The following is a 72,089-nucleotide window of genomic DNA, read 5'->3' as shown; positions in this document are numbered from 1 at the left end:
TATTTTTGTTATACATTGGTAATAAAAGTTTTTCGGATTTAAATAGCGTACGTATTTATCCAATATGTAACAATCGCGAAAGCGAGAACCGAATTCGGTTATAATTTCAAGTACTGCGAATATCTTTGTTGTCCATTTCACGTAATAGCCTTTTTTTTCTAAATTCAGCTAATTCAATATCTCCAATGATCACTACGCTAACTTTATTTTTGGTCATTTTCTATTTTTAATGTAAATAGCTTTTTTTTTGCTAAAATTATGCTCCCTAGATTTGGTTTTTTGTTTCTTTATTTTTTTTCACATTAAAAACAGAAAATGACCAAAAATTAAGTTAGCGTAGTGTTCATTGAAGGCATCGAATATGTAACCGGAAATAGAGTCAAAACGTCATTTAATTTGTTTGCAAACTATTCTGCCAAATCATTACGGTGACAACTGCACTCCAATTGGCCAGCCCGAATTCGAAACAATTGACAGGTGTCGTCAATTCTTTTATTTCAAATCGGTAAAGGGTAAACTTTGTGATGAAACCTGCACATCGAAGTATGTTCACCACCTTTGGAAAACGTGTGAAGTCCCCGACCCACATTGGGCCATTGTGACGGACTACGGCCTAAACCCTCGCCTGAGAGGAGACCCATGGCCACCAGTGGGTCATATATGGACTCTACTACGATTCTTTTCAACATGCTTATTGATTATACCTGCCCTTCCATGTAAACTAACTCTACGTCACATGACGTTTATTTGTCTCCTCCGCATAAGTAAATACGAAAACCTTCCTATAAGTAGTTCCTTGACGATTTCTTCATTTAGACGCATGCAAAGATTCATTCCCTGGTCTGTTTAGATAACGCTTAATTAAAGCGACGACGACGTCTCAAAAGAAACAGTATTTAAACGTGGCCAATATTTGATTTTCATAAACAACTTTACAAATAACCGTTTGCGTTTGTAATGCATTAAAATTTTGGTACAACTTATTTACTTACTAGAGCTTGATTAATAATTTCTGAAATGGGAAATGTCGAACTATTTATTTAGAAGTAACTATTACTACTATTTATAACTAACTATTATACTATTATAACTATATACTTTACCTTCCTCACAAGATCAGGTTAGAAAGAAATATTTTGTAACATGTACTAATTTTTGTGGGGTGCATGAAAGGAGCGTCCCCGCACTACGTACCATACCTTTCTTGTACGTCGAGCGTACCCAGGGCAACAGTTGGCGAGTACCTTAAGCCAATTGTTTTGCAGCAGTGGAGCTCCTTGCGAAAGAGTTCGTCCAAGGAAATACTGCTACCTTACTTATTTCTGCCGATTTCAGCCCCTAACGTTTTGGGCCCTTTACATGTCCCATAGTCACAGTTGACTGAGGTGGTACAGTCATCAACCAGTTATGTCTAATATTAATGCAAACCACCTTATTTTTCAATATTGTTACAAAAGTTATTAATACCTTATTTTAAATTTTATCAAAGATACATTCCTATTTACGATACATACTTGTTTTACAAATTAGTTTCATTATTAATTAATAATGGCAATTAGAATTAATTATAAACATACTCCTTAGTATTGCAGTCTTATTTATACCTATTTGGGATTTTTTATCAGACGAAATTCTGGATCTCAAAGTGGTGGTACGGAGAAACCATCTTCCATATTGAAATTAGGATGTTTTTTAATTTCAATGGCCTCTCGCGGCATCCTGGGTAGATAACGGATTTCTTTTGCAAGGACCTAGGGTTTGTAGTGTTATTATTTTATTTGACTCATTGTGTTTTTACAACCATGATATTCATCTATTTTTTGTGAAAATATGCCACTAGTTTGTTATTGTTGTACTTAGTTTTTACTTACAGCAAAAAAGCCGTTCAAACCCAATACAAAACAAACCGCAACAAGCACATAGACAACTTCGTAATGATCCGTAGCTCATTGGCAGAGCGGTAGCCACGTTGAGGCAACAGTTGCTGGTTCGGAATCAGCCGGATCGAAGGAATTTTTCTTTGCGTTTGTTCGATTTTTGTATCAACAATAATAAGAGATTAAACATTCCTTATCGACATTATTTTATAAACTGCTACAACAGAATTGAAGATCAAATCCCATTGTAGATTGGAATGTCATACAGCCAAATAGTAAGTGCTATCGTACACCAGCGACCATCGATCTGTCAAATTAGTCGCTGTCGTTGGAAGTGCGCTCTCAGGTGGCGAAGACGTGCACGGCTAACAAAGCCAATCACATGCCCTCCTATAATCTATCATAATGACATCGATTTCCCATCTGTCCATGGGCACGTGACGCACTATCTTGGTTATTATGTGACGTCACTTCATGGCGGTAATTGACGTGCCATGTAAAAGGAAAAGAAAATACGAATGTAAATGAAAATGTATAAATATAATGGTAGATGTGGTGTACATTTAAAACGATAACCTGGGCACCGCAATAAACATTAATATTATCTTAAATTGTTCAAAACAAAAGAAATTTATATTTATTTTTATTGAATATTATGATGTTCTCGTGCACAGGAACAACGAAACAAAATAAACATATGCGTATTTCGCATTCAGATCACTCCAACAGTGCACACAGAGGCACTCGCAGCGCTCGGGACTGGTCGTGTCATAGCGTAACGAAATACAGCTCATAATAGAAAAATCATTATTAAACTATTAACAATACATTGAGTGAGAAAAAAAATGTCAAATAAAAAGAAGTAACGTTTTTGCAATCCATCAGTGAACCTGTTATACTATTTCTAATTCGTGTTTATAATAATATTTATAATAATAATATTGCTATCACGGCATTATTATGTGTCAATAATAATAAAAAAGAAGCTTATCTCTAATATAAAATACAAACCCAAACCAAACATTTACAGTACATTACCAATGTTGTTATTAATTATTTTTTCATCACACTTGTTCGTAAATGGCATGGTGGCTAACTTGACTATAATGTCCCGAATAAAACCCACGGGCCTTTTTTCTTTCCATTACAGCCATTGTCAGTAAGGAGCTTTTTAATATGTAGCACGATGTACTTCTTTACATACCTAGGTCAGGTTCAAGTTCTAGCAAAGTTATGTTCAAAATTAAAACATTCGCTTAAAATGTTATCTAAACAGCAGGTAAATTGCTGTTCAGCCGCATACTACACAATTTTTGAATGGGGCACGGTATCAGGCGGAACCGATGCCCTAATGCTCGGTCCGCTTTCAAATATGCAACTAGATGAGTTACAGATAGAAAATTAAAATTTTTGTTTTGATTTCTTTTTTTTGATTATTTTTTGAGGCGGGCGCTTGAGGCGCCTGGCTTTTGATGAGTCGTTCGAGGAGTTAAGTAGCTAATTTGCTTTGCTTTGACTTAGAATGTTCAGAAAATTGAAGAAACACAGTATAATTACTTAAACAAATGTTCTTTTGTCGATCTTAGATACTAGTGTTGGGGATTTTTTACGACTTGTGAACCCAACTGTTTGCACTGAGGGCGCTGGATGAGGAGGTCGCAATTTCGATTCTCGGTAGGACAAATTTGATAAATTAAATTTTCTAAATTGATTCTAATCTGTTGATTCCGGGTAGTATTCATAGTACAAGGAATTACGTAGTTTGAGACCAGGTATTTTTTTTATAATATCAAGTTTTTATAATAACAGGACGAACAAGTCGTGCGTAATCGTGTGCTGGTGGTATGTAACACGCCTGTCCATAACAGTTGCAGTGCCACTCAGAGTTTTAAACCACAACGATCTCAGGACCACTGCCACTGCGCCCGTCACCCCAAGACATAAGTTGACAAGTCCCATGCGCCTGTAATTTTTTCTGCACCCTTACCCTTCAAAACCGGAACGCAGTAATGCTTACATTACTGCTTGGCGGCTGAAATAGACAGGGTGGATATGAAGTATGTTTATTATACTTATGTCCTGTATTTATTTGAAAGACATTATTATTTAATGTCATGTAAAAATTACGTGTCAATACGTCAGAAATAGATATGAGAATAATGTATGTGAACGCTGAAGCTTTACATTAAAGGTGATTACAAATGTGACTAACACATACGTATTGTCTGCATGTAGGCAATAAAATACCAATGACCTAAAAAAAAACAAAATTCGAGTGCAATTACTACTTAGTTTATATTTATAAAGTTCAATCTTGCGCACAGTGTTCTGACCGCTATAGTGTTCTGAGCGAAACAAAACTGCAGCATGCATTTAATATCGTTTCAGCAGCTCGGATTTGCGACTCATCACCGTAATTAAACTGGCCAATGCAAATATGCGGAAACTTTGTTACTGAGTTACTTATACAGAGTTAGTGTACGGTAAACAAAAGTAATGTAGTCAAATGTGATTTAGTAGGCAGCTAATATAGAGTTTAAAATATTTTTCCGTTATTAATTAACTTTTTTATTTAACGATCAATGTAATTTTCAATGTGCAAATAGACATAAAATATGTATAACACGTAGACTTCTTTCATTTTCTTCTTATTGTATCGATAGCATACGCTATAATGTTTGCCATCGTGGTGAAAGGATTTCCAATCGGCGTAAGGTACTCGTCATTTGTATCCAGATTGGGTGCGCCAGAAGTACAGGAAAATAATGGTACTTCGTGCGGGGAGTCTCCTTTCGTACACTGCTTGAACTACCTCAAATGGCTTTGGTTGATTCCGCGTAACAGAGAAAGTGTTGAATCAATCACTTTGCAAAAAAATAAATAGTCAAAATGTGGACATACGCTGATTAATTACTACATGGTATGAAAACACGATTCCTAAAAATTTGCACGATAGAAAACAAACACATAGTTAGCTCGAAATTTTCAAGAAAACCGCTATATTCAATACTTTACATATGCCAATGATTTTTTTAATATCAACTGAACTAAATAGGACACGTATACTATACGACATACATTTTTCAAATGGCTTTAATTTCGTTTGTAAAGAAAATTATTCTGAAATAAAGCCAGTGTCCCTGATGTTCGAACCAAGCAAAATGAACCGTATTAGTATGGGAAAAATTTGATATAAATAAAGATATAAAAAATTTGATATAAATAATTCTTTTTTTTTTCATTAAAAATACTTTATATTTTTAATGAAAAAAAAAGTTGTCAAGAATTTCCGATGGCGCCATGCATTACCGCTACTTGTCCTCTCTACCACGTATGTTTGCGCGAGTAACTCGACGTCGTTACGACTATGCAAATTAAACGTGTTTCATCTTGGCATTTTCACGGGAGCTTGTCACTGTCAAGCTTGTACGTCTGTTTATTAACTTTTTGCTAATTAGACAGGCCCCGGGCACGTCTGCGAGTATGTTGGCATTTTTAATTACGCGCGTTAATTTTGTCTGGCGAACTGAGCGTGTTGTGCCATTGGGCCGGTTAACGAACATTTACGCAAAACACACAATTAACTTCATTGTCGAATTCTCGTTTGCTTAAGTGTCTTCACTGTGTTTGAAGAGAAGAACATTTGAAAACAAAAGTATATGACGACACACAGGCTTGTTTTGCATCAAAATAGAATTTTGTACTGAAAAATAAATGCTACTCAATACCATTTAAAAATATGATGACAGATGATGATAGACGATAATATGTGACAATATAAATCGAATTGTATTTAGAAATCGGTAGGCAATACACTGTACAAAATAAATAAAAATGAGTGAACCAATCAGGGTTATTAGTAGAGTCAATCACAACATAATAGAATTCATCACTCAACCCGTCTCTCGCCACTCGGTAATTTTGTTGTAATATTTATATATTTTTTTTTATGGTGGATGAAAATACTGCTGCGCGTTAGAGACACCGTGTGACTCTTGGGCGCTACAATCCTAATAGTCAAAGGTTTTGATAGGCTTTTGGAACTTGATACGTTCAGATGGAAACACGTTAATTTATCTTACACGTTACCTTTAACAGATTTGAAGAAAAGGAGGAGATTCTCAATTCGACTGCAATTTTTTTATGTGTACGTTACGCGATTCCTCATTTCATTGGCATTTGTGAACCGATTTTGATGATTTTTTTTTTGTAGGAAATCTCAATCGGTCAGTTGATCCCATTTAAATTTGAAGAAAATATTCTACCTCTAAGGGTAGCGAACTAGGGGATGAACTCGGTTTCGTGTACTTTCTGGTAACCGGTTGTTAACTTTTTAGTTTCAGTTTGTATGTACATATAAGCACACAAAACTCCCTGTTCCATGAGTACTAAAGTAACGGAATTCACTTCAGAGCACTACATAAAACAATCACACCGAAACATATTTAAAGTTAATTTCCCAAATTAGTGTAACCGAAAATTGAATCCCATACCTTCTCATCAGCACACGCAGTTCAAACCGTTGTTGGGCCACCGAGATCAAGTTTGTTTGTGACGTCACAACCGTAAGAGCGCAGTGTAAGGTATATTCAATTGTTTTGTATAAAAGTGACGGAGAATCCCCCACCACACGATTTAATTATTAATATCTCATATTACAGTTGTTGAGACGTCGAAAAATTAAACTAATTTTCAACATGTTCATACGAGTTTTTTTATGATACCAAGTAACGGAACGAACAAGTCGTGCGCCTGGTGGTAAGCGACACGACTGTCCATAGCAGTTGCAGTGCCATTCGGAGATCTGAGAAGCACCGCCATCGCGCCCGTCACCCTGAGACATAAGTTGACAAGTCCCATGTGCTTGTTTTTCATTAACACCTTTACCCGTCAAAACCAGAGCGCAGTAATGGTCACATTACTGCTTGGAGGCAAAAACAGGTGAGTTGGCAGTACTTCTCTGGACGAAATCTTTCATAAGTAAGCTCTACCGCCACTAAATTGAATGAAGTAGTAAAAAAAATCGAGTCCAGTGAGTCCACTTTATCTAAAATTCACTTTGATGAAAACTGTCATGAATCAAATTAAGCCGAGTCAAAACAAACAAAAAGAAGGGTATAACATTGTAATCACTTCGCACTGTCAAACACACTCGCAGGTACAGCTTACGCGCATTTAAGTTAAAATTTTCACTCCCCAGTAGCTTTTTACTAATTCGCCAAGTGAAAAGGGTTCGAAGTAATACAGTTTACTGCTTATTCAGTATTTATACGTTTAGGGGGCTGCCACTCGTTTCTAGGCATCGAATGTAACGAAAATACGGAAAATTTGTTGCAATTAGTACCCTGGGATAATGTTTAATGAAGGAGAGTGTATGCTTAAGAAAACATTGCGAGTTAAATTATGTTCCGGATTGCATACGGCAAATCCACCCTTCGTTTGGATCTGATGAATTAAAGTTAAGATAAATAAGAAAATTGCTTTGGTTTTAATGTGTTATTGAGATTTTGCTAAAGTGTACGTTTAATTTTTACCCAATTGTTTTGCAATATAACAGTACTGTCACGTTCCTTAATATGTGCATATGAAACAGCATTTATATTTGATTCGATTATATAATACATTCGATTCGGTAATACAGGTCTCAAACTTAGAATAGGATGTGGTGGTTTTAATAAAAATTTACTAAAGTTCACTCTTATCCACTCACGCGATACATGCAGCCGTAGACGCATATCACACCTAGAGGTGCCGGTGATGATTTTATACCGATTTATCGGATATCGAAGTTATAACAGGTAAAAGAACTAATATTAATTGCTATTTCGGTAACTACCCTAGCAAACCATAAAGTTTTTAATGCCTGGATCTGTCATTTAAAAAAAATTAACAACAAAAATACGTCACGACAATCGTGTGTGTTATTGTTTGGGCTGGTGATTTCGGTGTTTATTTATTGAAAACATACCGCAAGTAGCGTTCTTTAAGTTTACCCTGAATATAAATGTTTATAAACTATACTTTAAGGAGTAATTTCATGGCAAACGTTAGAACCACTCAAACGGAATATTATCATATTTATCCAAGTACACCAAAAATTTCATTAGTGCTTTTTAAGTGCAGGATTTGCGGTGTATTACTGCATTTTATTTGGGATGTTTTTGTTGGTAGTACGGAGGGTATTTATTTAGCAATGCAGAATAATAATTTTTATTTATAAAAACTTGTATTGAAACTGAATCCTTTTCTATTTTGCGAAACCAAATAGCCGCCATTTTGCGGTAGGAGGAGCGCATCGCGTGAGCGGATAAGGAACATGTTAACTTGTGCCACAGGGAGATGAGCGCAGAACAGTGTCCTCCAGATTTAAAGCTCTGAGTGGCAAAGTGGCAAGTGCTGTGGACAGGCGTGTCACTTAAGACCAGGCGCACGACTTGTTCGTCCCGTCACTGAAATTTAAAAGTAGAACTACGTAGATCAATGCGTTTAAAATGTTCTCGCAGCGAGTCTAAATTTTAATGAAGGTATTGATTTAGGAAAAAAAATAAACAGTTTAGTAACAGGTAAATTCGCCCGTGTGAGGAGATTATTGAAATTCGTCAAAGTTAGATAGGCAATAAAGAGTTCGAGTGAAGAAATGGGGAAGGTGCGCTGTTTACGGGCAGGATCACTTCTTCAATCGCGCGTAATGTATTTATGATCATTGCCCGAACAAGAAAATACAAACATAGGGTAATAACGACGTACGTTACCTCGGGTGTACGTCCTTTCTTTGTTCGCTTATGTTCACTCACTCGTATTCGTAATTTTGTATATTGGAGATACAATGAAAAGAATGTTTTTCATAAACATCATTGTGACTACGTCCTTACTTATTAACTCTATCTAGTTGCAGTATATTTTGTCCGTAGTATATATGTTTTGTGTGTTGTAAAAATACTTATTATTCCATGTCACGGTATCCGTACAAACACGTACGGTTAACCCGAAAATCAACACGAATAAAGAGCAGAGAAATTTCGTATCTTCTCATCCTAAGCATTACCAGCTAAGTCTATCGGAAGGCAAACATAGTATATTAGCGGCAATGTCCTAAATATTGAAGCCTTCTTAATCCGGCGGTGAGACCGAGTCGCTCCTTAATCCATCACGTAACCGAGAGCCGTCGAGAAATCGTGTTACATCAACGAAAAATGTATTAGAGGGGGCGTACCTCCCTATCGGACAAACTTTGCTAATACCACCCTCTAACATAATCGCCGAGCCTTTTACGAGAGGAATTTATGGGGATGGTCCCGATTTCTTGGTGTATTTATGGTAGAACGTGGCTGTTACGTGCCAGCAAGGCTCGGTAGTTAATTACGAGACGTAAAAACTCGTAGCGTGCTACCGACAACTTAAATGGTTGACTAGAACTTTATTAGACTCCACCTGTAATATTTTCTAGAAAACGATTTAATCATGCTTTCGTGGAATTATTTAAAAAATCCCTTTTATATTATTCGTAAAAGTTATCTACAATAAGACCGCTCTATGTACGGGAACTTATAATTACTAATTTGCATTGTTATATTAATAATCTGTAGTAAAGAACGTTTCATTCACTTGCTATAATAAAGGCATAATTATGTGATAACACGACAAAAATACTGTTGTCACCCGAAAATCATAAAATAATCTTTAAACCTGTGCTGAATTAAATAAAAAAATTAAACTAGGGGTGCGTTTTCATTCATTTTTTTGTTATATTTTGTTATATGTACGATAAATGTAAAATAGTTTTGCTATTCACAGTCTTAGTCGTACGTTTGGTTTTAGTATGTCACCAAAAGCCGACTTATGCCGAAGTATATTGACGAGGTGCATAACTATACGGGGCTACTCAGAGCAATCGATTGAGGAGGTCTCGGTAATTCAACCCGCAGTGTTGGCGTCAAAGTTGCGAAGTCTTAGCAAGTCCGGGCCCCAGGTGAGAATGTGCTAGACGCCAACCGACGAGACGAGAGCTGCCCGCGAGCCAATAATGCTCTATGCTAACGTGTAATACACATTGATGCTACCAATGGGGAGTAATATCGAGTGCGACATACTCTAATATAACATAAATAAAGAAAAATATATCGGTTCTTTTACCTTCCATTTTTATTATTTCAGTAACAGTACAGCTCCTTGCGAAAGAGTTCGCCCAGAGAGGTACTGCCACCTTATCTATTTCTGCCGATAAGAAGTAATGTAAGTATAGTAAGGGTGTTGATGAAATTACAGGCACGTGGGACTTGTCAACTTATGCCTCAGGGTGACGGACGCAGTGGCAGTCCCCCTCAGATCTTTGCGATTTAAAGCTCGGAATGGCAATGCAAGTGATATAGACAGGCGTGTCGCTTACCATCAGGCGTATGACTTGTTCGACCCGTCTTACTGTCTGTACAGCGGTCACAACGAAAACTAAATTAGTCATCATGGTAGAGGTCCGTTAGTTTCCAAAGTATTCAAGATTATTATTAGCCACACAGAAATTCCGTGTGTCACTACCGTAAGTGAATTCGACATTGCCCGAATAGGTGTGCTTATACAAGTGGAGGACGCGAGCTGCGGCTTTGTTCTCGAAACTTTGTCCTGATGTATCTTATTGCATATGCGGTCGTGTAAAGGTAACTCGGGCTTTGTAATGCATCTGTCGTGCTTCGCCAATTTCGCCTGTCGATTGCTGGTTTCCTGTTCCTGTAGAGGCGCTTATCCTTTAACATGAGCTTATGGATTGAAGACGATTACCTTGATATAGGAAATTGAGATTGATAATATCAAAGAAAGCATTTGGTTACCATTTTAAATGAAATGAGGTACATTAGCGTTCTGGTTTTTGTAGGTAGTATTGTGAATTAACGGGTTTTACACATGTATATAGATTCTATATAGAAAAAGGGAGATTTTCTTGATTTTTTTATGATACCCAGAGACGGGCCAAACACTTTGTACGCTTGGCGGTAAGCGACACGCCTGTCCATAACACTTGCAGTTACACTCAGAGCTTTAAATCGCAAAGATGAGAAGGCACTGCCACTGCACCCTCTACCCTGAGACATAAGTTGAAAAGTCGCATGTGTCTGTAATTTTACTAGCACCCTTTCCCTTCAAAACCGAAACTCAGTAATGCGTACTTTACTGCTTGGCGGCAGAAATAGGTAAGGTAGTATTTCCCTGGACTCTGGAAACTCTTTCACAAGAAGCTCTACTGCTACTAAATTCTTATATCGGGAATTATTTATCCAAAGTGAAATTGATAATGACTTTGAGAAGCAGTTTGTTTGTGTACCCAAACTTCGTAGAAAATGTTCAAAAATATGAAATCCATTGAAATTTAATTATCATTCACAAAACTCAGCGAAATCAACCTTCACGCTTCAATTGATTCAGTTTATGGCAAAATTAATTACTGGCTGGAGGATCGACTATAATAGTTTCCCAGGGAAATTATTATTGTGAGGGGTCCTCGGCCGGCGGAATTGTGTCCGAACAAGAAAATTAGTGAGCGTAAAGCGGGGTGTGAATTTGGAAATCAAAGAGGCTGCAGAACTTATTCTCGGTCCATTGTGATGGCCCATCATTTACATGAGACGCTACCTATACACAATTTAGTCAAATGGGGGAAAATGTAACGTGGCTTTTCGGCGAGACAAAATGTCGTATTCTAATTTTAGGGACCACATATTTATGGTATAAGAATCACTGGTACAGGAGGTCTAATGGTACTTAATTTATTACATAAATATGTGTAACAAACTACCAGTATAGTTCCTTGTGAAAGAGTTTGTTCAGGGAAGTATTGCCTATTTTTGCCACCAAGTGGCAATGAGCTAAAGAAAAGAAGGGTAAGTGGTAAAAGTAGAGGTACATATTGGTCTTGTCGACTTATGTGTCAGGGTTACGAGCCAGTATCCGTCAGATCTTTGTGATGTAAAGCTCTGAGAGGCACTGGAGCTGCTATGGACTGCTACGTCACTTACCACCAGGGTCACGACTTGGTTTATAGTTAGCATAGTTCGATTATTAAACATTTTTTTAAATAGAACGGGAAACTTTTACATGATCGAAACAAAGCGAACTCATGGTATTATTTATATACTTATTATTATTTATGTAATGGTCGAACAAACACAAACAAAAATTCCATCGCTCCGACTCGACTCTAAGCAGTGTCTAATGCCTTAACATGGCAACCGCTTTTACCAACTGAGTTATGGATCGAGCCAGCAAATCTTACGAACTGTTTTATGTGCCTGTTGTGAATATTTGTATTGGATTTAAATGACCTTTTTACTGCAGCGCCACCTGCCAGAAATTATGAAATAATATTTTTTTCATAGTTATTAATACGAAGATCGAACTTCGTCTTCAGTATACCAGGAAACCATAAATGTAGATAAATTGATTAATAAGTTATTATAATACTGTATACAAAACGAAATAAGACAAAAATAAATAAAAAGAATTACGTGGAAAGTTATTGTTTGGATTATATCACTATTTTGTTATTTTTGCTGTTTAGTTTAGTGATTGTTTGTGGATTTTGAATTTGGTTGAGTTATTTTTAAAAAACGTTGTTTATTTACGTACTTATTGCAGATCTTTCATTTTGGCTTTTTTAACAACTTTTTTGCTGTAGCGCCATCTGCTAGAAGTTTATGAAAGTTTTTCTTCACTTTGCCAGGTACCTTTACAGCTACCAGCGGTTGACTAGAGATGTCGCTTTAATAATTGTAATATGAAGTTTATTGATTGTCACGATGTTTTACTGACATGATATTCAATTATTTTTTTGTGAATTTACTTCACTCGTTTGTTATAATTATTAATACCACAATTAATAAACATCGTGACAGTCAATAAACATCATATTACAATTTTTTTGTTTTTAAAATTAGGGTTACGTTTGTCAACAATCGCATCAGTTCAAAAACGAAACTGTTTACGTATATTTGTTTTTTCAAACAAACCAACGTTTCAGGCTACACAAGTCTAAAAAACAAATACACGCTATTTAGATGCGAAAAAATATAATCGCGAAAACCTAAGAACTTTCTCACCAGATATTAAACGAAGATGTAAGTTACCAAATTAAGAATTGTAAACCTGCTCTTACAATATATTCTACGATACAAATCAAATGGGAAGCATGTTGAATCGGAACAACAGTGGCGTAGAGTCAACCATGCCGGTCTCTACGGACGTAGCAGCTACGCGATATATGGCTGCCAGGGGAGCCGAGATTCGCCTAAATGCCAGATTTATGGCTCGCCTTCAAGAATATTAATCAATTTCACCACATTTCCTTTCATGTTTTCGAATAGGATAACGAATATTGATGTGACTATAAAAAATAAATACATTTTTCTTCAAGAATTTTCCAAATATGTATATATTGTAGCGTCAGCGTCGTAATGAATTGGTTAAAAAATCTTTGTTATGAATAATCGTGGCAACTAATAGACATATCGTGGCAACTTTACATAATTTAAAAAAAAGTGATCTGTTATAGCCAAAAATAAAGATCTGTAACAAACGCATACAAAAATTCGTAAGGTCTGTTGACTCGATCAGTAGCTCAGTTGGTCGAGCGTTCGTCCTGATAGCCGTATCAGGTAAAAGCAGTTCAAGTCTCGTCAGGTCAAACAAATATTTCTTTGTGTTTGAGAAATTTCAAAAAGTAAAAGAATATCATAGTAGTAAAACATTTTAAGGTTAATTACAATCAATATTAATATTACCTAACGACAAAGAGAATCGAAAGGACGGTAATGTATTTCAATTGTACACAAGTATGTGAATACCTCCTACAGCCTATTATACTCATACGATTTGTATGATCATCAAGATCAGTTAACATGTCTATACATGTTAACTGATCTTGATGTACGAGTCGTTATATTCATATTAACCAGTGAAATGTTACAGGATGCAGTGATGATAGGTACGCTAAATGTCATAATGCACAGTAGATAGCGATTAAATACGTAACATTTTTTATTTATATCTTAAAATATTTTGAACAAGGGGACACGATAGAACATTCAAATAATATTGTATTAAAATTCCTTAATAAATACGTAGAAAAATAATCAAACTCAAACTCAAATGGCAGGCAAGTCATTCTGATTATACTTTACTCATAAGACTGATTCTCCCGAGAAGAACGAGTAAGAAACTCTAGGGGTCGCTCTTTGTAAATAAACATTCGTACACAATTTATAATATTTATTTCAGTATCATAGATCGAGACAATATATCAAGACAAGATATCCTGTGGCGTGAAAGCCGCGCTTCTACTACTTTTCATACAATATCTAGTCTGCAAAAATGACGCGACTGCGACGCAGCAGCTGCGCTTCTAAATATTGTATGAAAATTAGGCTGCTAATGGATTGACTGTATGTTTTACAGTTAACGCGCGAAGTCGTAATCAACTTCATGCAATCGAGGTCTCTACTGCATGAAGATGGTTACGTCTTCACTGGCGCAACTGCTGCGCTTCTTTAAGCGTCTAATTTGAAGGCGCCCTTATTATAGAAGCGTATACATTGCTCCTTAAGATGAATTTGTGACTTTGTGAAGACGATTTTCAAGAACACTTATTCTATTTTTCTCTGTATTAATGTCATTTAATTCAAGCAAACTGTTGAGATTATTGAATCGTTACTTCGCTATGTGTACTTGGATGCAATGTAAATAGCCGATTTTTGGTTGTTGTTGTACTAACTATATCAATGTGTCACTTTTGTATTAAGTAAGTAAGCAATTTATAAGCAAGTTAACTGCCTCAGTGGCCGAATGGTTACCATGTCGGACTGCCACGCAAAGGTCCTAGGTTCGATTCACACGCCGGGAGGAATATTTGTATGGCCTACATTTATTTCTCTTGTGAGGTTGGGTGTAATTTGTAGTGGTCTGTGTGTGTGTCTATAACACCCGCGACACAGGGTTTCCCTAGTCCGGGGCTATGTTGAGTATGTGCGCTATTATTACTAAATAAAAAAAATTTTTTTTTTAAAGTTATAAACATTAGATTTTTCTAGTTACTTTACAATGATGTGTCAACATAAAAAGGGTTTTAGCACAACTGGCGCCTAGACGTCGAGTTCCGGACACCAGCCCGTCACACCATTCCATATCAAGTAGGATTAAAATTTGGTATAGAACTTTGTAATATCATATTTAACTGTTACCAATGTTATAGGATTGTTATCTGTTTTGTTGTCAATATAATAAACAGGTAAACAAATAAATAGAAACGTAAATCTATGTCTACGTTTGGTTCTCACAGGCATATTAACTAAACTGGCGGATAACTCACATATTTAAGTAGAATATTTCGTCGACACGTTTCCAACCAGTCCGTGGTCCTTGATAATAGTTTCCGAAGCGATGACTAGAAGAAAACTGTATTATTTGTTATTGGTTGTTAATAACGTGTTACTTATTTATAAATAATGAGATTTTTCGTTACCATTATTCACTTTAGATTTTATATTAGATTTATAGCGAAATTAGAGCTCAAACGATAGTGGTGCAGGTGCATGGTTGTAGCTAAAGACTGACGTCTCATAAACTAAGGAAAAGCTCAGGAACATAAAGAATTAAGTATGAAATATGCGCACCGCTGGCGCACTTTTGATTTATGGACCGGCGATTTGGGTTGTGCGATTTCTATTATAAATCGTATTTCGGAATGCTTTAGGTTCAATGTCCATTGCGGGGGAAGCAAACAATTGATTATGCACAAGATATTACATTTACAGAAACTAGGGATTCTGTTGCTCCACTTCTACCCACTCAGTCGAAAGGTAGGTAGACTTATCGCAGTTCCTTTTATTAGTAAAAAAAAAATAACGCACACACTCAACGTAGCCCCGCACAATGGAAACCCTGTGTCGCGGGTTCCATGGACACACACATAGACAACCGCAAATTAAACCCAAATTCTCGAGAGAAATAAATGTAGGCCATACAAATATTTCTCCCGACCCGGGAATCGAACTTGGGACCTCTGCGTGGCAGTTCAGTTAAATATAATTAAACTTCATTTTAATGACCTCGGTGGCCCAGCGGTTGGCACTGAGTGAGGAGACACCGGCTTCGGTGTCTAGTAGAACGAATTTGGGAAATAAGTTTTCTAAATTAGTTCTGACCTGGGTACAGTGAACTTCCTAGTTTGATTTTTTTTTATAATAACTAGTGAAGGGATGAACAAGCCGTGCGCCTGGTGGTAAACAATACGCTTATCCATAACAATTGCAGTGCCAGAGCTTTAAATCGCATAGATCTTGTGGGCACTGCCACTGCGCCCGTCACCCTGAGACGTAAGTTGATAAGTCCCATGTGCCTGTAATTTCACCAGCACCCTTACCCTTCATAACCCGAACGCAGTAATGCTCACATTACTGCATGGCGGCAGAAATAAATATTAGGTAATTGGTGTGGTTATGTAGTACATCATTGTCATTATTGATTGATGAAATATACAACACAACATTGCTTATATCTTGTCTATCCATAGAAAATATTATATATTTTTATTGTTTCTCAACGTCTATAAAAGAGGTAAAGTTAATTACCATAAAACCAACCCAGCCCATCCATTTACAGGGACTGCATTAAATATCCATAAATTCGCTTAATATTTTAGCATCATTAGGAGGATTTTAATGCAATAATAAAATTATTCGGTACGGGGCAGCTGGGCGCGTCGCGGCTGCGTTCTGCGGTGTACCTTCGTCACAATGCTGCGACGTCAGCTGGCGTCAAACGTCTGGGAAAACCGGTGACATTGTTGCCAACGCGAGGCATGCGTGTTTGCGAGTTTTGCGGAAGAAAATGAATATTGTATTTTACCATTTTGTAAAATTTAGGGGGATCTTTAAATCTGTCACCCACGGTGAGAGAGATGTTTTTGCAAACATTGCTATGTAATACTAAAAGTAACAAGACATTGAGTCCTAACGTTTTTAACAAATTTTATTTAACCTTTTAGATTGATTTCAAATGTCTAAAGTCTCTTTCTATTTAAAACGCTATTGTGTTTTGGCACTTAAGGTTCTTTACCTCTCTGGTACACGTTTTTGTTTTTAGATTTTTAACAATTTTGCTATTGGAAATGAAACTATTTTTCCGGATTTAAATCGCGTATATTTGTTTTTTCCAACAAACCGACGTTTCGGGCCCATGTCATTTGACCATGTCAACCGTGACCATGGGACCTGTAAAGGGCCCGAAACGTCGGTTTATTTGAAAAAACAAATATACGCGATTTAAATCCGGAAAAATAGTTTCATTTCCTATGTGTAACAATCGCGAAAACCTAAGAACTCGATAATTTTGGTATTATTAATACAAAGATCGAACAGTTACAAAAAATTCCTTCGATCTTGCCGGATTCGAACCGACGTCTTCTAGCAAACCGTGCCAGATGTTATACCAACTAAGCCATGGAACGACCCGGCAGGCCTCACGAATTTTTCTATGTGCTTGTTTGGATCTTTGTATTTGGTTTTCAACGACGATATTTCATAAAAAATAATTGAATATCAGTTCAATAAAAATTTTAAATTTTGGTATTTTTCGTCACTATGAAATGGCGACTGATTACTGCTGTTGATTTATTGTAATGGCCGACCAACTCACAGCTCATGTAAAGCTGCATTCTACGAGTTCATAAAACGAGTGAGTGTAAATGACAAAATTTGTTTACAGTAATAAACCCGGAAGCAGTACTGTTTGTTAAAATTTTAATTCCTAATATCGGGTAATTGTTTAAAATTGTTTATTTAATAACGTATTGTATAAATGAATAACTAAAGACTAATTATGCGAATAGATGTAATATATAACACATATACCTGAACTAGGAAAATCCTGTATTTCAGGTACCAAATACTAATTATACAGGTGAAATATGTATGTATGTAAGTAATGGTTTTGTCTTTTTTCTTTAAGCATTTTACTCACTTAAACTCTCGCTAATATTTACTGCAATTTTAATAATATTATAAAATAGCATGATTATAATCATTAAACCAGCGTGTCGTAATGATTTTTTTTAATATTATGTTTTTCATAAAATGAACAAACAAACAAACAAACAAAGCGGGACAAACAAGTCGTGCGCCTGGTGTTAAGCGACACGCCTCTCCATAACAGTTCATATCATCAAAACATGTGTTTATTTCCAGACTTTTTGAGTTTCTTGAATGACACGTGTTTATCTTCAGATTTTTGTACAATAAATTAAACGCCATATTGGCAATATATAATTTTTGTCACATAATTGAAGGAATTCTGTGATGATACAAAGAGTTTATTAATTATCACAAAATAAATGTTATCTAATTTATGCGTACATGTATATGATTTGGATTTTATTGTGTAATTATTCTTTTGTTTATACTCGTAATTTATTATCCACGTGTATAAATATTACTTTTTACCAGTAAATACAAGAATCTTCTAGTTCAGGTACATGTGTTATAATTTACATTGATTCGCATAGTTAGTCTTTAGTTATTCCTTTGTACAATAAGTTATTCAATAAACAATTTTATCATTATAGTATAAAAGTTTCGACCATAATCGATGGTCTTCATCAGTTGAAACTAGTCGGACCGCTTCCGATTAAAATACTACGCGAGTAAGACCCGTTACTTTTATACTATAATGTGTGATAACCGCATTAGTTTTCATAATTTTATTATTATTATTTGCTTTATTCTTCTCGGCTTGTTAGCTGGTTTGAAATTATTATTATAGTTGCAGTGCCACTCGTAGTTTTAAATCGCAAATATCTGAGGCTCACTACCACTGCGTCTGTGCCCTGAGAAATAAGTCGACAAGTCCCATTTGCCTGTAATTTTATCAAAATTATGTAAAAAACTTAACGAATTTAATTATTTTCTAATTCAAATAACAGAAAATAAATTTGCTGCTCTTACTTATGGGAACGTAATGCAACTAGCGTAGCGAGCTCGTTTAGGTAAATTAAGCAAAAACTCTACGCGTTGATGACGCAAGGCTCTCTTGCTGCAGCCGTTGTGGTTCAAAAGAGATTAATGCGCTTTTTATGAACTCTAATTTCAGAACAACTATTACAACCATTGATGCTACTTCTTGCCATGCAATGTAACACAAATACTTTAAATTTCTCATATAACACATACAAAATTACACTCTTGTTGCAATAAGTTCACATTTGCAAAATGACAACTTTTTAGGAGTGACAAAATTCTACGAATTTTTTTATAATATTAAATGACGGGACGAACAAGATGTGCGCCTGATGGTAATCTACACGCCTGTCTATAAAAGTTGCAGTGCCACTCAGAGCTTTAAATCGCAAAGATCTGAGGGTCACTGCCACTGCGCCCATCACCGGTCATCCTAAAGTAGTAGATAATTTTTTTATGTTTAATTACGAAAGTTATAAAAATTTCAAACATACATAATTTATTTCATGTAGTTTGTATTTTTTTTATTACCTTTAATATGACATAACCATTACTTTTTTTTTATAAAAAAACCAATCTAAAAGTTTGTGGAATTACATCTATTAGCCAAGTTTTATTGAAATCGGTTAACGGAAAGTGGGTAACATCTAATAAACTGGATTCATTCCCTAATTTGCTACTCGTAGAGGTGGAATATTTTCTTAAAAGTTGAATGAGATCACTACTGACTTTCCCACAAAAAAAGGGTGCAAGAAAGGAGCCTGCCTGTACGACGTACATATTTTTCCTGTACGTTTGACACAACAATTGGCGAGAACCTTACACTGATTGGCAAATCCTTTCACCATGATATTCTTATCATACAATAAAAGAATCATCGAAATCGGTTTACAAATGTCGCGGAAAATAAACACAAAAAAATACAGTCGAATTGACAGCCTCGTCCTTTTTTAAGTCGATTAATAAATAAAAGAGAGGCCACCAGGCTAACGTTTTTCCTTGCAAATATCACGATACACTCAGTATGTTAATCATTTTACTTTTTTAATTGTAGCAATTTACAAAAAAAACGTATTTGAGTTTGAAAATGCCTTTCAAAATCTTCATACTTATGCTCCAGCCAAATTTGATATAGAATGTTTAAATAACAAAACGTTGCCAGACAATCAATAATGGCCGTTGGAAAGAACATTTTTAACCGATTTAAAAAAAGAAGGAGGAGGTTCTCAATTCGTCTGTACGTTTTTTTCTTTGCTTTTGTATGTACATTACGCGATGACTTCGGATTCGTGAACCGATTTTGATGATTCTTTAGTGTTGGAAAGAGGGCCTCGCCTCAGTAGCGGTCCTATATAAATTTGAAGAAAATATTTCATCTGTAAGGGTGGCAAACCATGGGGGAATCTAGTTTCGCGCACCTTCCCGTAACATATTTTAATGAAACTTATAATTCCACGAAATTTTTAGGTCGGTGTTTTTAGTCCTCTGTACTGATTTGTTATTGTCAATCCTTATTATTTAGGCTCTGCCACGGTCTGCTTACGTAATTGGTATTTAAATAGGTAAGTAGATAATTGGGTTATATAGATGTAATACTCACATAGCTAATTATTATAAATATTACTAAGTACCTACTGATACGTATGATTTCTGAGTAAAGTAAACAGTTTTAAAAATTTACTTAACATATTTACTGATACATTTTATTTTATACTAATTTACTAGATCTCATCCAGCATCAATTTCGGGTTCTAAAATTGAATTACTACTTGAACTCGCCCTTCACATAAAAAAATCGTTAGGGATGGCACAGATATATTTTTTAGATATAATTAATATATAAATCACTTCATAGTGATTTGAAGTTTCTATTGAACAAAATCCACCACAGACATTATTCAAGATTAGTATTATCAATAGCCTAAACGTATTTCGAGGAAAAATATTGAAATTGTGGTAGCTAACAACAATAACGTACACTCTGTATCGCAAGTGCCACAGATATACACATAGGCAACCGCAAATTACACCCAACCTCCCGAGATATTAAAAATATTTCGCACGGCCCGGGAACCGAATGTGAGAACTCTGCGTGGCAGTCCAGAATGGTGTCTGTTCGGTCACTAAGGCAGTTATTATTAAGTGTAAAACCGTCTAAGGGGAGAACCCTAAAAGTAATATGATTTTGTTTGTTGATATATTTATTCTACATCGAATTTAGCAAGAGTATAGTGGGATATATCTTTGGCTACAAGTTTTGAATCTTTATTTGCAATATTCTCTGAAGTATCAACCAAGCCATCTCTAATAATAAGACACCGTTCAAAACTAGGAGCTAATTGAAGCTCTCACCGCATAAGTTAATTTCGTCTGTCTTACTGCCGGCGAATAATGGCCGCCGTAAATCCCGGCAGACAGAACTGCCTCACCTGCACTCATTATATTTACGCCGCAATAATAAAACTTTCCAACCCGCTCTGAATATTGAATTCGCCGAGCGGTCGCTTTACTTATAGCTGCCAGTTATGGAGCAGGCATGGGGAATGAGACCACTAATAAATGATTCAGTTTTTACTCCTAAACTACTGTAGTATTTTTGTACGTTCAATAGGAAAATAAATCTTCAAAACTACTGCTGATGCGTTGAATGCAATAGAATAGAAACTATTTATTGCAACGCCACATTATAAAAAAAATAAAAAACAACGCTAAAACAGCGTAGCAAACATTTAAACAACAAGTTACACATGGCTAATACTCTATTGACTTGCGTGAGGCTGTGGCGTATGCAAATTCTCATTCAGTTAATGCCACGGCCGAGAAGAGGCTCAGACGCTGGTTTTCAACTGACCCTAACATTGCTTGTGCAGTTGTATCTAGATAATAAGTAGTTAAGAGGTTTTCTAATTATTGTTTGTTAAATGGAATAAGCCTTTATTTTTGATAATCGACGAATTAGACAAAACGCCGTAAGTATTTGTTACTTTAGTCGACTTTAAAATCAAAGTAAGCCCTACTACCGAGGAAATAAAGATTATTAGGACTATTTAATTTTATTGAATGTCATGATGTTTTTACTACCATGTATATTCGTCTATTTTATGTGAAAATACTCCACTAGTTTGTTATTATAAAGATCGAACAAACACAAAGAAAAAATCCTTCGATCAAATAAGACTGGAACCAGCTTCTGTCACCTCAACGTGGCTCCGGACGAGTTCGAACAGATCAGAGGAAATTTTCTTTGTGTCAGTTCGATCTTTTTATCACTACACTTTTTATAACGTATTAGGACTAATTAATTTTTTGGGGTGAGTGAATTGATGAACTATGTAGGTATGTTTGTAATGCACTACGCGGGTTGGTTTTAATAAAAGCTCAGCGGCCGGGGCAATTCTAAAAGTTTTCGCTTCGAAGGCGCCCGGTATTGCGCTGTCAATGAGTCGAGCTGATGCCCACCAGTTTTAGCTTTTAAACCAAAATGTAGCTTTTAAATCAACTTGTTCAACTTCATATGTCCACAACGATGATGAAAACTGTTTCGACTGAAACGAAAAAAATGTTGAAACGAATTCCATTGCTAACGTACTTACATTACTTGTAAAATAATTTTATTTACGAGTACTTGAACATGTTTAGTAGCAGCTTTAAGTAGCAGTGGAGCTCCCTATGAAAGAATTCGTCCAGGGAAGTACGGCCACCTGCCGCCAAGCGTGACAATTGCTGCGTTCTGGTTTTAAAGGGTAAGGATACCGGTGAAATTACAGGCACATGGGACTTGCCAACTTATGTCTCAGAGTGACGGGCGCAGTAGAAATGATAAGAAATGAAAGATATGAGGGATATCTTGTGACGGTGTGACCTCCTTTGACCGTCATCGCACCTCTTTGTATCGCCTCTCTCCGCTTGTATCCTATCATTTTTTATTTTACATGTATTTAAATTTGAATTGTTCCATTTTCCTTCTCTTTCTCATTCTCATTTTGTTTTCGTACCACGGTCACTCCCAGTTCGACCGCGACAAGAGTCGGAGCGTTAATAAGCTAATCATGTTTAACATTTTATAAGTCTACAGCCTTCATGTATCTATTTCTGTTTCTATTTCTGTAATTCAGTTTCTCGGCCCTTTTGGGGTAAGTGTACTTATTCATTAAGTTAGGGAGTGTTTTATATTGTTGTACCTCTTTTTCTATATATACCTTTTTATTGTTACAGTCTTACTCCTTTCTTTACAATTCTTTAATAAATTTTGTGGACCGGAAGTTTCCTATTTCATTGCTGTGAACATTTTCACGACTAGTTAGGGTTACAACCCCTTCAATCTTAGCGATTTAAAGCTCAAAGGTTACCATCAGGTGCATGACTTGTTCTTCCCGTCACTAGGTATAAAAAAATCATTAAAAAAACGTTAAAAGCTTCAGCCCTATAAACCTGAAGTGTAGTTTTCGCTTAATTTATTGACTAAACGTATTGGAATGCAAAGATAATAGTAGCTCCGTCTCGTGTATAACCTGTATAACAAACATCATGAGATCATCTGACAAATGGGATATGAAGCGATGCATCAGTGCACCCAGGTAAATACAGAAGACAGTTCGATCCTTTCACGTACATTCTAATGGCTAAAGTCGCGTTGGATTCATACAAGATGAGCTGAAACACAGTTTCAATGTTTACATGTCCGGAAATAAAGGGGGATGTTTCACTATTGATGTCTGCGATGGGAGATGTCAAGGAGACAGGATGTATAAGGTAATAAGCAATAGCTAACTTGAGAGATAAAAGTATGACAAGTTTGAATTGTCAAGGAAAATAAATTGATTGAAATCAAGCGTATATTTTGAGACACTGATAACTTAAGAAATATAATTTAAGAAAGTAGTAATAGTACTTATTAATATAATAATAATAATAATAATACTTCATTTCAGACAAAAACAATTATACAAAGAATTTAAAAGGAATAAGGTTGGAATGATGCAATTCCGATATTAAAATTAAAATAAACTATTTGGATAAAATTGAAATAGATTAAAATTATAAAACAAAAAATCAAAAGCCATGAAATCATTAAAAATACAATCACGGCAAGTTACATTAAATATAAAATTGAAATTGAAATTTTAATATAATCTGATAAAACCACTCAAAGCATATCCTTGGTGGTACCTTGTTTGACATTTTATTAAAGTTTCATACATCATAGGTGTAAAAATGTGATCAAGCCATGACCGTATTGCCTTGACGGCAAATTATGGAATGCACCCGTAACGGAAATTGCATTAGATGCAACCTCTTATATGCAACTCCTATTGTTGGTATTTATAGTAATAAATCACAACGTTCGGGCTGAATAGACGAGCTGTTAATAACCGTTGAAAAAGCTTTCAATAATTTACGTCTACAATCCAGATAAATAAATGTACAGTGCAATTTTTGTCGACAAATTTCTTTTTCGAATTGCTTTTTTGGTAATAAAAGGAATTATTGTTATCGTTGGTAAATATTACATAAACAAGTAATTACGAAACAACACTGCATGGATGTTGTTATTACAAATAAGTTATTACCAGTTATTACAATGTTACATGTCATTACAAGATAGTAGCCGTAAAGTCCTTTGAAAGAGTACGTACTCTATAGGCAAGAAAGTACTGCCTTACCTATTTTTGGCGCCAAGCAGTAATGTGAGCATTAATGCGTTCCGGTTTGAGAGGGTGAGGGTGCTGGTAAAATTATAGGCACATGAAACTTGTCAACGTATGTCTCAGGGTGACAGGCGCAGTGGCAGTATCCCTCAGATCTTTGCTGTTTAGAGCTCTGAGAAGTACTGCAACTGCTGTGGACAGGCGTGTCACTTAACACCAGGCATACGACTTGTTTATCCCGTCACTTGGTATCATGAAAAATATCTATCTGAAAAATTGCACCAATAAAAAATAGCAAATGAAACCTTTATAAAACGTGAAGCGTTTAAAAAAATGCAAGTCTGAAGCGTTGAAATCCAACTGCCTTTTATGTGAGCACCTACAAAGCCAGTCTATTTGCTCACGGGCGTGTAAGCACACGAGCGCATAGGTGCATCGGAATTCGTGACGAAGAACAGCCTTCAAAAGTTCTACGTTCGGTGCCGGCCCGAAGCGCCGTCGCTCTCAGGAAATTGAAGTCATCTCCGCATTCAACCCACGAACAATGCTTTGTGAAAGAACATCTAATTTATCTGTGAACTGTTTTCTACTTCCACTTAAATTGAATATCGATCTTGTTGTATTTGTTGTAGGTTATTATAAATCATGTAGAAATGAATATATGTGAAGTATTTTCGTGTCGCAGACCGCATGACGTAACTTATCAGGTGCTCGCAACGAACTTGAGCCACACACGCCATCCATTGTAAATATTAGTTCGCGAAACTCATCAATTCTGCTCTCAAACTTAATAAAATACTTGGCGCTTAATTGAAAATGAATACTGGCGGCGTCGATGCGATCGATAAAATATTCCGCAGGCTTAATCCGCGATAATGAAGCGCCCCGCGAAGGGTTGCTTCGAGGGGCCCAGTAATAAATGTTGCGTCCCAAATTTAAAATCAAAGTGCGGAATAAATTTTGATTAAGCGATTAGCTAGACCCTGTGAGGTGTTTGCGTTTCTTCGCTGTAACATTAGTGATGCTACGCCGGCTCCGTTGATGTCCTATAAGGGATTTGCTTGATCCCGTTCTTGATTGGGTTTCAGAAAATTTATCATGTGAAAGTCATTCTTTATGGTTGGTGATCTCTTTGAGACCTTAATAGACTCCTCCGTTTTTGTTTAAATTTCCAAAGGAAATGTATCAAATATTAGCTATGAAACTAGTATTATTTTACTACTTGAAATACTATATACATACTTCTTAAATGCATCAAAATATAGAAAGCACAGCACTAGAAACAGAGCAAAAATTTTTATCCGAAATCAGTAAACCAAAACAAGGCATTAATCATATATTTGCACGAGAGTAGCAACTGGCAATGCATTACTCGCATCAGTTACTAATGTATTCGACGCTGTTTGATCAACGCGACGATAATATGCAGCGAAATTCATTATAATTTTATTCATGCACCAGCCACCGAGTTTATTAGTTTCTGAGACTGCACTACCCTTTCTAGTGATGGGAAAGTCGCAGCGAAAAGTTATTCAAGGTTTGGTTTAACTCGAATTTCTAATCATTTAACGAAATTATTGTTTTTGTTATCGATAGTTAAGTACTAATTTAGTAGTAGAAACTTCATTTACTTTTGTGCATTGTCAGGTCGTCAGAAGTCCCACTGTAGTCTCTGGTCCCCGCTGTAAAGACAGGGTATGTGTCATGTTTAATTTCAAAGAAATGTCCAACTAACCGAAACAGTTTGATCTGGTTAATTTTGCAGGCTCGTACCGTAACTTTTAGTCAACTTATTCATATTAAAAATACTTCATCTAGGAGTAGCACGAGCTCTAAAATCTACACTGTAATATGGAACGGTTTCTTTTCACATTCCTAATGAGGTGCAGACACATTGTTGCTCCGTTCTCGCAAAGATTAGATGCGCCAAACTTTAGTGATTAACTATTCATACGAGAATTGCGATTTACATCGTTTATGTCTAGATTTTAATAAAATTAAGGAAGGGAGGTAAAGAACGACACGTTACGTATAGGGGTCAATGAACTTTTTGCCGACTCTCGGCTGTCCCTAAAATTTCTAAGAACTCTATTTAAGAAAAAAATAACATAAATTCAGCGTGATTGGTAACACCATAGACAGGACTTCAAACTGTATTCCATAACCGCCAATATTTTTTTGAAAGTTAATTACAATAAAAAATAATTTGGTTATGCATGAAAGAACTAATAAGAAAAAAAAGTATACCAAAACTTTTTTACGATAAGGCCGTAAAAAGCTCTTTCTGGTAATGCAGTAGACACAGGGCCAGGAAAAGTTTAAGTTTTTCATGAATACTTTAAAAAATAATTCATTTAATAAACGTCCTGTACATCTTAAAACGACAATCGTAATTTCGATTGCCTATGTTTTTTCATGGGGACATGGGACCAATAAAGACCCCAAGTGTTGGTTTGTTTGAAAAAAAAAAACAAATACACGCAATTTTCGTTCCTTTCCAATAACTATCGTCATATTGGTTCCAATTAGGATTATCAAATAACAATTATACATTCACCACAATGGCGGTAAAAGTATTGAACATATGAGTACGATAGAATATGCATACAATGCGTTTACCGAAGCCGTGGTGCCCTAATACTTTGACTTACCGCCTCTCAAGCAGTGGCCGTGGGTTGTGTGTACGTGCGAAATTCAACTTGATTTTTACCACGAGCTTTTTGGTGAAGGAAAACATTGTGATGAAACCTGCACGTCGAAGAAGATTCACAACCCTCGGAAAACGTGTGAAGGCCCCAACCCGTAATAAGTCAGCTCGCCTAAGAGGAGACCCGTACCCAGCAGTGAGACGTATAAATGGATGACGATTACCGACATGAAAACTTTTGATTGGTACCAATGTACAAATGTATAAACAAAGCATAATCAAATATTCACTTTGTTATTATTATACACTTTCGAACTATCTAAAACACCCAATGAAAACACCTATAAGCAAGAGAGAAGAGCATAATTCTCCCCACATGCAAGTAACCCTGAGTCATATGGTTAATTACAAGTACGAACGTGCATGATTTACGACAACCGCCCGCTGTACCTGGTAAATTGAAGAAAGCAACGAAACGCTGTTTCGGCTAATGTGTGGAATTAAATTTTACAGCTGACATATTTTGACGCCTTCGGGAGAGTTTTCAAACTGTTCAGGTATAAAACATTCGTCATTTTCAAGTGCTACATGTTTCAATTGTGTTTACCTGTAAGGAAATTTTTTAATTTTCTACTTGCAACGCGATGATTATGTGCGTTTGAATCGATACAAACGCAACAATCTGCTTTTTAGCCTCTACGGCGCCGTAAACGCGTGTCGTCGTCGCCTTAAGTTGTCGATGCGTATAAAACACGCCGTGTGCATAGACTCTAATGAATAATGAAATATTTTTAAAGTGCATTAAAAAGACATTACATTATAAATACATAAGAGTATATTATGCAATCGTTGCATAATGAGGGTTTTTAAAGTACCGTGTTTAGGCCACGAGGCCTAGCCTAAATATTAGGTACGAGATTTTAAGATATAACTATGTAATGATTGTATGCAATACTTCAATACGAGTAAATTAGAATAATGGAACACAACCAATATTTAAAGATTATTTTGTTAACAATCCACGACAACAAACTTAAACGAAAGCCAAATAAAAGCTACAAAACAAAAAACCAAAGAGATGGAACATGGTCTATGATTGGTTAAGTACCGCTAGCGGCACTAGTTTCATGTATGTTTACATTTTATTAAAATACAGTTCTTGGAAATTATTATTTTTTAAATTATGTCGTCTAAATGAGTTCCATTTTTTGCTGGCACTCTTTTAAACGTAACGCAAAATTTTTGATAACTGCTCGGCACGTATACTCCGTGATCGACATAATATTTAAAAATAGAGCTCTTTGAAATGTAATGTAAAAGGTTTCGTTTAGATCTAATATCACTTTAATTACTATTATTACGATTTATAGTTACACCACGAGTCATCAGATTCCAAAGTAAACCATTATTAGAGACACTAAAATCTACGCAATGTAACAATGTTACTATTCAATATCGAATGTATAATAAACAAGCCCCTTGTTCACGTCGTGAACAAATTATGGCGGGCAGTTCACCGACCGGTCGAGACCGCACAAATCAAACTATCTTCGATCTCATATTGTCTACGGTTCAAGGGTACTTGTTGTACTATGTGTAATCTCGTCTTGTACCAAACTTGTTAATATGAATTTGCTTTGCTCGTGCTTTTTGGTTATTGTATAAGATAAAAAGTTGCTTGTACACACGTTCTGTGGCCTTGTGCTTAATGTTATCTACTCACTTGCGTGTTGAGTGTGGTGTCCAGTTTGGACGCGGTGCTGGGTGTCCGAGCAAATTTTATGTGCGTCTTTTTGAATTATAGTTTCAATATTATATTTCTGTATCGTGCGACCTGAACGTTGATATTATATACTGACAAATGAACCGGTAGGTATTCCTAAATCTGGTGATTACGTAATCTATAACCACAACCCAGTAGCAGTAGAGCTTGTGGAAGAGTTAGCCCAGGGAAGTACTGCCACCTTACCTATTTCTGCCGCCAAGCAGTCATGTGAGCATTATTGCGTTCCGGTTTTGAAGGGTAAGGGTGCTGGTGAAATTACAGGCACATGAGACTTGTCAACTTGTGTCTCAAAGTGCAGCGATAGTACCCCTCTGGCCTTTACGATTTAAAGCTCTGAGTGGTAATGCATCTGCTAAGAACAGGCGTGTCGCTTATCACCAAGAGCACGACTTGTTCGTCCTGTCACTTGACATCATAAAAAATAATCTCAGTACAGAGTACTAAAAAACCGACCTCAAAAGTACGTGGAATTACATATAATTACCAAGTTTTATTGAAATCGGTTACCGGAAAGTGCACAAACCCTAGTTTGCTACTATACGGTACTCGACACAGGAGATAATAAAAATCGGTTCTCACTACTCAAAATATATGTGTTGAGAGATAAAAACGCTTTGAATTGGACAATAGCAAAATCAACCTTTAAAATAATTGCTCCTTATAATAAACTTTAGGTGTTATTTATGAAAATGAATCTTCATGCATGAACAGCCACCCTTAGAGGTGGATGATTTTCTTCAAAATTAAAGGGGACCACTATGGAGGTACCCTTTTTCCAATAAAAAAGAATCATGAGAATCGGTTCACAAATACCGGAGTTGTCGCGTAACATACAATACATACAAAAAAAAACATACAGTCTAATTGAGAACCTCCTCCTTTTTTTGAAGTCAGTGAAAAAGGAAAAACACTGCTTGCCTGGTGTCAAATTAGAAAATTCTCCGTACTACAAGTTGACGGATTTTACTCCAGGGCTCATTTTTAAAAGCGCCTAAATATTATTATAAGGAGCAGTTATTTTATTAGTTGATTTTGCTATTCTCTAATTCAAGGCGTTTTTCTCTCTCAATATACTTTGAGTAGTGAGAACCGATTTTTATTATCTCCTGTGTAAAGTTTCGTATGGTGGCGAACTAGGGGATGAATCCGTGTTTGCGCACTTTCCGGTAGCCGATTTCAAAAAAACTTGGCAAATAGATGTAATTCCACGTACTTTTGAGGTCGGTTTTTTCAGTACTCTGTACTGAGATTATAAGTTTATTTAAACCAGGACCTCCACATCTAGTGCCCACAGTACATACTGTTGAGACACTCAGATCGTCAAAATATATGTATGCCCTAGCGCCTGTCTTCCTACGAGCGATGCCACACGGGCGTTGCATCGGCGTCCCTAAATACCGTTTACTTTCGCACCGCAGCTCCCCTCCCCGCTTCGTCTATTTGCCCCTTGTCGATGCGCACGCGTTGCAATGTCGCAACGCACCGGCAGCGCCCGTGTGGTATATAGTTCTAATTTATATGCAGCACAACGCAAAATCATTCTCTAAGGCCTAAGGGGTAGGCAGACACTACCTCCACTTGTTGTATTCCTAACATACCTCTTTTGCTTTCTCGGCACGCATCAATAACTACATTATATGCTCGTGTACTCTGAATACTTCCCTCATGTTTCCAGCCACATTATAAGTCCTTCAAGTTGCTATTTTTGATCACGGAAAGTGAGTGAATTCTAATTTATAAAAAGTAAATGAATAAGATAAACAACATGTTACAATACAAATATGTAAAAATATTGTATATTGGCGGTTAAAATATCCCTTTAATATAAAAGTTGTCACTTCATTGCCACTACTCAGTAGCGTCGTTTTCTTAGGGTCGTTTATCAGTTGTAAGTTAATTTCCTCTTTCAACTTCGCTCGGTGTCGCGTTTTCAGAGGAAGCACACTTCACGTAATAAGCTGCACTCAGGTTAATGAGTTTACTGCATCGTTGTTAGTTTTTAAAAGTATCATGATTTTTGCAACTAATATTAAGTAATTTAAATATTTACAATTTCTTTAATTTTTCTTGACATAGAATATTTATTATGTACAAAGAAGTTTTTCGGTTTTTTACAGGGTTAGAAATGATAATTTATCATTGTTAATTAATTTTATTGACAAACATACCTCGATGCTTATTTAGTAGCAGTAGAGCTCCTTGTGAAAGAGTTCGTTCATGGAGATACTGCCAACTTACCTATTTCTGCTGCCAAGCAGTAATATGAGCATAACTACGTTCCGATTTTGAAGGGTAAGGATGCTGGTGAAATTACAGGCACATGGGACTTGTCAGCTTAAGTCTCAAGGTGACAGGCGCATTGGCAGTGCCCCTTAGATCTTTGTGATTTAAAAAAAATATTACCAAATTTATTACATAAGTACAAAACAAATAATTATTATAACATTTAAAAACCACTAAGGTATGCGTCTGAACCACTATTTAAAATATCTGAGTGGCACTGCAACTGTAATGGACAGGCGTACCGCTTACCACCAGACGCATGACTTGTTCGTCCCTTCACTTGGTATTACAAGAAAAAGAAAATTGTTGGAGCAACAAAATGCTACCGCTAGAAATGTCGTGTCATGTGATTGTATCAGAGACGTATCCAAACGTGTCAATTAATGTCCATCTCAAAAAGTCACAAACTATTTCGTTTTCCTTAAGATTTTTCTTCGTGTTTATTTAGTTTACCGTGTTTCTCATTTTTAGTTAAAAATTAAAAACAAAGCTATGGAATTGTAAGCTTAATTGTTGCTTACCTATACCCTTTTAGGAATAGTACTATAAATAAAAAATTATGTTACAAAATTAAATCATTCTAAAACTTTTCTTTCAACCAGAACAAAGTGTAGAGTAAAAAAACTTTGCCCTACTAAACAATAAATTCCGTCATAGTTAAAGCACAAAAACAAAACATTTTTCATTGTGCTCGCTCCTAATCCAGTGCCGGGGAGCTGTAACAACGTTAACCGGACCATTTCTCAATTTTCTCCGGTATTACAATGTGAGTATTGTAAATAGTAAGGATAATATGAACCAAGGAAGTTCTTTACTTCCTACGTGTAGTATAAGTCAAAATCCAAATATTTATTTCTACTGCAGGAACGTCGAAATAGAATACAGCGCACATGACTATGTTAAAAATATATCTGAAATTAATGTTTTGATATCTCTACTTACAATATAAATATAAATTTTTAAAGTCAAAGGTTGGTGATCCTTTGCTTGTTTTTAATAAAACGATCATTAATACGTGTGCCGCACTATAAGTTTCCGGAATGAATAAGAAAAAAATACTGTAAATGGTCAGAAATGAATTTATTGTTTCTCAAAATATTCTCCGTTAGCGTTAATGCACTTTTTCATACGAATAAATCAATTTTGAAAATATTTGCAAATTGCAATTTGCAAAAAAAAAAAAATTTGAAATAATGCCACTCCTCCGTGACAATCTCTGAAACATATTTTTCATACTCTTCGACAGCCTCTTCAGGTGATTAAAATCGTTGAGCGCGTAACTGGTTCTTAATTTTTGGAAATAAATAAAAGTCACAAGGTGCCAGGTTGGGACTGTATGCGGGATGGCTCATAAGGTCAACGTTGTTCACCTTCAAAAAACTATTTGTCTGTCTGGCCATGTGAGAACTGGCATTATCGTGATGCAAGATGACGGCGTCTACGGTTATTTTTAAGGAATTTGTCAATAACTTCCGGCAAACATATGGTCGTGTACCAATCATTATTCACGGTACAACGATTCGCCAAAGCAACAGCAGCCAAATGTCCAGTTTTATTTAAAAAAAAGAAGCAATCATCCGCTTAGAGACACTTTGCACGCGCGCCACTTTGGTTGGATTTGGCTCATCTCGATAGACCCATACGCTTGACTGCTGCTTTGTTTTGGGATCGTAACTATAAATCCATGATCCGTCACCTGTTACTGTATCTCACACCAAATTTGACGCTCCTTTGTTGAATCTGGTAAGCATGGCATTGCACCAAGCGACGCGATCCGTTTTTTGAGCCTCAGTCAAATTGTGTGGGATCCACCGAGAGCACAGCTTTTTCACAACCCAAATGTTTGTGCAGTATTGATTGTATTTGACTCATGCCTATGCCTAAAGATGCCCCAATCACATGGTATATCACATACCTGTCTGTTTTGATCATACGGTGCACAGCATCGATGTTTTTGTTGTTCATAGCAGTGGACGGGCGACCATCACGGAATCTGTCACTGAGATTCACACGACCGCGTTTGAATTCTGCAAACCAGCTATAAATAGTCATCTTGCATGGTGCTTCATCGCCAAAAGCAGTTTGAAGCCGAGCGAAGCTCCGCTGAGCTGTTAAGTTACACTTAAAATCGTGGAAAGTCATACTACGAAAATTTTCACTAGTTAAATCCATGGTGATGTAGAAAACCAATTTCTACAATGACGCCACAATGTAAAAACAAGTGACAGTCAGATGAAACAAACTGTATTACACAGCCAAAGAGTTCATTTTCAAATGTTGTAATTACTTTTTAAATATTGTTTATGTAAGTGGCCAGTTCCGGAAACTTATAGTGCGCCCTATGTATTATGTACCTTTTACACGTCATGAAGTCGTGACGTTACAAATAAGTATTGCCTTTTCTAACTCCCGGTTTCGGAATGTCTGTATTGTATTCTTTTAACAGATTTCAATCCTGTTTTGACATATGCCCATCAATTCATGTCTATTTTTAATGATAATAAAAGTATTTTGTTTTTTCCTCTCAGTAAATAAGTAAGTAAACATACTTATTTATTAAATAGATAGGATAAAAAAGAAAAGTAAGTATTTACGTAGAACTTCATGCAGATGTGGAAGTTAGCTGTAAAGTGTGGAATACTTCTAAAATTTTACAAAATCTTACTGATTAGAAAAAAAAATACAGATTTAATCGGTAAAAATGCTACTAAATGTAGTATTTGTAACACTTGGAATCTTTAAAGGCCCTGTTACATACAGGATAAATTGGTAGGAAAGAGTAATGTACATTCCTATTTTCTTACTTATTTCTAATCATGACACTGTGCCACACTGGACCCCTTTCTTTGGTCGCACAAAAGATATACCTTCTAGCACCCTTCTATAGCCTGGGGCTTCGGTCCAGGAGTCAGAAGCGAGAGGTACGTCAGTTTTATTGCTTTTTCAAGAATTCCTGCATGCTTTCACAATTTTTATGAAGCCAGTGTTGTTCTGGTGAATAAAACTAAAATATCGAATTGTTAAAATATGCCTCTAATAATAAAGTATTATATTATATTATTTTAATTCGAAAAAAAAAATTATTATTAATATGTTTTACTTACTACTAATACAGGATTGTTGAGTGATTCGAGGTGATCGTGATTTCACGTTTTTGTGCAACTTTAGTTGAAAAAGTTTTATATTTATTAAAATGTGATTTGATCGTTGTTAAACTGTTAAAATTTTTAAATTTTCAACCATTTCTGCTTTGTCACAAAACAAAAGAAATACATTTTGTTTAACCTGTATGTAGAGTACCTATTGAATACAGCGGTGTTCTTGTAAAATTTCGAGGTAAGTTTGTGTTTTTTTTCTATTGTAAAATCTTTAGGAATCGTGTTTTCACACCATATAGTAATCAGTTTATATCCTCAATTTTACTTATACGTTTTTTCCAAAGTGATTTATTCAACACTTTCACTATTATGCGGAATCAACCAAAGCGACTTGAGGTTGTAAAGACTTCTTAACTATTCATACATTTTCGTAACAATTCCTAGTTAGTTCTCGATACCTTTCCTGAATAGTATTCAGCGATCATCACTTAGACAAATTTTAACACAGCCAACATAAAACATAAGATTTCCGTTCATCTAGAGACCCTCAAGCGTCACGTTAAAACCTCGGCCTGCCATTGTGGTCGCATCCGTTTCCTCGCGGCGTTATATTAAATTTTATTATCGCCCTGGACTAAGTAATGGGAATATCGTGTAAGGAGCGGCCAGCCCCTGGGCGAAAGGGGGGCAAGGCGGAGTGAAGGGCGGGGGTGATTAAAATTTCGACTACCCGCGTTGATGACACAACAGCACTGAGAGGAAGGATTATAGCCAGGTTATGAGTGGATTACACTGGGCTCGAGTTGGTGTACTGTAGTTTAGATTTGTATAACATGTCTAGGATTGGTGTGTTATTTGTAATCTAATGATTTAGGTTCGAATAAATAATAGTAAATAGGACGTTTTTATGTTGTTTACTTAGTTGTATTTTTTTGTTTTTTTTTTTATTTATTGTTTTACTTTTGTTTTGTCTTTTTTATTTCTTTCTACATACTTGAGTGTTGTGGCGTTGTAATAAACGAATTCTAATCTACATCGCTAAGTGGTATAGACGTTACATTCTTCAGGCAATTCAATTCTATTTTCACGTTGGACCATTCAGTTATGTTTATTTTTAATGCATAAGCCTTTAAACTTTCGACACTTTTGGTAGTGATTATGCACAAAGAAAACAATAGTAATAATGACGCTGTGTGCGTCATAGCCCCGCATCTATGGAAACCCTGTATCGGGTGACATGGACACACACATAGAAAATCACAAATTACACCCAAACTCACGAAAGAAATAAATATAGGCCATACAAATATTTCCCCCGGCCGGGGAATCAAACCTGGGAGAGGCCATTGAAAATTGAATGTAAGCGGTGACAGTAAAAATGTATATTAATATTTTTAAATTAATAATAATATCGAGGAATATAGGTTTTCGCGATTGTTATACATAGGAAATATTTTTTGGGATGTAAATGTATTATTCGTTTTTTTTTCAAACCAACATACAAACGTTTTGGGCATTTTACACGTCCCATCAGCCGTGATCATCCGTAAAGGGCCCGAAACTTTAGTTTGTTTGAAAACCAAATATACGGGATTTAGGTCTGAAAAACATTTTCATTTACTATGAATAATAATAGGCTTAATTAGAAAATTGCGCTTGTCTAAACCTACAAAACAACTGGACAATAGTTACTAGATAAATGAAACTGATTTATAAGTTCTTAACTAGGTAATAACAAAAATGAGAGATTTTGTATCAAACGTTGTACTGTTTGGAAACTTAATAACATTAAGTAGAACATAACGAGACTAATATCAATAGAAAAGCTATTAAGACAAGGAGAAAGAAAAAATATTCCATATTTCGTAAATACGAATAAAAAGACATTCAAGTTTGGACTATAAAAACGGTTCGAAGGTTTTCAAGAAGAGATAAAACAGACGACCGTTCAGCCGGACGAAAAAGTTTCACGATAAGCTATAAACGTTGTACCAATGGTATTTATTGCGCCTATTATGACGTCATTGTGGTAGACGGAATACTATGTGTGTAGAAAGAAATTTTCTTACCAATGACGTCTATTTTAAAATAGTAAGCATACTTTGGATTTGAGACAATATTATTTGATCCTCAAAGATATAATTGATCTATTGTAAATGTGCACTTTTTTAAATAAACGATATTATTTTATGTTTGTAATTATTTCGTCTATATTAATTGATCTACGGATAAATTATAAATAAACTGCATTCAAGGTAACACTATTATTATGTTTAAGTATATTAAATTATTATGTGGTATTAAAAAAATATATTTGATCCTCTTTTTTATTGTTTGTCTTTTCTTTTAGCGATTCTTAACATTTATAACCAATACATCATTTGATACTGATCTGAGAATAATCTTGGTTACGCCCTTCATTCAGTAGGTTAGGTTAGTATATGAAAAAGCAGAGCCAGAAGCCTATTTGCCTGCGTTTCCGAACATGTTTTCAGGTCAAATTTTATAATAATTAATATTAGAGATCAAAAATACCCAACACTTAATTATCCAGTTCTCGCGATTGTTACACAAAGGAAATGAAACTATTTTTCCAGATTTAAATCGCGTATATTTGTTTTTTCAAGCAAACCGTCGTTTCGGGTCTTTTACAGGTCCCATGATCCCATTTCCTATGTAACACTTAATTAGTTTTAAAAATAAGTATTCAAATTTTATTTTTAATGCCAATTTGTCTTAGTTTTGAGGTTCAACATAAATACTATACATAAAACTAACAAAGTTAATTTATAGAAAACAATTTTTTTGCGTTGCCTAGAAGATAGATAGATAGATAGATAGATAAACACTTTATTCACTGATATAACACAAATACAGATTAAGCATAAAAGAAAAAACAAAACATGATTGTCATAGCAGTGAAACGGCGCTGACTCAGCATATACCAAAGTTTCCTAAGGCGCTGGTTTTCAGTCAGAACCAACGAGAGGGATTAAGTTATTTGAAAGCAAAAATACGACTACGAGTAAAGTTATACATTGACAATAATAATATGCATAGTAAAGTGTAAATAGTGCATCTAAAATAACCTGTTTGACATGTAAGTGCATGAGCAAATGTGAATATAATTACAGCTGTAGGTGTAAGTTATGACTGTAAAGAGGATTTAATGTTGTGTAATGTAATTAGTATTATAATATAATTATACACATAATAAGAATAGATCAAAGCAATAACAAAATTCGATTCTAGACAGACTACGTTAAAGAATAAAAACACACTACACAGATTTTTGAAGTGAGAGCAGGTGTTGCCGGTACAGTGCTTTGAATTTGAGTTTGGATGTCTCGTTGCCTATAGGTGGTGGAATATTATTCCAGCACTTTGAGGCCGAGTATTTGAAACTACCTCGAAAAGCTGCAGTTCTATGTTGTGGTACCATAAGAACACATGATCGGAAAGATCGCTCTCTGTAGCGTACATTAACACTAGGAGGTGTTCTAGATTTTACTATATCGAATAAAAGTCCTGCATACAGGAGATTTTGACGAATCCCGATACTTAGTAGATTTGCAGCGTTGAGATAAGGAGTGACGTGAATACGAGGGGGTATAAAAAAACAAAATCTGGCACATGCATTTTGGACACGCTGCAGAAGTTTGTGAACTGATTAAAATATCGATTGATTAATTAATTTTATGTCTCATAGAAAAAGGATCAATTATTAAAAAATATATCCGTTTAGAATTTATTGTCTGTTGCCTTTGCAAATTTAAAAGGATTATTTTAATACATGCCATTGGATTTGTTTAGGAACATATATGACCAGAGATGGGCAGTGGGTTAAAACCCAATTAATCCACCCGGTTTTTAACCGGGTTTTTGCCCAAAATGAAACCCGTTTCTGCTCAAAACCGTGGGCGGAAACGGCGAATACGGAATTTGCTATAATTCCATACTTATTACAAATTTCGATGTAAAAAATCTATTATTTTAGATGAAAAAGAGGCAACTACATGCAATACCCACCTTGCAATGTTGTGGATTCTCACTACTAAAGATGCACATTACGATTCAATTTTTATGAGGATCGATTCAAGTGCATACGATTTAATGATTTTCTGAATCGATGAAATAGAAAGGCAAATCGAATCCTTTAAATCAAAAAGCAATAAATATTTTATTATAATATCATTACATTTGAACAAGACTCGATTTACAACAATATTTAGTCGTAAATAGTTTTTGCCCTCGATTTCGGGCGTTAATGGGTAGATTTAAACCAAACACACAACAAGATTTTAAAAAAACGAAATAGAAATTTGCATCGTGTTGAGTCACAATGTGTCATTTAAAACTTTAATGTTGTGTTACTGGTCCAGTGATTCCGATACTTGGACTAATGAGAGAGCGAGTTTTATTTGTTTGCAACTGCAAACTTCAACTCATATTTACCAATGTTCCTCAGAATTGAATCGATCCGTTTGTGTAAGGATACTCAGCTTCGTCTGATTCTTAGTTATGCCAAATAATAATACAAGTTATGTAAATGATTATAAGTAAAATTCTACTTCGACGACCGACGACGACGACTTAACGGCCTCGATTGCTCAACGGTTTGCATTGTGGACGCTGGACGAGGAATGCCCGGGTTCAAACAATTCAGAAACGCTTGCTCAATTGGTTCTGTCCTCTGTTTTATTGTGATATTAAATACTAGATACGTATATACAATGGATGAACTCGGTGGCTCAACGATTTGCAGTGCAGGTACTCTATGAGGAGATCCTGGGTTCGGTTCCCGGTAGGATCAATTTGGGTGTTCTGGGTAGTGCCCCCGTTGTTCTAGTAATCATAATACAGGAAATTCCCTGGTTCGAGACCAGGTAATCGATGTGGTTGTCTGGCACATTACTATTTATTATATCATTACATATAGAATATATAATACGTTATAGAATAACCAGTACCTTCAGAGCCATGTCAGGATTTAAGTAATCTAGAAGTATTGACACGTCTCGTCGCCTAATTACAGAGCAAAAAAGTATTGAGAGAAAGTTTCGTTTTATCTTCATTTATTTGAGTACTTCAAGTCGCAGTGTGCCTTAATTCAGTTTAATTACTCCCTTTAAAAGAGATGGGAGCCAACCTTTAATTATTTCCCAATAAATCTTAAACGCACCACTGGCCGCGTTGATCTTTCAAGTGTGAAGGTTTATTTAAGGGCGGCAATATTTTTTACTCCCCCGTTCCAAGCTCACTTCGTTATATTTATTAAAACATCGCCCGAGATTACAAAGAACACGATATTTTTTACACTGGAAGATGTGAAAACCAATTAAGGAGATAAAAAGGAAATCCAGCGAGGTGCCTGCATTAATTTCTTTTTTGCGGGGATTATTTTAAAATTGCATTATATTCTTGTTAAGACGCCAGCGCTCCCGGTAACGATAGTACTACCCTTCCTTTTTAATTGCCCCGGGCCATTGCGAAATGAGTAATCTAGAGGTGCTCGGCCGGTCCTTCAGAAATAACTTTTCAGATACGAAATAATAAAAACTTTAGCTGACGCATCAAGGGAAACAATTTTATGGCTGGGTTCAAGGTACACGGAAAAACATTTTTAAACGCACATAAAATAATGGCCTGCATGAACTTCGAACGTAACAATCATAAACAAAAGACAGTTCTTATCAAAGGCCATTGACCACAAATTTTACCCAAATTATTTCTCCAATCTCAAATTATTCCATGTTCCCACGCCATGTCTTATTCGAAATCGACACGACACGATATTCGAAAAGGGAATGAAGAAATAACCACGCACAAATAAATTGTGCGTCGATAGTAAATAACTCCAACACCGCTCAATCTCGACTCCCGAAATAAGTGTTCACCAGAAGTGCTGCGATTATGGCTATCTTTAATCTAAAAGAAAGCTATCGAAAATCGCCTTACATGCGCACTAAATAAAGTCTCTATCGTATGTAAAGGAAAAGTTTGTACAACTCGCGATTATAGCGAAACATTGATTATTTTACAGTTGACGTGAAATGTATTTTCGGTTGGATAAGGACGTTTTTCGTTTGTTTTTAGGGTGTGTTGTGTAATGCAGGGTTTATTAGTCATCGATGGTGGCGCGATAGCCGTGCCAGGCGCGGGCGGCGCGCACGCAGCCTGTCAACACTGCCCTAATGAACGGCAGTTACACAACGCACGTGATCACAAATGTCGCTACCTTGCTGCTGTAATTTTATAGTAATTTGTGCGTATTTGTCATGAGAAGAGAATTATAGCTCTATTACATCGATGCACCCCAAAAGACTAAATCATATAAATACATAATCTAAAACATAACTGTCATTACAATTCATAATAAGCTCTACAATTTTACACCGCTGGCTAAGTTTTAAAACGGGCCTGTATTTAAAAATTTTCATACTCAATTAATAACGACATTGTCGATATAGCGATTTATGCCTATGTGTGTACGATTTGTGTATTAATTTTAATGACAAGGCCGCCGGTGTGTTAACACACTGTACTTTACAAATTGCAGAAAACTGTTTTCAAACAAACAACAGTCGGTAAGTACTGTTACGGTGAAGTCAATAACAAGTCATCTAGTCATATACTGAAACCTTATACTTAACTGCCTCTGCAGCCGAACGGTTACCATGCTGGACAGCCACGCAGAGATCTCGGGTTCGATTCCCGGGCCGTGAAAATACTTATATGGCCTACATTTATTTACCTCGGGGTATAATTTGTGGTTGTCTATGTGTGTGTCCATGGACTCGCGATACAGGGTTTCACTAGTGCGAGGCTATGAGTTTGTGCGTTTATTATTCTTGATTATTATAGCACTACTATGTATATTATAGTGACATCATAATGACGTCATATGCTTTTAAAAACAACACTGCTGATCGTACTTATAGTGAAATAAGCGCCACAAAAATCGATAAGTAAAACAAACGTTATTTGAATTAAAATAACGTAGTATTTCATTTATAATGATAAAAATATAAATTGATACGCGCGGTTTACGGTACCCAACAGAATGAACAAGAGCAACACAAAAATGTACTCGAACAAGTAAAAAGTTCATTATGTGGCAGTTTTGTTCCACAGCATTAACCTGATGTGTATCACGAGAAGGAGGAATTAAGGTTGCTCGACGAATGCTAATTGCCGTTCGTATTTATGCGACTGCAGCGGCCGCGGTTCGTGACGCCGCTTTTGCGACCATATAAATCCCAAATCCTCGTAACTTACTCATGGTGCAGGCATTAGCTACTTGAGCTTGTGATGAATGTAAAATAGTTACAGTAAATACCGTTTGTATTTATGCAACTGCAAAGGTAGCGTTCGTGACGTTGTAATGCGATGAAATAAAGACCTTTGTACAACACGAAGTTTAGCTAAGGAATACTGATCTAGTATAATATCGTTTTATTTAATATATAGTGTCACAATATTTGATGAGTACAGCTAACTTTCTTATGTAATTTGAGGATAACTTGATTGGCTTTCTGTTTTTATATACATAATTTAAATGTAACTTAGCAGTAATAAACTGTTATTACCCCTAATCAAAATAAATAAATGCTTTTTTTTATGATCTTTTACTTAGTCTTAGAATAATAACGCATAGAAACCTAGCCCGCACACGCTAAGTGAGGCAAATTGAAGCGCTCCCAAAGAGCCTACACGAGCGGGCGGGCCTTCAGTGCTCAAGGTCAACTTGCACCGCGAACAGCTGCAGAATTTTAGCTAAAAATGACGAAATGTGCGGTAAACGAGTGTAAAAATACGTCAGACAAACATAAAATAGATACTAACATCACATTCCAGGAAGTAACGCGTTTCAACTTGTATTTTTATATAAATATTCACTAAAACCGAAAATTAACCTACTACTGAAACTAGCCTACATGAATTTGATTTTTGCCTCACTTGTGACAGTTCGTTTGATATGAAACTATCATTCTATGCGTTATTATTCTAAGTACTTAGTATTTTAGCAACTTTATAAAAACAACCGTGACCATGGGACCTGTAAAGGGTCCGAAACTTTCGCTGCAAAGGCCAGTACTGTTTCAAACAAGATGGTGTTTGTATTAATAATAATAAGGTAAACGAATTTCGAAGATCTCATGCAAGTTTCAAAAACCCTTTCGTAAAGGCCTAGCAGCTGTGTAATTTTAAATATAGAAATGTTGAGGCTTTTCTAACGTTTGCTTAATCCCGTTTTACGGCTTTCGGAAACTGTAATGTGACTGATATTTTGAATGAAAATAAAACAGACTACGCATAAGAAAGAATTTTTTCATTCAGTCTTCATTCTGACATTAACGTAGTTACAAGTGCTATATTGCACATAGCATCCATCTCTGACTGCATTCATTTACCTGAAACAAAAAACGCCCTCATGAAGTTATGAAGATAATGACATTTTCATATAATAACGGCTCGATTAGGACATTCAACTTAGTTACGATGAACAAAAAGCGGTCTTTAGGAGGTTCAGTGATGCCATAATCGACGCAAAACCAACATCGTTAGGCTTTTAGTGTTCACAAAATCTCTAAAATAACGAAAAACAATTTGTGCATCCAACCCCAAATGAGACAGGCAGCAGTGTGTTTAGTTATGCAGTAAGCCTTGTTATAATTGAGAAAGACCGCAAGCATACTGCGTTACACGGCAACGTATTTATTGTCCCACACATTTCTTTCATTCGTGTTACTGCATTGTCGCTTCTAATGGTCATATTTTGTGGTTGTCCGTGTGTAGTTGGTATGCTTCAATTGGGCTACCTACACATTATCAATCATAAACTTTGATCATCCATACGTATACATTACATTGGGAGTTCACTATATCGGAATCCACGAATTCAAAAAAGATAAACAGCCGATATGAAATGATTATAGCGGAGGCGAGGAAAGGAAGCGCCGTGCGTTTGACCGGATGTGCGGGCAAAGGCCACATCCGCGACACGTTCCTCCCATGGGCCAATGCAGCCTGTGTGGAATGAATATGTTACTTACATAATATTTTGCACGAGATTTTCATTCATCAACGTTCACCTAGAGGTACGTTAATGGATGATGGAGTAGGTAGAACCATGTTTGTAATACATTTCAGTGCAGTGCTATATATATTTACTTACAGTCTACATTAGGTGAATATCTAAAGTCCGCCATTTCATTAAAAGTATCGTCATAATTAATAATTCATTAAGTAGTAGTAGAGCTCCTTGTGAAAGAGTTCGTCCAGGGAAGTACTGCCACCGTATCTATTTCTGCCGACAAACGGTAATGTAGGCAATGCTGTGTTCCGGTTTTGAAGGGTAAGAGTAGGTAAATTACAGGCACATGGGACTTGTCAACTTATGTCTAAAGGTGACGGGCGCAGTGGCAGTGTCCCTCAGATTTTTGCGATTTAAACTCTGAGTATCACTGCAACTGCCATACTTGTTTTTTTGTTGTTTACCACCAGGCACACGACTTGTTTGTCCCGTCACTTGGTAATGCTTGTAACAAAAAATAAAAACCTCCACATTGAACCTTGTACAACACGACTTCTTCAAAAACGTCATTGACGAAAAGCTGTAACAGTGGGAAAGTCTCATCCAGGCAAAGTTCTATAAAATCAAAGACTGCGATTTATATTCCAAAGTAGACGTAGGCATATATAGGCATAGTAGGCAGATATATCACGCACTCAACGCCAAATGTGAGCAAAGATAGAAGGTCCGAATTAAAATCCACTAATCTACCAACTCGGTCCCACGCCGCACCAGGTACGGAGCCCAGCCCACGAGCCCCCTTTTAAAAGCATTAATTGATTCTGCAGATAAACCCGGAATGTCGCTACTGATGCCAGCAAACGTGACTTGTGTATTTTGGAGAATTTCTGAATTTAACGCTTCAACGGCTATGCTCTTATTACGGTTAGAGTAATTGTGCATTGCATCCGAAGCGCTATTTGAATACGTCATTGCTTTAAATTGCAAATTTTAGTATGTTTCATTGAATTTACTTATTTTAAATATTATCTACGATATATATATGGTTCACAATAATTAATCCACATTGGTGTTATTAGAAATTGTACAATTTGTTATTATTGGAAATGTAACTTTTTCCGGTCTAAATCGCGTACATTTGTTTCTTTAAATAAATTAACGTTTTGGATTCTTCGCAGGTCCTACAGTCACTGTTGACTCAGCCTAATATTAGATGCCCTGACAGTAACAATGTGTAACAATCGTGAAAATATAAGAACTCGATATACATATATAATTAGTGGATAGAAATAATCATTAATTAGTTGTAACATAATTTATTAATGGCTATTATACATAATTACATAAGTGAATACAAATGCTACACTATTGTATTACGATGGTCCTGTAATTATATAAAAAAAAAACAATAACCTGACGGGAAAAAATATTTAGCTGGAAAGACACAGAAAAATTAACCACCCTTCACTATTTTAATATTTTTTTGTAGCCTATGACACTCCCACAACCAAGACGAATCTAACGACACCTCAAAATCCATCAAGCCGTTTAGGTTGTACAGGAAAACATAGAAATGGACATACATAGACTTAAGAAACATAACCCTCCTGTAGTCGGGTAAAAATAGTGCATGTACGAAATAAATAAATACATTGAAAGGGGCTAAGTGATACTTAGATTGAAATAATTTTGTAACTAGGTAGTGAAATTTGTGGATAATAAATATAATAATAATAACGTACACACTTAACATAGCCCCGCACTAGGGGAACCCTGTGTCGCGGATGCCATGGACACACATAGACAACCACAAATTACACCCAAACTCACGAGAGAAATAAATGTAGGCCATACAAATATTTCTCCCGGCCCGGGAATCGAACCTGGGACCTCTGCGTGGCAGTCCGGCATGGTAACCGTTCGACCACAGAGGCAGTTAGTAAATATAATAAGATAATGAGTATAATTTTCTTACAAACTTCACTTGTGATGACCTTCTAATATTATTCACAAATTATACTCATCACCAATGTATTTAAACGTCCCACTGCTGGACATGGGTCTCCTCTTCGGCGAAGGTTTTAGGCCATAGTAGTTCACACGTTTTCCGAGTGATGTGCACTTTTTGGACTTGCAGTGTTTATCATGATGTTTTCCGTCGCCGAAAAGGTCATGGTGTTTCAAATTAAATCCCGAAAACTCCGAGGTGCGAGACCGGTTTCGAACCCACGGCTTCTGTTTGAGAGGCGGTAGGTCAAACTATTAGGCTATCAAGGCTATGGCTATAAATTATACTACGTATATATATAACTCATTTTCAACCTAAATGTCGCTTAACACCTTTTTACCTTTCAACCGTCCATATAAGAAGTGCATATAAGACAAAAACGCCTGAACAAAAATTAAGAAATAACGCGTCTTGAAAAATAACGAAATATTGCTTTTCTAATTGAGGCACGTAGCAATTGTCAATTTCTGTAATGTTCAAACTTGCGTTCAAGGCGGTAATTAATTAGAAATAGGTGTGTAGTATGCTATGTGGGGCTATGTTAAGTGTGTAGTCACTCCTTGACTCTTTATAATAATACATTTATTTGTCGCCTTAGCTTCTAATCATCATCGTTCTTAATCTGAAATAAACTTCTGAAATTAATCAAACTATAAATAAATTATTTTATTAATATTATGCTAATTAGATATAAAATAATAGAAAATTCTACAAAAGCCATGACAAAAAATTATGACTTAAATAAAACATGAATTTTAAAAACAATCAAAACGCCCCACATTAATCACAAAGGCGATTCTTTAAAGGGGCTTTGGAAATCCATAACAACGTTAATATCTACCCTCGAACAATCTATGTAATGAGAGCGCATAAAACAATGCCCCGGTAATTTACGACTGTACCATCTCGGACCTTTTACATCGACTTCTATTAGAGAATGCCTGTGATAGAGTTTTAAACGAATCCAATATTTATTTCATACTAGTTAAATACTCAAACAGTTGAGGAATAACCTAATATCTTTTATGTATTAGTTACTCCAGTAAAAGCTACTTTCGGATACACAATATAAGTTAAGGCAGGCACCAACTTTTCATCCAACTTCATTCTTATTAAAATGATTGAGATACACATAAAATATCAATAGAAGAGCAAGTAATAAATTTTGCAGTTGAGCATTATTTACGTTAGATTTATTTTTTATTATTACTTTGTTTGTTGCTTTACATACAGGCAAGTGACGGGTTAGACAAGTCGTGCTCCTGGTGTTACGCGACATGCCGATACAAAGCAATTGCAGGGCCACTAAGAGCTTTAAATGACAAAGATCTGTCACCGCATCCGTCACTCTGAGACACAAGTTGACAAGTCCAATGTGACTGTAATTTCACCAGCACCCTTACCCTTCACAACTGGAACGCTGTAATGTTCATATGATTGACGGCAGGAATAGGTAAGCTGGCAATACTTTATTGGACGTATTCTTCCACAAAGCGCTCTACTACTATAATTTTTTTTTATATTTTCATTTTTAATGTTTCATTTTATTACCACATTTTTAAATCTTCTTTTGCTTGTATTGTACTACTATGTATAAGGTTAAGCTGTTTGAGTTTGTACTCAAAATGTTGCTACTAACTTTGCGTTGCTTTGTTGTTACTAAAAGTTGTCATATTATTATTACTTGAGTACACAATTACAAAAATGATGGTCATTGAATACGATGTAAGCCTGTACATAAATGTATGTAAAACTTTGTTTTACACGTTTTTGTTAGCTTGATATCGGACTCAGTTACTTGTGGTGTATATACTTGGTACACCTCTAGTGGGAAGTTTTAAAACGCGCATTAAGATTAAGGAGAGGAAAATGTTATTGAGGTTAAGATCGAAGACGGAAAGCTCTTATTTTATTATTCATACTTTCGCAGGAATATGAAAAATATCATTTTGACATTTTTATATGCAGAAAAATGTCTTATGTTTCAATGCGCAATTGTATTTTAAAATCGTATTTTCATTCTAAATAAATAAAATTTAAAGCTATTTCCAGAAAGTGTTAATAATCATCAACCAATTTATACGTCCCACTGTCGGGCACAGGCGAGGATTTTAGGTCATAGCCAAATGCTGGCCCAATGATTGTGAAGTTTCTTCGATGTGCAGGTTTCATCACGATTATTTCCTGTACCGAAAAGCTTGTGGTAAATTTCAAATTACTCGTAAATTTCGCACATAAATCCCGAAAACTTAGATGTGCGAGGCCGGATTGGACTCTACGGCCTCTGCTTTGAAGTCGATACGTCAAACTATTTGGCTACCACAGCTTTTTTGTAGGTTCTAATATTATATATATAAATAAAACTTGCAACCTTAATGCTCTGTAAAAAAAGATTCAAATTAAAAATTTTATTTCAATTTCTTTATATCTTGCGCACGAAATATAAATTAAAATCGGCTTGGGTAATTCAACAATAAAACGCAGCTGGGCCGACACCCGCCCCAATCAGATGGCGATCTTGATAAACGACCACCGTGAGACTGCAATCTTGCCCCACAGAATTATGCTTGCCTTATAGGTACGTAAATAGTGTACGGAGAATTCGTACACTTGATTTAATAAAGTCACATATGATCATACGTAAAAGAGCTTTTGTCACATTAAAGTTATAAAAATAATACGAACTATATAATAATTATCTTTATACATTCATTCATTCATGATATGACATATATAGGTTTTATGTTTTAATAATTATTGACATTTACTATTATTCAACTGCTTTTGACATAACTTAAGTTAATTTTGATCACGTTCTTGAAGTAATAATATTATCATAATTTACGAACATTTTGTTAGGATTTTTTTTATTGTGTTAATTTTTTATTTTCTTCAAACATTATTTTATCCAATTTTGACCATAAATTAATTAATGGAATGATAAATTAAATTGTACCACTATTATATACTTTTTAATGCTAATTATTGTTTTAAATTTTCATATTGGTTTTTAATATATTTCATAATTTGTAATAATTAATAACATAGCGTATGTACGAGATTAATAATTAGTCAAGTTATTATCATTGTAGTGCCCTCACAGGGTTCATGTAATGGATTATGTAACACCTCTGTTAATCCACATAAAACAATGAATAAAAATTTTTTTTTTAAATGTTAAAATGAACAAATTGTACACGTCAGTGTCGTCTACTATGTTCCGTGGAATGTGTTCTCAATGAAAAACAGCGTCCTAGCATATGCAGTGAGACAACCAAGCGGAGTGGATGACGGCTTCCGTAACAAAACAGCATGCACACAATATGGCTTATCGCTTGATTACTTATTATTATAGATATTTGCTTCTTGTTAGTATGTTATTTGTGTGTATTATCTAATTATTATGATTTTTATAAGGGCGCATTTATTCGACACGAATTTCACCGAACTCACGCCACGCGGCTGCCGCGCGGAGACCGCGTGGCCGCCGCGCAGCGACCGCGTGCAGCTAACTGTCATAGCAAAGTACGTTCTATTTATTTAACTTTTACGTTTTAACTTAAATGAGGTCTCTGGCGCGCGGGTGACACTGGCTTGTCTTTGGTCTACGCGGTGACCGTGCCGTTTTTTTTATAATATCAAGTGACGGGACGAACAAGTCGTGCGCCTGATGATAAGCTATACGCCTGTCTATAACAGTTGCAGTGCCACTCAGAGTTTCAAATAGCAAAGATCTGAGGGGCTCTGCCACCGCGCCCGACACCCTGAGACATAAGTTGACAAGTCCCATGAGCCTGTAATTTCAGAGTTGTATTATTCAGAGAAATTTAAATGTTGTTGCCTAGTAAATAGAATTCAGATTCGTCATTATTGTACGTGAAAGCGTGGTAACTGGGAGGTCACCGTGGGGCGGCCGCGCGAAGTCTTTCGCGTCGTGTTATTGGGCGCTAAGTTTCATTCAATTATTTTTTGTGGAATTACTTCAGTAGTTTGATAAAATTATTAACAAGATCTAACACTAAGAAAAAGTTCACTTAGATCCTGCTGGATTCGAACCAACCCCTCCAAGCAAACCGTGCCAGACTACAAACTAAGCCACGGAACGAAACAACGTACCTCACGAACCTTTCCATATGCTTGTTGCAGATCTTTGTTTTGTTTTTTACGACTTTTATTTGCCGTAGCGCCATATGTGAGAAAAATTTGAAAGTTTTATTTTACTACACTTGTTATTGTTGTTATGCTTTTTTTCGATTTTTTTTTATATTATAATTATGTTCCGTAATAGTTAAATGTATGTGTGCTGTGTTGTTCCTTGTTGGAATAAAAAATATTTCTACTTTATATAACTACATGGAACAGATTTTGTATATTATTATGTGAAATTTTACAACTTTTTATCGACTAATTTCTTTAGTAGAATCTCTAGACTCTCTCTCTCCTAAAAAAATTCTCATTCTGCAGGTACGACCTTTTTGCCAAGGGTGGGATTTTTTATGTATTTATTATACGCAATAGAAACTTAAAGTATTTGTATTACATTGCAGTGCAAGCAGTAATATCAATTGTTGTAATAGGTTGTTCTGAACTTAGCGTTCATAAAAAGCGCTTTAATGTCTTTAGAGCCTTAATTGCTGCAGCAAGAGGAGCCTTGCGTCATCAATGCCTAGAGTATTTGCTTTATTTACCTAAACGAGCTAGCTACTCTCGTTGCATTACGCTACAATAAGTAAGAGTAGCAAATTCATTTCCTGTTATTTCTATCAGAAAATATTGAACCCTGAAACAGTTATAATCTTTAGTGCTTTACTTTAAAGTTGTAATTAATTTGTGGTTGACTATGTGTGCGCCTGGGGCCTGCCATCCTCACCCTTCTAAACCGGAATGAAGTAATGTTTACGTTACTGCTTGACGGCAGAAATAGGTAAGGTGGCAGTACTTCCCTCGACGAACTCTTTCACAAGGACCTCTACAGCTACTAATGTGAGGCTATGAGTATGTGTGTGCTTTATTTTTATTATTATTATTATTATTTGTCAGTTATGATCAGTAGTCAGTCACGGCAGTCAAAGCGTAGATTGTAGACTCCTTCAAGTATAGTATGTCTTAACTTTCAGTTTGCGAGGTTGTGCACAAACGTAAGCCTTATATCCCTTATACGAAAATAAGTTTAAGAAATGGCTTTTATTACGAATAATAATTATTATATACGCGTCTTTAACAAACTATAAAATGTCATAAAAGTTATACACGGAGAAAGATAAAAGAAAATCAAAGCAATCTGTTAACTCCTAAACAATATTATTGGATATGAGGAGAAATCGTGATACACGTTGAAATTTTTTTATGCCTTTTCGCTTATGATTTGGTTCTGAAAAGTTATTTGTAACATTCCCGTTTGTTTTGTTGTCCTTATTGGCCTACCGGATATCAGTATGGGCGTTTGATAAGGAGGTCATAGGTTCGAATCCGGGTAGGACACATGGGTAGCCTGGGTAGCACACAGAGAGTTAATTTAAATTGATATTTATTAGTAATTAATAAATGTAATTAGTAATTAGTAAATGGAATGCCCTAGTTTGTTACCAAGTAATTCGTGGGATTATCTGGTGTATTATTTAAAAAAGACATGTAAGAAAAGCTTTTTCAAATAGTTTGAGGCAACATGTTTTGTTTGGTGCTGTATTATTTGTTGTTGATGTAGTTGTAAGATCTAGTTTTGATTAAGGCGTTCTAAGTGACCTATAAGTGTATTCTGATTATTAGCTGTCGTAACAGAATAACGATAGCACATGAAAAATACACAGCAAGGACAGAATAGAAATAATTACTTCGCATCCCGGGCAAGGCAGTCGTATCGTACCGCTGAAAACACATTGAGAAAAATATATCTGTCTTACTCACTCATGTACCCAACGATCATAAAGCAGAAAAGGACGGCCGAATGTTACCTAAATAAAACATAACGGCTGAGAACACGAGCCATATTGCCTCGCAGCAAAAGTTTTAAAAAGTTTTCTTTGCGGACCCATTACAAGTACGATGTTTGTATGTGTGTGTTCGCTCGATATATGCGGTCGATGTTCCTGTGTACCAAATGTATAAAATTTACACAGATGAATTAAAGCTTAAAAATTGGTTGGATAATAAAATTGACACATAGGCATCAGGCATTAGCACTGTTTGTCTCATATCATGTGGTGGAATTACAATTAAAGAGAGATTCTTTGAAAACAAATCAATTGAAAACGTGTGACCTCCAATCTTCGAGGCTGTGTGGGTTGTGCTAGTCACGCTCACAGGCGCGTTTCAGCGTACACAACGAAAGTAGGTTTATTTCCATGAAAAAGTTTTGAAAATCGATGGCTTTAGCTCCTACGCTGGGAAACTTTTCCGCCATATAACCATAAATACGGTGTACGAGCCCCGTGTTTTGCTCGTTGCTACGCCACTAGACATCTACTCGGAGTTTCTTGTAATATTTCGTAATCTACGCCCGTGTTATGAACAGTTGAAAAACAAAATACGATTTCTTTTTTCCTAGGATTCTTTTTAGGTATAAAATATTGTGATATTGTGCGTCACGCTGTTTTGACCAAACCGAGGCATGTACATGGAAACTGACAAAGAACTTGTATTTAGACTACAGTCAAGCACTAATGCATTTAAACACTTTCTTTTGTAATTTTGGTAATTAGTTATGAATTAATATTCATATTCATTTATTACATGTCACATATATATCTAATTTTAGATGTTACAGTATTGGGCAGTTAACACGTGACGCCCTGCAAGGGCATAGCAACTACAGAAGACAGAGTTCTTTTCTTATATATTGCTTAATAATAGGGGTTAAAGTATGAAATTGCCGATTTGTACTGAAAATCTAAATTGTTTATTTTTTAAATTTTTAACAAATTTATTTAATCAAAATAGTTGCCATTATTATCTATACATTGCTGCCATCTAATGGGAAGGTTATTAATGCCTTTGCGATAGAACTCCGACGACCTAGACTGCACAAACTGTGTGAAAGCATTTTGTACTGCCTCCTGCGAAGAAAACTTCTTGTCACGTAGATAATTGTCCAAATCACGAAAAAAATGGTAGTCCGTTGGAGCAAGGTCTGGTGAATACGGAGGATGACGAATGGTTTCTAACTGCAGTTCCTGAAGGGTCAAAATGGTTTCTCGTGCTGTGTGAGGTCTCGCGTTGTCGTGGAGCAATAATGGTGAAGATCGATTCATGAGTCGGGGCTGTTTTACTGCTAGTTTTGTCAACATGGTTCGGAGTTCGGCACAATAGACATCTGCCGTTATTGCTTGACCAGATCGGAGAAAACTATAGTGAATAACACCATGCTGAGACCACCAAACAGTTACCATTACCTTTTTATTGGTAAGTTTTGCTTTAGGACACTGTTGTGGCATTTGACCTGGGGTCAGCCATTGCATTTTTCTTTTCCGGTTATCATAAAGAATCCACTTTTCATCACATGTTACAATTCGATCCAATATTCCTTCATTTCTGTACCGGTTCAACAAGGCAACACAAGTTTCAACACGCGTTTCTTTCTGCAGATCAGTCAAATCATGAGGCACCCATTTTTCGTATTTTTTTATTTTATTGATTTGACGCAAGTGAGTCAATATTGTGGGTAAGGTAACGTTAAACCATGCCGCTAATTCCTGGGTAGTTTGACTAGGATCGGCTTCCACTATCTCTCTTAATTCATCGTTATTCACCTGTGTGGGCGGTCTTCCTCGTGACTCGTTCTTTAAGTCGAAATTTCCATCACGAAAGCGTTTAAACCAAAATCGCACGGTGCGTTCATTAGTAGACCCCTCTCCAAACGCAGCATTGATATTGCGGGCTGTTTCTGCCGCGTTAGTTCCGCGTCGGAACTCGTATTCAAAAATCACTCGAATTTTCGCAGTATCCATCTTTCTTGTCTAAATTGAATAACAAAAACAATTGAAAGTCGATATTCAAATGTTTCAAATTTAAAAAAAAAAATCACAGAAACCATTTGAAAAAAGTTTCATTCGAAAACCTCAAACCATGAAGATTCTATGAAAATTCAAAGAACCTATTGCAATAAAACGGCAATTTCATACTTTAACCCCTATATATTACTTTACAACATTATACTCACTTTTATTACTATTATTTTTTTCAATAGTAGTGTGTACTGTAAGCTTGGACGTAGCTCATGATGCGTAGCGAGAGGTACTTTTATAAATATAAACTGGGATTAACTTCATAACTTGATATTTTTACATTTTCACTTATTGAGGTTACATCTTGAACTATTAAGATATTCTCTTCTTTCTAATCTCCTATTTCAAAACTCATTTTAAACATAAAACTATATTCACTCAATCAGTACTTCTACTCATAGAGTAGAGCCTAGACTACAGTACGTGGTGTGTAAGTGTGTATATTAATAACATCACATTACTATATTGAATTAAACTGAATACGAAATACATATATTACACATTCAATAGTTGTTGTTTTAAAAATAAGATCATTTTATCAAATCGTCAAAAAAACTTTGCAATAGTCATAAATAACATGTTATATCAATTAGGTATTCTAAATCCAAATTCATATTTATGTTAAACATGTCTATGTAACTATAAATATAGATTGCGGCCACATGACTGACATTAAGAGTTTGATTTTATTACCTGTGTTTAGTTTCTGTTGCATAACGGATAGCACAAACTGTCACTGGTTACACTGTTAAGCAGTCAACCGTGATCATGGGACCTGTAAAGGGCCCGAAACGTTGGTTTGTTTGAAAAAACAAATATACGCGAAAAATAGTTTCATTTCCTATGTCACCGGTTCGTTTGTAAGTATTGCATATTAAAGATTTCACAGTGTTAGATAGTTCGTTAGAGTATTTTTGATGAAAACTTGGTCTCTTGAAAACTGCCATCAATTTGGTAAGCGCGCTGCGCGGTTCGGCGTGAAGCACCGCGGCAGTGGTGCGGTCTGCGGCGCGCGCCATCTTGAAAATATCGCTTTGATATATTATTGTTTATAAATAATGACTGCGCGACCCTCCCAATTTAATTGTGGCGTATCCTCGAGAATGGCTTATTAAGCGGCCGGTTAATATTTCCTTATTGGGCTGTAATTAATTTCGTTAGTCAGGTGCGACGCCCACGGCGGTTATTCGGGGCTGTCTAACCGGCTATTATCTACCGCATTATTTTGTCCTGGCCAATTTGTTTGAAGCCTTTGACGGCCGAGATAGAGATTCAGTTAATTAAGTCTCGCATCGGGACGGGTTGCGAATTATTTGACTCGGCTATGATTTTGTTTATTTTGCTCGAGTAATATAATTGGTTTTGCTGAGTTGGATTATTAGATTGGGCTGCATTAATTTCTTTCGGTCGCTTGCGAGAAATGCTTTGGTTTTTGCAGCCACTATCTAGTAACACAATAGAAAATTAATACTTCAAACCCTACTCCTACGGAACATAAGCAAAAACCATAGTTTTCTACTTGCTACAATCCTGACAGACATATCGCCTTATCGCCTTACCATCTTACCCGATCACACTCGCCTCATAAATTTGTTTTGTTAATCTTCTTTCACTCATCCTCTCTACATCCTCGAATTACTTAAGCAAAATTAATAGATTAATATAAATACAAATAGATTAATAATTATTTAGCCACAAAATCTACTTCATATTAACAATCGTTCGGCTTTACGTCGAATGAACCCTTATGACAGAATACAGAATTTGTATTGGAAAATATTTCTAAGGGCCAACTAATGACAACAAGAAGCGCGGCCTCTCTCAGTAATCATCAAATACTAAATATTAGCTAGATGTATTCAAACAGTCCGCACAAGTTGTGGCAAGGTCAAATTAGCGCCATGACCTTCCGACTGCAGCCCTCTGCCCGCTGGTCCAAGTAGTTTGCGAACAACTGCCATAACTCGGTAGGTACTCTGAAACTGGGTGACGGTCTAAGCGGCCGTTGACTCCGAGAAAAAGTTCTCTTTAAATATCCACAAGTTTAGTTTAGCAACTCAAATTTAGTTTGGTAACAAACGGAGCAACAAGCAACAAATCCCGAAGTTGCGCGCGAGTCGTTCAAGTTCAGACGGAGTTTGTGCGTCAACTGCGTACCACCGTCGCGCGCTGCCATCAAAAACTAGGGTACTTCGCTTTGTAAGTCTGAAGGTGCAGTTTTGATCTAAAAGAGTTATTAAGTAACTATTTTCATGTAAGTTAAGTTTATAATTTATTAAAAGAGTACTTAATTTTTAATGCATTTGGAAATCGACGATAAATGAAACCGTCGAAATATTTTTTATAAAAATTGCTCAAAAGTTTCTATTTTCTTTCGTGATGTTGATAAAAACCGAGTTCAATGATTTTTAAATTTCGACATTAGGCTCGGTGTATCTCTGAAGCTACGAAATGCTACGAGGAGCTACACAGACTACGTCGTAGGCGGCGACAGTAGCTACCCGTTATTTTAATTTTACTACTCTAGTTAGAGTATGTCGATCGATTGATTGTGCCCTCGGTGTGACCTAACTAGTTTTATGACCCCCTGGTACCAAGAAGTTACGAAACGTTTGGTATGCTCTCTGCAGACAAACGTTTGTGTTAACTGTTCAAAATAGTATTACTGGTAAATATTCGATATTTAGATTTCTGATGTGTCATATTTTATAAAAGTAAATATAAAATAAAATTAGTTGGAAGAACTCAGTGAGAAAATTATCAGCCAATTTACGTAAAATGCTTAGTTTAAGCGTGAGGTAGCGCAGAGCCCCTGCATCGGAGGCGAAGTCCTGTGTGGGACTGTCACGTCAGCTCTGCGGCGGCATTGACGCGCATGCGTCCACCTCCCCCCACCACCCCCTACCCGCAACACGGAAAACTTTTCCCTGACATAGCTATAAGTACAACCGCTCACCCGTCGGCAACACTTTTTGCCTCCCCAGTGGGGTGGGGAGGTAAAAGTTTTGCCAGCCCAGCTCGGCTCTCCGTACACAGCGCTCTTCCACTTTTTCCTGTATATTGAAATGGAGGTGCGGAGAAAAGAGTAGAATTTAGAAGCTGTCGTACAAATTTTAATGAGGAGTGAGAAGGTGAACGTTTCGTGTAACGAAGCCTGGCCGCGATTTTACAAAGGCTATTTTGCGAAATCGATTTAAATCTAATCTTTACATTTATAGTGAAATGCTACCCAAGACAACTAATACTATTAGAACATAATATTAATACTGTTTAAAGTAAGACACATGCATATAAATATGTTCTTAGGAAAATAAACAAAAAATAATGAAATAAAAAGTAAAGTACCCTGTAAAGCTACAACCACAAATTGGAAGTACAAATAAAACGAATGAACTAAAACAATTTGTAGATAAAATTATTTGTGGAATAAACGTAAAAATACTTGTTCAATGTTCAGTAACTATCAAAATAATGGAAACAATGAAACTAGCCACAAATATCTACACCGGTAATAAAATTAAAATTTCGCCTCCTCCAACTTTAAATAGTGAACATTGTCTCACCCACGCCATTACCCAAAATAGTAAATAACCTCAAAACTACTGGCGAAACATATGATCATATCAAATTGAAGTAACTCACTAATCACCATCATGATAACCGCAAGACAAAGTAGACTGTAGCCCTTGACTAGGGGTTGCAAGATGTTTCGTATTTGCTAACAAAGGCTAATTTGCTTGTGTGAATCAAGTCACATTTTAAGTGGACACTTCCAAATCGCTATTATAGTCATTTTTTCAATATTTTGCACTACAATTCATAGAAAAATATTATATAGCTTTTGTAAATTCGCAGCTCGGTTTTTGTATGGACATTGTAATATTTCCGATACTTGACAAAGTTACAATTGGAAACTGTCAATTCATGACACATTTAAATAATAACGATGTGCTCTTCATATGTGTCTGTAGATGTATCGTCTCTTTAGAGTACATATTTCGAATTCCCATTTCCATTGATCTTCAAATTCGTCGAAGGGATCACTTCGAATTCAATTAGGCTAAATTTAGACGGAGATGGTCTGCTCGAGTGGCCGGACCTTACCTTTGGTGTTTGTCGGTGTGCATTATGGACGGGCATCGGTCAGTAGCGGCCGACACCTAGTTAACGATAATCACAATTAGGCGAACCGCCATTTCATCACGGCCACTATCCGATAACAGCTAGCTGCTGCTGTGAATGATTAATAACAGAATCGCGGTTTGTTTGTATTTCGACCGTCCTTCTCGCTGGAGAGTAACGAACTTATGAATAATATGCCGCATAAGTTGAACGCCTTAAGGATTAATCGATTGCCTCAAACAGAACCCGCTGTAAAATACTGAGTGGTATCTCTTTAGTGGTGCGGGTTATACAAACATTTCATTAGGAGCTGTCAGCGGCGGCATACTTGAGGTCTGTTAAGAGTACATTCATCACGGCACGGGTGCACCGTCTGACCCCATGTTATCTTGCACGAGCAGTGACGGCGCGCGGGCGGTCCTGGTGACTGATGACTAGCCTTAATTAAATTTTATGAGGTCCGGACTATTTATAGCGGTCGTTCTAAAAATCAGAACTAGAGTGTGGATTTATGTGCTCCTAACTTACGTCTGCAAAGTTTGGTGTTCTAATGTGGGCAGGCAGTAGTGTCGTCCACGTGTAAACCGCCGACCAACTCTGACGTCGGCTGCATCCAAAATTCAAGGAGTAAAGACAAGCACTGCACTCACGTGTCGGACAAAATGCATTCGGCTGATGTGAGGGTAATCAAAGACGGATTCGGACTGCCCCGGAATTAGAGCTGCTAATTAACAACTACTGCCCATTCTGGTGCTAGTAAATGTGATATAGTTATTTGGTATGTTATTTAAATAGATTTTAAGTTAGAGTGACGGTGAAAAAAGCCGTGGTTTCGAATCCACAGGCTTGCATCTCTGAAATTTTTGAAATTTATGTGCAAAAACTCAATTTGAAATTAACCATGAGCTAGCCGGTGAAGGAAAACGTCTTGATAAAACCTGCACGTTGAAGAAGGTTCACAGTCCTCGGAAAACGTGTAAAGTTTCCAACCCGCATTGGCCAAGCGTTGCGGACTACGGCCTTTACCGAGAAGAGACCCGTGCCCAGTAGTGGGATGTATAAATGGGTTGATGATGATGCCAGCGAAAAAAAGAGGTTTATAATCCAATGATTAACTATTATAATTAATAATCTAATTATTACTGCCCCCGTGGCCAAACAGTTACCATGCCGAACTGCCACGTAGAGGTCCTAGGTTAGATTCCCGGGCCGGGAGAAATATGTGTATGGAGTATATTTATTTTTCTCGTAAATTTGGGTGTACTTTGTGGTTGTCTATGTGTGTTTCCATGGCACCCGCGACACAGGGTTTTCCTAGTGCGGGTTGGGTCGTTTCCTATGTTGGGTGTGTGAGTAAAAATGATTATTAAGTATCCTTTTTAACTAGTAAAGCACGTCGATTGACATTAAAATAAGGAACATCTAAAAGTAAATCATTAAAACTTTGTGCTTATGCAGGAAACTGTTCGCAAATATATTCATTTTCATAATCGATGTTTTCGTTTTCGTGTTCGTTCAATTAAATTATCGACGTCGTTTAACTTTTGCGCACACGTTTTTATGTGAATGGAATTCAATGATTCTAAATTGAATGTCTAGACTAGAAAATGTATAATTGGGATATTGGAAAATTCATGAACTGATTACGTTTTTTGGTAAGAAAAACTCTGATGGCAAGATAGGTAATTATAAAATACATGGTGCAGTAATGGACATCATTATTGTCATTTATTCTACCCAATTAGCAAAGGCTTACCACAACTTTCCTATATATCTATATAAAGTACGTACCTCCTTACCAGTCACTGTACGTTGGATGAATAAATAAGGAAGTTTCAAGGAGTTGTACTGTGGTGGCCTTCCTGGTAGTTCCCCTGTGTTTATAAATAGTTGTAATTTTACTCTGTAGGTATATGTAGGTACAGGTTTAGTTATTACATAATAATATAAACATCTGTGACAGACGATCACATCAATTGTCTCAATAGAGGGCAGGAAATACCTAGTACTATGAGTACGAAGCTATGAGCAACGGAATTCACTCTGGGGCACTTCCTAGAACATAAAGACAATACCCAATGTAGAAAAGTTAATTTTCCAAATTGGTCCCACTGTGAATCGAACCCGGGACCTCCGTATCCAGCGCCCACAATGTAAACCGTAGACCACTACAGAGGTTGTCAAAATATTATCAGAATTGAATCAAGGTGTGACTATCCCGTGCGACATTTCGTAGTTTGGTGATATAATGAATGTCTAAATGTAATTTATGTAATTAATTATAGATCTTTGGGTCGTGGTGTATCAAAATGTGTAGAAAATTTTGCATTTCAAATTGTTAGGTTTTCGTGATTGTTATACATTACACTATTTTTTTGGATTTAAATCGCATGTATTGCCGTTTTCAAATAAACCAACGTTTCGGACCTTTTATAGGTTACATCACACACACACACAGTCACAGCTGACCGAGATAATAAAATGATCAATCAGTTATGTCTCAGACACAAACCACACTGGACATGACTGTAACCAAGGGACCTGTAAACGGCCCGAAACGTTGGTTTGTTTGAAAAAAAAAAACAAATATACATGATTTGCATCCGAAAAAATGGTTTAATTTCTAAAATGTTGCATGTTTTGAAAGAAATTACCCTTTTGTATGGGTATTGCTGACTTTTCTATATAATTTATCGCGAAACAGACAAACTTGTTATAGCAGTAGAGCATCTTGTGAAAGAGTTCTTCCAGGGAAATACTGACCCGGCTTACCCTACGTATTTCTGCCGCCAAGCAGAAATGTGAGCATTACTGCGTTCCGGTTTTGAAGGGAAATGTTAACAAGGTTTATTAGTTACTATCCAAAATAGTTCAAACTCCCTTAGAATTGAACTGTAGGCCAAAAGGTACCATTATAATTCGTATAAACATATCCTATCAAACAATAGACCATAGAGGAATTAAAGAAAAAATTCATCCATCACTTATATTTCCAAAGTGCTTTTATCCGAGGCAAAGCGAAAGAATGAAATGAAAGAATGCTGAATGTCGCGACATTTAGCGCAAGACACGGCTATAACTCAACCCGGGCTCCTTCACAGATTTATTGGCGCAATTGACAAAGTGGCAAATAGCCCATTAGAAATTACGAGTTTTACCATCGCACGAGAAAAATTTACTGCAAAATATTTTCTCTTGTAAGCAAAATTGTACGCTATAAATAATACCTCAGCTTCGCTTCGAACTTCATTTGAAAAAGCTATATTTTTCTTCACAAAAAAAACAGGTTCATTTGCTTGAGGCAAAAAATAGGTTCATTTTCTGCAGTATGAGAATAATTGTCTCAAACAAACAGATAGAGGGCTATAATCGAACACAATAATCGTAATAATCGAATGAAATAGGGAAAACTAATTCTATGAATGTTTTCAGTCGATAGCTTACGACATGTTTATTGTCGTGGAGCAATAAAAATGCGTCTAATGACTCGGGAACCTCGGTGGATCCGAGCCGAGATTGTCTCACTATTTCATATATGGGTTAATAAAATTTTATGTTCAGTTAAACTTAGTTAAATGCCCCGTATTTTCGAAAGAATTAGGTTGAATTCCGGATTGTTTTCCTTTAGTTCTGAAAAAGATACAGAGATAATTGTGGATTGCGTCCGAGAGAAACTAAACGACATGGGAAAAATTTACTTCATAAAAACACGTGTTTTTAGAATTGAACAAGTGAAAAGATAATGAAAGTCATAAAAGTTTTATTATGCGCCTTTACCCATTTAAGTTTAATTCACTATCTTCGATTGTCACAGTCTGTGTCCAATATTTAGTAAGTATATAGTAAATACTAGCGCTCTTTGTGAATTCGTCCAGGGAATTAATGTCACCATACATATTTCTACCGCCAAGCAGTAACGTGAGCATTACTGCATTTATTAATGTATTACAGACACTTGGGACTTGTCAACTTATGTCTCAGGATGACGGGCGCAGTGGCAAAGCACCACAGATCTTTGTGATTTAAAGCTCTGAGTGGCACTACAACTGTTATGGACAGGCGTGTCGCTTATCAACAGGCGCACGATTTGTTGGTCCCGTCACTTGGTATCAAAAAAAAGTTGACCCAAAGCATTTCAGCGCACTCTTAAAAATAAAATTTGGAATACAAAGACGTTAAAGATACAAAGAAAAGCTATGCCGTTTATAAAGTCGTATGCAAACATATTGTCGGGTGTCTGGCATAAAAAGATTATCTGGTAAGAGCGGAAACAAGTCAACAGATTATAAAAAAGACGTTTCAGAACGTCTCTCGACCCCTACGAGCGGGGAACGTTAGTGTTCGTAAGGATAATATTATGACTAAATTCTCTGATATGTTAATAAAAAATCACAAATTTTTAAAATAAGGAATTAAATTTAAGTAAACATAACTTTAAAAAAAATGTTCCCGTTATATTTCAACTATACGATAAAGTTAAAAAAGTATTCACAAGCGTTTTTTTTTTCAGAACAATGACACGTATAGCACTTATGTACAGCGCATATTCACTCTTGCCTTAAAACAGCCAATATTGTATATTAAAGAAGAAAAGATTATTTGTTTCTATGTAAGGTACATTATGATGATACCTGTTTGCCGAAAAAGGTTCACAACCCTTGAAAAACGTGTGAAGTTCCGAACCCGCATCGGATGAGCGTAGCGGACTATGACCTCATCATCCGACAGAGATTCGTCTACGGCAGTGCGCCGTGAAACATGATTCTTTTTTTCTCTACTCTACATAAACAAGTACACAATTTCCTTCTATTTTCATATCTGTTGTGAAACTAGCTGTACTAGCATGCGCTAGCTGGTTATTTGTACATAGACATCCCCCTTAAACCGAGTTTTTTGTCCCGCTGCTATCGGGTTCCCGCGGGTGCAATGCGTCAGTGTTCCGTTGTTCCTGTCTTCTTGTTCCCTTGTTCTCATCCACCCCCACTCCTCAACCTATCCCCCGCCGCGGTCGTGCATGTCGATAAAAAGTAATTGCTTCCGTCACCCTGAATTACAATACAAATAGCGAGATTTTCTTTGAATTATATTATTTTTTCCCAAGTTACGGGTTTCTTATAGTAGCTCTATCAATTTGTAGAGTCAATATTTTTATGACTTTTCGTGTTGGAAAAATATATCTTGAAATATCGTGGTTAACAAAAATCTGCACCAATTTAAGCATCTAAAGAATTCAACAGCTGTATATAATAGTTCTCTCTCTCTCTGTATGTAATAGTTCTTGAAAGGAATCTTTTTGAATGCACAGAGCACAAACAATTCGAAAGATTCACATCTAGACGTTATCACAGCATAAAAGCAAACTGACTGGATATAGTTATAATGAAATATCTATCGAATGCTAGAAGAGACAATTTTGTAAATACAAAATTATACTAAGAAACTTTAGAACAATGCTGAATATCGAGTAACTGAAATGTAAAGACAAGAACCAGTCCAATGCATTCATAGCAGGAACGAAAATCATCTAAATACAAAGCACACTATTCGAAATTAAGGTCCTCGGGCAAAGTTGTGAATAGTTAATCTGCTTCATTCTCGATTTGCTTCGAATGACCATCGGGTGCACAATGGGTGCATTCGACTGGCGGTATCGACGAGTATTTTATAACATCGTAACTATGAAACTATTCCTGCACAACTGCATATCTGAACTGAATAGGGACTCCAGTATTTAGTGAATTGTAGAACAATAGCATAAGAAAAAAATTTTTTTTGTTATGATACCTAGTGACGGGACGAACAAATTAGCGACATGCCTGACACAAAAAGCCCATCTCATCGACCTAAGACATAAGTTGACAAGTTCCATGTGCCTGTAATTTCACCAGTACCTATATACCCTTCAAAACCGAAATGCAATAATGGTCACATATTTGCTTGGCGGTAAAAATAGATAAGGTGGCATAATTCCCTGGACGAACTCTTCACAAGGAGCTCAACTGCTACAAAACTGCCTATATCACAACTTATTTTATACGTATATTTCTATCGCTTTCCTAAGGGGAACATAATATTTTCTATTTCGGTAGTAAATATTTTACCATTGCATGCTTTGAACTGGAAAACGTAGTTACATAGATAATCGGTTACCTAAAAAAAGGTGGTAAATAATTTCCCTTTATTTCATAAAAACTTGGTCTTCCGCGTATTTATTAGTAATCTAAGTTGCCTGGCAAAAATTTCTTACCAATATCTATTTATCGCGTGACTGTTTTCAAAGTTAATGTAAACTGAAAGTTTACTTAATACATTTTCATTACTTAAATATGACCAGGGAGAAGCTCACGTTCTAAGTATTTTAATAATAACTTCAACAGAACTCCATAAGTAATCTTAGAGTTTGCAACAAATAAGCCGAGTGAACACGTGAGGGGTTCCATTCAACAAGTCAAGAGACCGCATTGTGTAGAGGTGCGATCAATCATAATCACGGCCTCTTTCACCTCGACTAATGGCGCACGAAATGCCGGAATGCGTTTAAAATCTGCGAGGGAATCGTATTTGGAGGTAACCGTTCGGAAATGAGCACAAAGCTGACGGCTAACAGCGGATCCATCATGTGTCGGAGACCGTGTGGGTTTTCATTCTGTTTCATTTGTTGGTATTCGGAAAAAAATATTGACGTATATTTGAATTTATGTCCCAGGCAGTGTCAAACACATTTGAACGAATTAACGTTTTTTTCTTTCAACGAATTGTTAATTGTAATTAAAACTTTTCTATCTAAATTTTAAATCGGAAATGACAGAAACTTGACAGGCTTGTCGCTTACTACGCGACTTGTTCGTCCCGTCATCACGTACCATAAAAAAAAAAAAAACACCTTAATTATCTCAGGTTAGGGATTGAACGTCAAAATTTGGCGTGGTCACTACCTCTGAAATTGTATTTTTCATGCAAGTTACACATTAAATTTCATGCATATTAATTGATTACGTAATATCATAACAGCCGAGCAATTTTGTTCGCAAATTGTGTAATTTGACTGAATGCCAAAAAAGCTTCGCTCGCTGCGTTTTAATAAATTGATTTGTTTTAATAGATTGACGGAATTGTTATTTCAATATTTTATACACTCAGGTAAGCATCATCACGTAACTATTTAATTAATAAAATCTTGAGAACACGTTATAAAGAATTTTTTAATTTTATCATCCCGTATCGTGTGTGTTCCATTTGCAAATCAGTCGCGTACCACCGCCATTGTTATTTTAATTTTTTATTCATTTTTTCCCCGCGGAATGTCTTTGAAAGTGCTCAAATGACGCATGTAATATCAAGGCTTTTGATGTAGAAAGATTAGGGCATTTGCGGAGATGAGTATTTTTGTAAAGGGAAATATAAGCGTCAATAGAGCGGATCCCTTTCTGCGGTGCGCCGACTTTGTTTACAATTGTTTTTTGATGTGGCTACTTTGCCTATTACAATAGCGAGCTGTAGATATTGCATATACAGAGTTAATTGTAAAATACTAACTACCTCACAGAACTATATTATTACCATCAGAAACATGTTCCGTGACTTTTTATAAAACGTAATACAAACTTACCGAAAATAAACTATTAAGTTTTTGTTGTATTATTTTCATCTAAATTTTAGTTACCAGTTACCCGCTTATTTTTGTATGTTTCAGTTATGTATGTTGCATTGAATACAATTAAGTCTAAAACTAAATAGAGGAAAATAAAGTACCCCGGACGATTATCACCATTTCGAACTATGACTTGTAATTATTGTTGTTTTTGTAACAGAAGAGCTCCTTGTGAAAGAATTCATCCAAGGTAGTACTGCCACCTTACCTATTTCTGCCACCAAGCAGTAATGTGAGCAATGCTGTTCCGGTTTTGAAGGGTGGGAGTGCTGGTGAAACTACAGGCACATGGGACTTGTCAGTTGACAGTTGTGCGCTGTTGTAGTGCCCCTCAGACGGCTATTTAAAGCTCTGAGTGACACCACCAAGCGCCTTGGTCGTCCCGTTACCTATAACTATGAAAGTCTTTATCCTCATAAAGTACACTGGTTATCGAAACACATATAAATCAATCGTGTTTACGTTACTACAGAATAAAGATGATATTATGTACCAGATAATAAAACTACACTTTCTTTTTAAAGTACCAAGAACCAATTACGGAACATTTCTCGAAGCATTTGTCATTGAATTAAATTAAGAAAGGCTGTAGTAAGTATTCAGCCAGGTGACGTTAAGCCTTGTCGCAGGCTACTTAGTTTCAACAAAGTCGGGCAAGACGCGGTTGTAACAAATTCTCAAGTTCCTTCGAGTGAATCCATTCAAATTCGATCGTGTATTTTTCAATAGCCTTTATCGACCAAGCAGAATAAAGTATTGGTCGACAATACGTGTTCAAACTTCAATTTAGATTTTTTTTCAAGTTCAATTTGATACCTTCAATGAACACTACGCTTACTTAATTTTTTGGTCATTTATTGTTTTAGTGGACTTGCAGGTCTTACGAACGTCTGCATTCTGCTGAGTGAAGAAAAAAATTCACAGGTTTCTCACAGGTGGCGATACGGCAGAAAAGCCGTTCAAACTAACCAAGTCATGCACTAAAACTATTTACGATGTCGGCGCTATGCCAATTAATTCGTAAAGAAAGTTATATCTTGTAAATAGAAAACACTGGTTCTCTTGTATTTGAAAAACATTGAAGGCACTTGATTATTTTCTTGATTTCGTTTATAAATATGTTAAAAAGAATAATAATTAGTATATAATTTTACATTACGAAATATAACTTTATTAATCATAATTAATAGTAATGAATAATTTTACAACAAATCGTATATGTAGAGATTGCAATGATTTCGTATTGAAAACAAACACGTGGCAAGATAATAAAGTCTTGGTAAACCAAAATTATCTCCACATGAACATATTTGGCACAAAAGCAAATATGCGCAAGGCTGCCAGTAATGTGCATTACGTCCCTTAGATACAAATAACAGAGATTGTGTCTCGGACACGCTACCGCCGTCCGAGACTGTCCGCGCCAATCCGCCGGACGCTAAGCAGAAAATTCCTCTCGGCAAAGTTTTGATTGTCCGAGGCAGCTGGCATTCTTGCCCGCCACATTCCCCGAATCACAAGAGATTGTGGGAATCCCGCATTTTATTGTGTTCATATCGCCCAAGTTTATACTCGCAAACTCATCCTCAAGTGTCATTTGGGATAACGTGACCAGACCAAACGTTGATAATAAAATTGTGGCCTATAAATATAGATATATACATTCACGTAGCTCTGTAGGTAATAACGCATTAAATATTTGCTGAAAGTGTAATAAGCTCACTTCAGCCGGAAGTCAAACTATTTATTCGGATCTAAATCGCGTAATGTATTTGTTTTTTTCAAATAAAACAACGTTTCGGAACTTTTACATATGCCATAGTCACGACTAACTGAGATGGTAAAGTCATCAACTACTTATGTCTAATATTAATGCAAACCACCATTCTTCACTATTTTAGTTGATAAATTAATACGTATGCAGAAGTCATTGACTTACAATTATATGGACGTCGGGTCCGCGCTAAAAAATGTCCGAACTTATAGGGCGGTAAAATCGTATACAAAGCGTCATTCACGCTTTAGTCTTCGTTTGTTCGACTGACAGCGAAGCAAGCAAAATTAGACAGTACTGCGATGACATTACAATTTAAATTCAACGTTTTAGCTTTTTCATATTCCTTAACATGTCACTACGTTTAAATAGGTTGACTTGGGACATTTTTTTCGTGGTTTTTGTATTTGACCCGTCGTCCATTTATTTGTAAGTCAATGGCAGAAGTAGTGAAATTACAGACACATGGGACTTGTCAACTTATGTATCAGGGTGACGGGCGCAGTGGCAGTGCCCCTCAAATCTCTGCGATTTAAAACTCTGAGTGGCACTGCAACTGTTATGGACAGGCATGTAGCTTACCATCAGGCGCACGACTTGTTCGTCCCGTCACTTGATATTATTTAAAAAAAGTAGATAGATAGACTTTACTGCTCACACACAAAAAGAAAAATTGTACATAGACAACTTAGAACGAATGTGGGTAAAGGCGGTCTTATCGCTGAAAGCGATATCTTCCCAACAATATTTGAGGGAGAGGAAAACTAAACAGAGAGGGAGACATAGTGTGCCGGTGGTATAAATTTAAATGCATTAATTAAAACTCAAGTATAGATTGGTCAGAAAATAGTTGATACACAAATGTGTCAACACGTAGACAAATATTTTTGTATCTACATAATTAAAACATACGCTAAAAAGCATAAATTTTGCATAAATACTTTGTGAATTTCTTTAAGGAGCTCAGCACGTAAATATGTCAAGGTTTTAATATTTTTTATGTTTCTTAATCAACCACAGACTTATTTCCGACAATATTCGATTCAATAACACTCTCACATGTATGAACATACATGAACACAATTGTGCAACCTTATTATTAGCTCCCTCGGAGGGGTAATGAGCGTGATGAGAGCTGAGGAATCGGATGCGACAGCCGCACGCCGAGGGATTACGCGTGTTCCTTCGTAAGTCGATAGAGTTGACATGTTAATATTTACTAATGCATTTGTTAATGGGAGATTAGTTTTATGTACCTTTCGCCTGTCTACAGAACAAATAAGAGGAAAAATAAACTCAGAATATATACTCATGGATATATTTAAAATAACACTAAAATGGTCGAATTATGATAGCAACTTTCATATGAACCAACTGACCAAGTATACCGGAACGTTTTAATCGAGAAAAAAAAAACAATGGAAGTCATTCTGTTTTCAAATTAAATGTTCTGGTATAATGTGGCCAGCAGCTAATATGAACATTGTTATCATAAATTCATTCTTTTTTAGCGTTCCTATAAATTAACATGTTTTGACAAAGTAAGTTTACGTATAATCTGTTACGTATCTGAGTGCTTGAAACAAATAAAATGAAAAATAAATTAAAATATGACAATTTTCGTGTGATTCAGTTCTTCGTATATGTATTTCAGTAACAATACGAAAATTAATAAGTTCCACAAGAAGGTTGAATTATAATTATGGATCAAGTTAGAACTATCACATCTACGACGGGTAACTATTACTCAGCGCGTTGAAATAATGTCAGTCTGATTAGAAAACTGTCTACTCTTTATACTAAACTTGGTGTATGTATGATACACCAAGCTGCAGCACGTTTTTTTTATAATACCAAGTGATGGGACTAATATTCCATAACAGTTGCAGTGCCAGTCAGTGTTTTGAATCACAAAGTTCCGAGGAGTACACCGTTGCGCCTGTCACCCTGAGGCATAAGTTGACAAGTTCCTTGTGCCTGTAATTTCATCAGCACCCTTACCCTTCAAAACCGGAACGCAGTAATGCTCACATTACTTACTGCTTGGTGGCAGAAATAGGTAAGGTGCCAGTACTTCCCTGGACGAATTCTTACACAAGGAGCTCTACGTGTGCATAGTTGCCTTTATGGTTTCACTGAAGACCGTTAATTACTATTTTTTTATAAAACTAAAACGTTTGTGATGTGCGTGACATTAAATAAATGTTTTCTGTTCAATTATATTTATATCATTCCAATTCTTTTCATAATTGTGACTACTGGAAATATTTACTACTGTGTGTATATGTACCAACAACTCTCAAGAATTCATACTTACGTATCACAACAACATACCGCGTTCACATTAGGGTCCGTCAGACGAAGTTACGGTTTACGAATGGACCCTAATGACCTCAAGAGCAATAACGGACGCGGGCTTCGAAAGTGCGACTGATTTCCCACAACGTCTCACGGGATCTGAAGAAACGTTATATGAAGAGTTATTGTAACTTCAGACTACAATGAATGTAAAAAAAATGGTGGAACAATTTACGAACTGGACTTTAAATATATAATGGCTAAGGGTAAGATTTATAAAACGAACTATGAGTTCGATTAAGCAGGCGAGTTGAGCAAGTTCATCATATTTACAAAATTAAATTAGCGTAAAAAAACTGACTTCAAAAGTTCGAGGAAATACATCTATTTGTCAAGTTTTATTGAAATCGATTACCGGAAAGTGCGCGAAACCGGGTTCATCCCATAGTTTACCACTCTTAGAGGTGGAATATTTTCTTCAAATTTAAATGGGATTAATACTGAGGTACCCTCTTTCCAACAAAAAAGAATCATCAAAATCGATTCACAAATGCCGCATGAGTAATCGCGTAACATACACATAAAAAATACAGTCGAATTGAGAACCTCCTCCTTTTTGTAAATGTGGTTAAAAATGAAATTTGCCTAACTTTACACAATTGAATAGAACTGAATATTAATTCAATGAAAATTTTAAATACAGTAAATGGCGAATCTGCAGCCGGGGCTGGTAGCTGTAAAGGTATCTAACTGGGTGACGAAATACTTTCATAGATTTATCACAGATGGCGCAACGGTCAAAAAGTCGTTGAAAATGAAATACAAAGATCCGACAAAACAAGCACATATTGAAATTCGTGAGGTCTGCTGGTTCGTTCCGTGGCTTAGTTGCCACGTCTGCCACGGTTCGCTAGAAGACGTCGGTTCGAATCCGGTCTTATCGTCGGAATTTTTTCTAAGTTTTCGATCTTTGTATTAATAATTATAACAAACTAGAGAAGTAATTAAAAAAAAAAAATTAATATCAATTGAATGAAAATTTACACAAGAAATAAAATAAAATTTTTGAGCTTATACTTAAGCGGACCTTACGATTGTTTCTATGTGCTTGTTGCCGACCTTTGTTTTTGGTTTTTAACGACTTTTTTGCCGCAGTGCCATCTGTGAGAAATCTATCTCTGCAGCTGACTAGAGATGTAATGAGATCAGGCTGAATATCATGGTCAAACATGGTGACATTCAATAAATTTTAAAAAGTTAAATTTATAGTTTCTCATAAACACATTGTCAACGTAACCAGGAAATCACAACCAAGGATATTTTGTGCAATATTGATTTATAACAAATTTACGCTTAACAAAGGGCGGAAAACATTATAATGATTCAGCCCCAACTTATCTGATAGTTACTAATGAATCCAACTTAAATACTCACCTGTATCAGTTAGGCTTGGGCATATCTGCTGACTATATCCTATTAGCTGGTCCAACCCTTACCTAGAATTATGATTACGCCAAATCGGCAAGATAACACTGTGCATTTACTTTGATTCTCGTCGTTAAAAGTTTGGGGGGCTGACGAGGGCCGTCGTTAGGGGTCCTAATGGCCACCATTTGTCTTGTCCGGCCTCTAGTTGTGCCCCACTAATGAAATTATTGCCGCAACTATAGTAAAGGTTATAAATACCCCCGAAAGGCCGGACGCCACCTTGTTTCGCACTAATGGACCGGTCAAACTGTAAACTGTTATCAATGAAATTACAATTAGTAGAGGGGATAAAAATAGCCCGAGGGTCGCCTTTTGTTTGCAGGATATGGAAATTGGTTAGTAACTTAATTATTTTAGTTCGTTGTTGGTAATAATTATTAATTTTCTGTTAGGTGCAGTCTCCAAAGCAAAACATGACTTTAATTTTTTTAATTTCTTTTTATTTTTATGAGACCAAGTGACGGGACGAACAAGTCGTGTATCTGGTGGTTAGCGACACGCCTATCCATGACTGTTGAAGTGCCACTCAGTCTAAGGGGCGCCGCCTCTTTGCCCGTCACCCTGAGACGTAAGTTGACAAGTTCCACGTGCCTGTAATTTCACTAGCACCCTTACCCTTCAAAACCGGGACGCTGTTATGCTCACATTATATTTGAAATAAGTAAGGTGGCAACACTTCCCTGGATGAATTTTACAAGGACCTCTACTGCTACTAAACATTTCATTATGAGAAGATATTTAAGGGATTATTCATATAAAATATTTCATACGGCTTCACAAAGCGAGTTAACAGGACTCTCGAAGGCTAATAACGCATTCTCACCTCTTTTGAAGTTCCAGGAGTCTATGGGCGGGGATGACCATCTCCCATCGAGTGGCTCGTCAGCTCGTTTGTCCCCTACTTTACATTTAAAAAAGACAGTCTCTTATGACAGATATCGTGTTGTTAATTGTGCCAGAATTTATAACTGTTATTTTGACTACGTATGTAAATTACCTTGTTTTTAGCACTCTACGAAGAACAATAGGATAGTTTTTAGCAGTAGAGCTACTCATGAAAAAGTTCGTCCAGAGAAGTGCTTAGAAGATCCGTGGGGAACTGCCACTGATATATAGGTTAACAAGTCACACGTGCCTGTAATTTCACTAGCATCCTTACCCTTTAAAATTGGAATGCAGTAGTGCTCACATTACTGCTTGGCCGAAGAAATATTGGTGGCAACACTTTCCTGGACGAACTCTTTCATAAGGAGCGCTACTGTTATGGTTATTGATACGATGCCGACGACAAGTGTAATGAGCCCAAACACAATAGTTCTACTGTAAATAGATGAGGAGTTCGGTGTTCTATCTACTATTTCAATTGCGGCATCAGATCAAC

Source organism: Hyposmocoma kahamanoa, unplaced genomic scaffold (genome assembly GCF_003589595.1).
Source record: "Hyposmocoma kahamanoa isolate Upper Pololo Valley unplaced genomic scaffold, ASM358959v1 93, whole genome shotgun sequence".
Taxonomy (NCBI): Eukaryota; Metazoa; Arthropoda; class Insecta; order Lepidoptera; family Cosmopterigidae; genus Hyposmocoma; species Hyposmocoma kahamanoa.
This window is presented reverse-complemented; position numbering follows the sequence as displayed.